The sequence below is a fragment of the Equus quagga genome, chromosome 14, assembly GCF_021613505.1.
Source record: "Equus quagga isolate Etosha38 chromosome 14, UCLA_HA_Equagga_1.0, whole genome shotgun sequence".
NCBI lineage: Eukaryota > Metazoa > Chordata > Mammalia > Perissodactyla > Equidae > Equus > Equus quagga.
Window position 1 is genome coordinate 24895828 of NC_060280.1, and position 68682 is coordinate 24964509.

The following is a 68682-nucleotide window of genomic DNA, read 5'->3' on the forward strand; positions in this document are numbered from 1 at the left end:
AGGGCTTGCACTGATTTAGCCAGTTGTCATTAATTTTTACATTACATCCTAATAGCATTAGAATCCATGAATTATTTTATAGTCTTTAGAAGAAGGAGGAAGAGGAAAAGAAAAGGAGGAGGAAGGGACCACTTTTAAGGAAATACTTGACAGACTAACTTATGATGAGTAATTTTATCTTTTGGTGCACACACTACCCATCCGCTGGATGGCTTTCTTCTCCATTACTAGATTGTTGCCTAGTGTGATTTTTTTTCCAAACACCACACCATTTTTGGTGTAATTTGCCTTTTTTAATTAAAATGACATTACCATGTGACATTTATATAAGTTGTTTTGTCCATGGAAACCACTGAGACCAAATGGTTTTGAAATGTATATCTCCTTTTATGATGCTTGTATAAACAAGACAGTCACAATGACTAAGATCACAAAATTTCACATAAAAATAGGGGCTGGCCCCGTGGCCGAGTGGTTGAGTTCGCGCGCTCTGCTGCAGGCGGCCCAGTGTTTCGTTGGTTCGGATCCTGGGCGCGGACATGGCACTGCTCATCGGACCGCGCTGAGGCGGCGTCCCACATGCCACGGCTAGAAGGACCCACAACGAAGAATATACAACTATGTACTGGGGGGCTTTGGGGAGAAAAAGGAAAAAAATAAAATCTTTAAAAAAAAAAATTCACATAAAAATATATTTAATGCTAAGAAAGGCCTCTTTTGTCTAAATGTTTATATCTCTAACCAACAATTTGTAACAAAACTAGAAGACAGGAAAATATTTTCACTGAAATAAACATTAGAAAGTAGACATCTATATTTACGTAAAAATATTGTTTTTCAAATTTTTCTTATTAACAATAGCCTTTTAATTTAATTTAGTTACTTTATATGAGATGATTCTGAGAAAGTAAGTGTACACTTGCTATGTACCGAAATGTGTCACCCAAATTCGTATGTTGAGGCCCTGACTCCCAATGTGATGGTAATTGGAGATGGGGCTTTTGACATAATTAGATTTACATGAAGTCATAAGAATGGGACCCACAATGTCAGATTGGTGATCTAATAAGAAGAGACACCAGAGAGCTTTTCCTCTCTTTCCCTGCCACATGAGGACACAGCAAGAAGGTCATCATTTACAAGCCATAAAGAGAGCTCTCAGCAGAAACTGACCATGTCAGGATCTTCATCTTGGACTTCTAGACTCCAGAACAATGACAACATAAATTTCTGTGTATAAACCACCTACTCAATGGAATTTTGTTATGGCAGCCAGAGAGAGATAAGCAGAAATTTACCTACTTTTATTATCAACAAAAAGATGTGAGTATGTGGAAACAAAGGTATGCATTGTCACAAAAATAAAGACATATTAAATTGAATGGCAAAAAAAAAAAAAGAGAAAGAATAAGAGGAGGGATGACATCAACAAGAAGCAGAATAGGAAGCCCCAGAACCTTCTTACTCCCACACTGACACCCACTCAACAACATCCCTGAATCTAAGTGCTGACAGCAAAGAGTGCAGGTTGGGAGCCACAGAGAATGAAAGCAATGGCTTGGACTAACATGCACTCACCATCGTTAGTCCTCCCACACCCCAATTCAGTTTGAGAGGAGATGGAGAAATCCCCAACTCTTTGCTCCTCCCTAGAGAGGCAAAGAATTGCAGTGAGTGTCCAAGGATTTGGATCCGGGGAGGTTTCCCAAGGCACCGATTTCTGTCTCACCTCTTCTGGAGCACTGATGGAACCTGGCATACTCAGGATGCCTGAGGAGGCAGAGAACAAAAGACCTGGGTGGGTTTCTGCTGCTCCAGAGAACCCACAGTAACACATAGATGTCAGACGGAAAGGAGATTGATTTAAATTCCTGACAAAAGAAACCCTCAAGTCCCTCTAATTGAGAATTTACCTGCACAAATACAGATAAGCCACATCCACCGAGACATCTGAGAGGCCCCCAGAATCTCTAGCCAGGCTGATTGTCGAAGACTGTTCACTGTACAAAGTCAGTCCATAAAGAGTAGAAGAAGTGGCTGATTTTCACATGCATAGATCCCAGCACAACCTCACAAGGCACATGGAGCAACAGGAAAGGGGCCGGCCCCATGGCAGGTGGTTAAATTCATGCACTCTGCTTCAGCTGCCCAGGGTTTCGCTGGGTCAGATCCTGAGCGAGGACATGACACCTCTCATCAAGCCATACTGAGGCGGCATCCCACATAGCACAACCAGAGGCACTCACAACTAGAATATTACAACTATAGACTGGGGGGCTTTGGGGAGAAGAGAAGGAGAAAAAAAAAGAAGATTGGCAACAATCATTAAAAAAAGCAGAAAGGAAAAATTTGTCTCAATCAGAGGATGAAAAGAAATCTCCAGAAATCAATCCCAAAGAACAAGAGGTATATGAATTAGACAAGAATTGGAAATAACCATCATACTATTGCTCAATGAGCTGGGGATAACAATATATGAACAAAATGAGAACATTAGCAGATAGAGAAAATGTAAAAAGTAAAAAACTCAAATTTTGGAGCTGAAGAATACAGTAACTGAATTGAAAAAATGCAGTATAGGAGTTCAATATCTGACTTGGTCAAACGCAGAGAAAATTACTAAACTCATAAATAGGTTATTTTTATTTAAATTGAGAGATAATTTAAATACTATAATATTCACCCTTTAAAGTATGAAAGTCTCTGTTTTTCAATATATTCAAAAAATTGTGTAACCATCACTACTGTCTAATTCCAGAACATTTTCATCACCTCAATAAAGACATGCCATTGCCATTAGTAGTCACCCCCTATTTTGCCCTGCCCCCTGCCTATGGCAACCACTAACCTACTTTCTGTCTCTATTGACTTGACCATTTTGGGCATGTCATGTAAGTGGATCATACAGTACCTGCACTTTTTTGCCTGGCCTCTTTCACGTAGCACAACGTTTTCAAGGTTCACTCATGTTGTAGATGAACTTCATGATAGATGTACAATCAGAACTTCATTTCTGCATGTCTGTATGATATTCCATTGTGTGAATGTACCTGAGTCTACTCTGACACCTGGCAGGCAGGACACTGGCCAAATAAGCTTTTCCATGATTGCTCTCTTCTCTGTATGCAAGGGACACTCATCTTAATTTAATTTCCATTTCTAGTTCTGTTATACTTTAAAATTAAGTTATTTTTTCTAGTTTTCTCTGGGGAACATGCAGAAATAAGAGCCTCTTCTGAAAATTTGCTCTTTGTATTTCCTATTACATTTCACAGAGAGGTACATTTGCCTTAAAATATTTATAGAGGCAATTATTTCCATTTAATATTAGGAATTACATCAGTCACCAAAATAAGGAGTCATGCTGTTTCTATAACATCTTATACCCCCCTATTTCTAACGAATTTTAAATAAATACCATCTAAGAATATTTTTGTCTCTAACATTCTATAGCATTATGGTTCCTTCAGGTTCAAACATTTTATGCGTGTTTCCAAAAGTATCTTGGGAGTCATTCAATAGACCTATCTTGTGAGTTACACTCTCTCCAAAAAGTAGTGCATGGGGCTGGCCCTGTGGCTGGGTGGTTAAGTTCGCACGCTCCACTGCAGGCGGCCCAGTGTTTCGTTGGTTCGAATCCTGGGCGTGGACATGGCAGTGCTCATCAAACCACGCTGATGCAGCGTCCCACATGTCGCAACTAGAAGGACCCACAACGAAGAATATACAACTATGTACTGGGGGGCTTTGGGAAGAAAAAGGAAAAAATGAAATCTTTAAAAAAAATAAAAATAAAATAAAAAGTAGTGCACAGGACCCAGCCCCATGGCCAAGTGGTTAAAGTACTGTGCACTCTGCTTCAGCAGCCTGGGTTTGTGGGTTCACAGCTTCAGATGTCAGGTGAGGACCTATTCCACTCACCAGCCACTCTGTGGAGGTGTCCCACATACAAAAGATAGAGGACGATTGGCACAGATGTTAGCTCAGAGCTAATCTTCTTCAAGCAAAAAAAGAGGAGGATTAGCAGTGGATGTTAGCTCAGGGCAAATCTTCCTCAGAAAATAAAAAAATGGATAAATAAATAAACAAATAAGTAAATAAGTAGTGTACAGATTTCAGAAACCACTGACCTCACATATGCCTACTACATACTCCATGTGCAAAACATTATCTTTTTTTCCCTGACATATTTCATTCTATTTTGGGTCCATCTGTTGTTATTTTGGTATGTGGTTTGCACTCTGCATTGCATGCATTGGTTGTTCGGTTTCCTGGTGTAGATACTAGAGCTATTGATGATTTCCATCTCTCAACATGAAGTCACTGAGTGCAGAGCTGGGAAGAGATGCACACACCCAGCTCTCCTAAGCCAGTATGAGCTGGCTCCAGCACATAACTGCCTTCAATCCAATGCCATTGGTTTTTCTTGGATGAATATAACTTTACGGCAGACAAGACAGAGTCAGAGAGTCTCTCAATGCAAAAGGACCAGTCTATTAAATAGGACCAGACCCAATTACACAGGACAAAAACAGGATGACATGTCTTCTAGGCAGAGGCAAATAATCCAGACTGTTAGATTTTCTTGTACCATGCAGAGAACGGGAGTCTCTTCCTTTCTTTTTCTTGACACCAAAACTTAAAATCCGTTTTATAAGGCACAACCCAGTTTTTCACAAAATAAACATCTGGCATGAATAATAAGTCATTCTCAGGGGACACAAATTTCTTTGTTGTTCTTTTGGATCAGTATGCCATGGAATTTTCATTCAAGTGGATTTACCTATAACAATGTCTTAGTTTTTTATTAATATAATAGGGTAATGATATCAATATCATAAGATAAGGAAGATAAAATAATCTAAAGTATGTAAGTATCTAGTGAAGGTGAATCATATAACACATATTTAATAAATGACAGATGCTAATTTTGAATTCCAAACACTTAGTATGACATAGATACGTGAAAAATATAGGATAAGTAAATTTAAGTTGTCCCTCAATTGCTTTAACAAATACTTAGAATATAGTAGACGTTTAATAAATAAGTACTGAATAAAATCATTACATTATAATACTCTAATCTGTGTGTAATAATGCTACCTTCTGATTTGAAGAAGCTCTAGTTTGGCATATCGACTGTTTGCTACAAAGAAAAGTTCCAGAACAAAGAGTCTCAGAAAAGAAAAGCTAGCTCACAGTTGAATAAGTTTTAGGAAAAGGAGGCAATAAATGCTCCTGCAATTGACCTGGGGTGTGTTCTAGATAACCTTAGATGTCTCAGAGATAATCTGCATTCATCAGGGGAAAAAGCTGGAAGGATGATGGTGAGGACATGACTGTAAGATTTTTCTATATTTCCAATCTGTTGTTTTAGGTATTCCTCACTGTCTCTTTCTGTTTTATACTTTGCTGAAATGGTTTTAGAAAATGAGCTGTGAAATCACTAACAAAAATAAATAAATATAATTTATAAATTAATACTTCACAAATTATGGGGAGGAAACATTTTCGTAAGACAAAGATAAATAAAGATTGTGAGGAATCAATAGGCAAGGAAAACACCAAGGCTATGAAAATGGTAAAGCAAGGGCTGGCCCAGTGGTGTAGTGGTTAAGTTTGTGCACTCTGCTTTGGCAGCCCGGGGTTCGCCAGTTTGGATCCAGGGTGCAGACCTACGCACTGCTTATCAAGTCACGCTGGGCAGGCGTCCTACATGTAAAGTGGAGGAAGATGAGCACGGATGTTAGCTCAGGGCCAGTCTTCCTCAGCAAAAAGAGGAGGTTTGGTGATGCATGTTACCTCAAGGCTAACCATCCTCAAAAAAAAAAAAAGAAAATGGTAAGGCAGACCACTCACGGGAGGTTCTGAGGATTGTAAAGTTGTGTGTTGTAGTGATCAGTAAAGGGCAAAGACAAAGAAGAGGGTGGAGCTAGTTCTATGAAAAACAATCTGTAGAAGAAAATGTTCACATCTACAGAAATCATCGTATTTAGAGTGGATATAAGAGGCATAAGGGTATAAGTAATGAAAAAATTCCATTTCATAGAGAAGCTATGTCATTACACATGACTGTTCAGGCTTAGGGATGTAATAATGGTTATTGATGGGGAGAGAAAAGAACAAAGGACATAGATTGGCACTTGAAATTAAATACAAGAGATGTGTACATAGCAGGGCATAATAAGAACAAGCTCTGAGAGTGATTGTCAAGGAACGCAGCTATGAACTAAAAATAATTGACTTTTTGTGCACAGATAATAAGGAGGAAAAGTTGCACGATGTGTGGCTGGATTATGGAAAAGCACTGAAACTTTGAAAAATTAGGTTGAAAGTATTCTGCATCTGTTGCAGAGGGATCAGACTATGAAGAGACTAAGCTGAGAAGGCAAGGTAGTGAGCTGCAAAACAGAAAAATATGCTAGTCAAATTTCTCCTTTGATTATGATCAGCAGAGTAGTCTACCCCCACAGTGGAGCCTTTATGTCCAGCCTAGGTGGAGTCTAGCTCTTGAAATACCTTTACATTAAATGATTCTTGTCCCAATTCCAATTGGTAAACCACAGAAAGCATAGGTGATGAATAGCAAACACAAGACAAGGGGAATCTCTTTGGTCCAGTAGACATGGAACAGAAAGAATACATCTAATCTATTTAATTTTGCTCTTTGAAAAGGATCTAAGTACATAGAAACATAGAACTTGATGGTTGATCTCACAATGACTTTATGAAAAAAGAAAATAAGAAAGGATTAGTTGGAATGGAAACAATAAGATGGATGATATCCCGTTGTATACATGCACCATATCACCTGTATCCATTCATCTGTGGTTGGGCACTAAGGTTGTTTCCATATCTTGGCTATTGTGAATAATCCCGCCTTAAATATGGGAGTGCCTATATTCCTTCAATATTGTTTTTTCATTTCCTCTGGGTACCTACCCAGAAGTAGAATTACTGGATCATAGGGTAGGTCTGTTTTTAATTTTTTGATGAATCTCCATATTGTTTTCCATAGTGGCTGAACAAATGTACTTTTTCACCAACAATGTACAAGTGTTCCCTTTCTCCACATCCTCTACAACACTCATTATCTTTTGTTCTCTCGATGATAGACATTATAACAGGCATGAGGTAATATATTACTGTGATTTTAAATTTAATTTTTATTTCCCTGATGATTATTTTATTCAGCCATGAGAAAGGGAATCATGCCATTTGTTACAATAATGATGGACTCTAAGGACATTATGCTAAGTGAGACAAGTCAGACAAGGAAAGACCAATACTGTATGATATCACTTATATGTGGAATCTTAAGAAAGATAAACCCGTAAAAACAGAGAGGAAAATTCCAGGGACTCAGGGGTAGGGGAATTACTGCAAAACAGTAAAAACAGCTCTCTTTTTCTCTCTCTCTCTCTGTCTCCTAGTAAGTACCATTCTACTTTCTGTTTCTATGAATTTGATAACTTTGGATATCTCATGTAAGTAGAATCATGCTTCTCTGCTGACTGATTTTGCTTCCCATAATGGCCGAAAGATTGAGCTATATTGTACCATATGAATGAATTTCCTTCTTTTAAAAGGCTAAATAATGTTTCATTGTAAGAATATACCACATTTTATTTATTCATTCATCCATTCATGGTCATTCATGTTGTTTCCACCTACCGACTGTTGTGAATACTGCTGCAATGAAGGTGGAAATGCAATATCTCTTTGAGATCTTGTGTTCCATTCTTTCAATTAAATACTGAGAAGTGGTATTGCTGGATAATATGGTATTTGTACTTTTAATTTTTTGAGGAAACTCCACGCTACTTTCCACAGTGGTTGTATTAGAGAACCTTTCCACCAGCAGAGCACAAGGGTTTTGATTAATCCATTTTCTTGCCAACACGTTTTACTCATTACTTGCTTATTTTTTTTTTTTTTGCTCTTTTGGTTTTTTATAATGGCCATCCTATTAGATGTGAAGTATCTCAATTTGAGTTTGATTTGCCTTTCCCTGATAATTAAGAATGATTAGTATATTTCCATATATCTGTTGGTCTTTGTATGTCTTCTTTAGAGAAATATCTATTAAAGTCTTTTGTCCAGTTTTTAACAGGGTTTTTTCTATCATAGTAGTTCCTTATATATTTTTTAATTAACCCTTTCTCAAATAGATGGTTTTCTCTCATTCTGTAGATTGTCTTTTCATCTCGCTGATGGTTTCCTTTCCTGTGCAAAAGCTTTGTAGTTTAATGTAGTCTCAGTAGTCTATTTCTGCTTTTGTTGCTTGTGCTTTTGGTGTCATATCCAGGAACTCATTGCCAAGACCATTGTTATGAAGCTTTTCTCTTGTGATTTCTCCCAGTCCGTGCCAATCTTCCTCCACGTTGTACAGGGGACACTCCCATAGCATAGCTGGTGAGTGGAGTAGGTCTGAGCCCAGGATCCAAACCTGTGAACCTGGGCCACCAAAGTGGAATGCATGGAACTTTAACCACTGAACCACAGAGCCAGGCCCAAGGTTTTCTTTTTCTTTTTTTACAAATTTTTACAAAAAAAATCTTTTTTATGATGTTAGCTGTCGGCTTCTCAGCTATGGCTTTATTATATTGAAGTACGTTCCTCCTATACCTAATTTGTTGAGCGGTTTTATCATGAAATGACTTTGACCTTTGTCAAATGATTTTTCTGCTTTTAGTGAGGTGATCATATGCCTTTTTTCCTTCATTCTGTTAATATACTTTATCATATTTACTGATTTGTGTGTGTTGAACCATCCCTGTAGCCCAGAGATGAATCACATTTGCTCATGGTTTATTATCCTTTTATTGTACTCTTGAATTCAGTTTGCTTATATATTGTGAGAATTTTTGTATCAGGTTTATTATAGATATTGGTCTGTAATTTTATTTGCTTGTAGTGCCTTGGTTTCAGGGTAATGCTGGCCTCATAGTTGGGTTTGGAAGAGTTCTCACTTCAATATTTTGGAAGAGTTTGAGAAGAATTGGAGTCAATTATTTAAATGCCTGGTAGAATTCACCATTGAACCCATCAGGAGTCCTGAGTTATTCTTTATTAGGTAGATTTGATTACTAATTCATTCACCTTATAATTAATAGACCTCTTCAGATTTTCTATTACTTCACCAATTCAATCTCGAAGTCCTAGTGAGTGTCTCCAAGAGCTGTCAAATACGATCCCTCCTCTTTCACAGTTGTTACTTATTCCCATTGTCAATCTTTAATAAGAATTTAAGGAAAAATAAAATGTATTGTCTATCTTGCACTTATTAGTATTTCTCATATTTCTTCTACTTCAGAAAGTTAGTAAAGGCAGCATTCTAAATGTAAAACATAGTCTCTCACCTACATATATTATGTGTTTGTTTTCAGAGTGCTGTAAATTTCTTGCATTTTCTATACAAAATAAGTTCCTTGATGCATATGTATACAGTTATTATTATTATGTTTGCAAACACATGTGCTTTTTGCTTGCCTAAATGCTAGTTAGCTTTTAGAATTTAGTTAGGTATGCCCTTCGATTAAGGAAATTTGGCCATTTCTCTCGTGTTTTCTATACCTCTCCTAAAATCTTTCATAGCAGGTATCACATTATCTTCCACTTTTTCTTTATATAAGTGCTCCCACCAGATAGAAGACATGTCTAATTTATCTGTATGCTCATGACCTACATAGTACATGACACATTTTGATGATAAATATACCTGGAATGAAGGAATGAGAGAATAGATACTTATGAAAATCTTGACCCAATCTTGTATAATAAGCATTCGTTCTCACAACAGGATTATTTATATAGTTTCCAAATTAGAAGGACTCATGGAAGAAGAGGTTTTCTGAGCCCAAATAAATTACATAATATTTAATATTTCCCAAAGTAATTTTACAATGCTTGGTAGTAAGAACTCAGAATTTTCTGTTTTAATCCACTGAGATTTGAGAGCTATTTGTTACTGCAACATAAACCATGCTCCATACAATTATTACAGAGAGTAGTAGACAAGGCCTCTTACCATTTTGATATGAAGGTCTTAGATTAGACACTGCAAGTAAATAACAAAATACGGGGAATAAAGATCAGAATTTTAATGCTTCCACCCATAATGGACACATCAATTCTGCTCACATTCACTTATGCAAAGGAAGTTAAAAAGGTGCAAATTTAGAGATGTAGAAACAAGAATGGAAGAGAAAGAAACCAAAAGGTACTGTGACGCAGGTTTAGAGTCAGTCTGCTGTTTTGTCCTCAAAGTACAACTTGACAATGATGTGACATTTCAAACTATCTTTCCTGTTTTCTCTGTTTTATCTACAATTTGGCCTGTACTACTCTTCCTATGAAACTGGAAGCACGAAAATTAAGTAGTCCTAGTTTAGTATTTATTGATTATTCTATCCATGAGTGCAAGTACTCCATCAATTGCTAACAGGAAAAGAGGTACTATTACCTCAAAAATCCATTGAACTTGACTGCAACATGAATTGCCATCAGTGACACCGAGAGAAAGTAATGTCAAAGTAATGTTTTTCATCCAAATATTAAAATCCAGGAGAAAAAATGATCTAAAGTACGTAGAGTGTCAGAAAAATTACGAAAACAAAATAGACCAGATATTAAGCAATAGAGACTAGTGAAGCAAAAGGAAGAGACTTTTCCCTATGAAGACGGCAGGAATTATGCAGTTCCAACCAATTTTTATCTTTTACAAATAAAGGTACAATGTTAGCATATTTTCAAAGAAAGCGCATATGCAAAATTTTAGGCTATTATGAACAATACTGTTCTAATTGTTTGGGTAATAATCTTGCATAGGCTAACTTTACTCCTCCTGAATAAATGCTAGGAATGGGATTACTGAGTCATATGATGTGTGTAAGGTTAACTTTTAAAGGAAATCTCAAACTCCTTGCTAAAGTGGCCATTCAGTTTTACATTCATAACAGCAGTGCATGAGTTGTAGATATTCCTCGTTATCACCAATTAAAGGCAATCTCAGTCTTTAAATTTCATCTATTGTAGCTGTGTGAGTTACATTCCATTGTCATTTTAATTTGCATTCTCTAATAACTAAAAATGCTGAGATTCTTCATATGCTTATGCCCCATTTGTATCTTTTTATTTTTTATTTTTGCTGAGGAAGTCTGGCCCTGAGCTAACATCCGAGCCCATCTTCCTCTAGTTTATATATGGGATGCCTATCACAGCATGGCTGACAAGTGGTACCGTGTCCGCACCTGAGATCCGAATCGGCAAACCCGGGGCCCCTAAGCGGAACTGCGAACTTAACCGCTGTGCCACCGGGCTGGCCCCCATTTGTATCTTCTTTTTGTGTGGCTATGAAGTAATTTCAAATCTTTCCAAATATACTAAATATATAAATATTTGTCGGTGACTAAGAATAAGTTGAAGATTAGATCAGATGCCAGTCTGACCTCTGAATCAATTACATTCAACATGATTCAGTACCATTGACTCTCTCTCGTTCACAGAGGAAATTCTAGAAAGAATATCCGGGGTCTCTTGTCTTTTCATCCTTATCTTTTCCTTTCCTGACTCCATTGTAAATACTTTCCTCCATCTCACTGAAGGTATTCTTTCAAACATTTCAAATGTCTCAACATTATGTCAAGTACCCCTTAATGTCAGCTTCAGACAAGAAAGTCTGGAAATCAGGTGAAACATATCAAGGAGAAAGGTGCCATGTGAATTAGTCTTTCTTAGAATTTATCATTTCTTCTCATGACAAAAGATATCCTAAATCATCTCCCCAAATTTCTAAAATTTTCATTTTTTGAAACAATATATTACATCTTTTTTTTCTGTCCATCAAGAGCACATGGCACAATTTCTTCACAGATATGAGACATACAACAACTGCTTTTATAAGGAAAAAAAGAAGAAAAGAAAAGAAAAGGGAGAAAAGTATAAAGAGAGGGATGGAGAAAAATTAGTCAAATGTGCAATAAATTGCTTATCACTCAATAATGTAGGATTTGTAAATACCCATCCTAATTGGTCACTCTGAGAAATTACTAAACTTAAGAAAACGGCTTCAATGAAATAAAAAACTGAAGAAAGGATCTACGGTAACATGAGATATAAATGTCTGATAAAAAGGCAATGACTAATATAGACTTTCCTTTCTAGAAGTGCCTTAGTGAAAGGAAAGGACACAAAGATATCAATTTCAACAGAATGCATTGGCAGAGGAACATGTCTACATTTCAGTGGTCTTTAGATTTTTTGCAAATGAGAACAGCAGGAAAGAAACTCAGCAGATAAAGGAAAATGTGCATATTGCAATCTCTTCATTCAGCCTATGGAGAAAGACAAAAGAGGAGGGAAAGGAGATTTCCCTAAATTGTAGAAAGGATTTCAGAGATATTAGGTGTGGAGGAACTCGAGGGCTTAATTAAAATCTTCTGGGTCCCTAGTGGTTTTGGCTACTGGGTAGGAAATCCCTCATTCCATGTTTGTAACTCCTCCTCCTCACATTCACCTGGGAACATTAAAATTGGTGGCTAGCAGATTTATTCTCCAATTTGAGCTCAATAAATTGATCTGTTCCCTAGAATAATCAGATCTTGCTATGAGGATTGTTGGAGGATGAAAACGCAAATATGATATCAGACAGACTTACAGAAGAGAAAGAGTGTCTGTATTGCAGAGACAAAAGGAAAGCATGAAAGGCCATCCCAGAGATGCCCATCTATTGCAGATGGCCCCAGCACCAAATGGATTAAGGTTCATCCATTGACTAAGTGCTGTTACGGAGACTGCAAATAGAAGAAGAGGCCTTGCAGAACAGAAAATGCAAAGGAGTTATACTAGAATCTCAAGAGGAGAAAAGAGTTGATGAGTAACAAGTGATGAATGATCTTGATAGGAAGAACTGACAATACCTTCAGGTATCCTGTAATAGCAGACTGGCTTCCAACAACAATTGGCAAGTAAATCTCACTTTCCCCCAGTTTATCCCCGTAATGTTTTATTACCAGCTTTTCCAGCAATATCGCTCCACCTCTTCAGCCCTGTATTCACTGATGTACTTCCACCTGCCATTCCATTATCTATACCTGTTGGATAATGCTCATATGTTAGCTCCTTACTCGTGAATAAGTCAGACACTGTGATTGTCCTTACAGGATGCCTCTTCCAATTCTGATATCTTTGATGAAGAGAAACTTAAATCCAATTAGAGTCTGTGATCGACAGATTGGGGAGTCACTGAATTAAGCATGAGGAGAAAAGCTGTGGAAATCAAAGTAAATGGTTGCTTGACTAGTCTATCCTAAATATGTCAGCTGATACAGTCTTCTTGTCATGAAATGACCCCTGCTCAGCTGATTCTTTCACTTGAGGTTTAGCATGATAAACCACAGCTGCTTCCTGCATTACCGGCATATCTGGTGACATTCAGTACATGTTTAACTGATCATGAGCTCCCTGACATAAAGCAACTTCCTTGTAAAGCCTATGATAGAATGAAATAACCTAACCCTATTTTTTACTGAATCACAAACAGTTCTCTACTGTATGGCTTGAGAATTTCTTGCTTGGAAACATGTAGTAGACGAAGTAATGATTTTCATCAGAGAACTTTCAGATAAGGCATAAGAGCTCAAGTTTTCAGGAAATTCAGTCATTAGTGAATTGGGAGGTGATTAAATTTTCTTCAGATGCCCTGCAGGCCCTTACTAAATCATTTCTGGTATCCCAATGTCTGCCCTCTGTCTTCTGTTTCTAGTTCTATATTTGACACTTTTTAAGGAAGCTGCCCTTTCATCCTCTATTTTCTACTAATCTTATGCCTGACCACACAGAATGATTCAAGCATTCCAGATGATCTATAGTTCATTAAGGATTAATAAGCCTAAATGGGCAAAATCTCATGCTAATAGTAGCTCTGAAGAGTTTAAACCCATGAAACTAGCCTCAATTCTGACTAAGTTACCCATTTTCCTACATCATGTAGTCATCATGAATAGGTCCTCTTGCCCGCAGGCATTGTTGCTACAGCTTTCTTTGGCTCCAAGAGATCCCTCTCTTCTAGGTATTTTTTAAAATGTATTAAAGAATTTTAGCTATTTCATGCACACAACTAATTAAGAATTTCAGCTATTAGAAATATAGGCAAAATAAATTACAGTTTTAGTGAAAGTGTAAAAAGTACAAGGAAATTTGACCAAGATCACCAAAATACAAGATTTGAATGATCATTTATGAAGCTTTTCCTTCACATTCTTTTGAAAAGACATCAAGTCTTACATGGATATATAGATACATATAGATATTATGTATATATATTCTATAACATACATCATATAGGTACATAAATATATTATGCTCTTGGATGTTAACGATTTCTATTTCTACTTTCTTTCGCAGGGAACCTTTTACTCTAATATACTGATCAGAGTCGAAAAATTTACTGGTCCAAACTGACTCTTCCTGACTTAGGGACTATTTGGAATAAAAGGTTACAATAGGAGTAGCCAGAATGTGAGAATTGGAGACATTCAAGAAACTCAGATTAAAATGCAAGTTCCAAAAATAATAAATAGATATAATTATTTGGCCAACAGGTCTAGAATGGATATAATAGACAGGTCAGCAGTTAATTCCCTTACCCAGGAACTTTGTTGGTTCTAATTCAGTTGACTTGCTATGCACATAACATCTTATTTTGGTACAGTGATAATGAGTGCCTTCCTGAAAAGAGTGATGTGTCTCTGTGGATCTCCTTTCCATTCAATAATATGAATGATATGGATGATATGAACTTAGAGTGCTACCAAAATCAGACACAATATGATGACTTTGGATTAAAATATGAAGTAGAAAAGGAACAATAGCACTGACTGACTGACTTCTTCCATTTGCAAAAAGAGACTGAACATACCATGTCCATGGCTAACATCACAATCTTCATGCCGTCCATGTTGGCACTAATTGGAATCCCAGGCCTAGAGTCCGTGCAGTGCTGGATTGGGATCCCATTCTGTGCCATGTATCTCACTGCTGTGATTGGAAATTCTTTGCTTCTGATCATCATTGTATCAGAGCGTAGCCTCCATGAGCCCATGTACATTTTCTTAGGCATGCTGGCAGTCATAGATATTGCACTTGGTACCAGCATTGTCCCCAAGATGCTCGGAATCTTCTGGTTTCATATTCAAGAGATTTATTTTGATTCCTGCTTGCTTCAAATGTGGCTCATCCACACATTTCAGATCATGGAGTCAGGCATCCTGCTGGCCATGGCGCTGGACCGCTATGTGGCCATCTGTTATCCACTAAGACATACTTCCATCTTCACCCACCAGCTAATCACCCAAATAGGGGCTGTAGTAACACTCAGGGCTGCCATTCTTGTAGCCCCATGCCTAGTACTTATAAAGTGTCGGTTCCAATTTTATCATACAACAATCATCTCCCACTCCTACTGTGAGCACATGGCCATTGTGAAACTGGCTGCAGAAAATGTCCGTGTCAACAAAATCTATGGTTTGTTTGTCGCCTTCACTGTTGGAGGGTTTGACCTCACATTCATTGCTTTGTCCTATATACAGATATTTATCACACTTTTTCGTTTGCCCCAGAAAGAAGCTAGGTTGAAAGCTTTCAATACTTGCATTGCTCACATCTGTGTCTTCCTCCAGTTCTACCTCCTTGCCTTCTTCTCCTTCTTCACACACAGGTTTGGTTCTCATATCCCCCCGTATATCCATATTCTCTTTGCCAGCTTCTACTTGCTGGTCCCTCCATTTCTGAATCCACTTGTCTATGGTGCAAAGACCAAGCAGATTCATATTCATGGTGTAAAAATGTTCTGTTCATAAAGTCCACCTTGATTAATACCTTCGTGCCTTCCTCTTTATGCAATAACAATAGTCTCTCAAAACTAAACAACACAGAAAAATTCCACATTATTTCCAATGCTTGATTTATTAATTGATTAATAAATCAATTGATTAACTGTCAATTCACTAATGCTATTTAATTGTTTTGTGAAATTTCCCAGGATTTTAAGTGATTTTCAGATCCTGATAGCCCATGACAACAGTCAGTTGGGTTGTGGATCTACCTGGGTAATGAGAGTAGGAAACACAGAAAGAACAAAATACTGAACATCTGTCATTTCCTTTACTCTGTTATGTTTTAGTCCCTGCTTGAGTTTCCTCCTCTAAGAATTCTTCTCAGAACGATTCAGGAATTACTATGTATCTCTCACTAATTTAAATGTGCCCACGGCATATTGTTCTAGGTTTCTAGGTACTCAATGAAAACAAGTGTTGATTGCGTTTCTTGATCTTCCCAGTCATTTAAAAAATAAAAAATCAGAGGAAATGCATCTTAACCATGTTCTACCAAATAAAACAAAACAACAACAATAATAAAAAAAACTCTTTAAGGGTCTAATAAGGCAACAAAGTCTAAAAATAACCGTACATTTCCAGGGTCTTTCAGAGAGTTATAGGCACAAAAATCAGGAGAACTCATGCTTTCCATTTTATACAATACTTTTTCTGCTACCTCCACCATCTACTTCTTTATTAATTCACCAAATGTTATTACAAACCTACAATATCATAAGTATTATGCCAGAAATTAGTGGCATAGCAGTAAATTTGATACATTGGTTCTTTCATAATTTTGCAGCCTTACATTTCTGAGAAAGAGAGTAAGGAAAATAGGAGAGAAGTATAGTGGCCTACACAGATTGTGGGGTTAGCCAAGAGAATGAAGCGTTGAATCTAACTGAAAGCCTCAGTCAGGAGAGTTACATTTGTTTTGTTTTCTATTCTAAGCAGGAAGTCTGATTCTTGAGGAATGATGAATGAGTGGCCAAGCAAATAAGAACACACTGTGCCAAGTAGATGATAGAGGAGATTTAAACTAAAGAATGTGATTTAAATTCACTGCACAGTTTATTTTTTTCTTTCAATGTAAGGAGCAATCCGGAAAATACAAATATCAGGAATGGCTGTAGGTGCTGTGCAGAGTTGTTGTACTTTATTCTGAAAGCTATAATGTGTCATTGGAGACTTTTTCTCTATGAGTAAGGCATCTATTCTTTCTGTGAAGGCATATGCATGTGTGGGTGTGGGTGTGTATGTGTGTTGGTATGTGGGTGCTTGTCTATATACTAGAGCATGTGGCAATGTATCTTCTCAGTAGATATAAAACATCTTGTAGCAAATTGATTGGGTCTCAGTGTACCTAGATATTTCATCAAACATTATTCTGATTGTTGCCGTAAGAATATTGTTGGATGAGATTAACATTTAAATTGGTAGACTAAGTAAAGCAGATAGCCCTCCATAATGTGGTGGTCCACAATCAGTTGAAGATCTGAATAGAATGAAAAAGCTGACCTGCACCCAAGTAAGAGAGAAATCTGCCCAACTGAGTCCTTCGCATAGGCACATTGACCTTTTTGCTATATTTGGTCTTGAAGTGAAACATTGGCCTTTCCTGTGTCTTGCGTTTGCTGGCCTTCAGACTGAAACTACACCATCAGCTCTTCTGGTTCTTAGGTTCTTAGGCCTTCAAACTCAAATGAACTAAACCATTGGCTCTCCTGGTCCTCCAGTTTGCTAACTCATCCTGCAGAACCTGAGATTGCCAACCTCCGTAATTGTTTGAGCCAATTCCTTTTAATAATTTTTTTCTCTTCCTCTCTCTATTATATGTATCCTATTAGTTCTGTTACTCTGAAAAGTCGTCAATAATATAAATAAATTTAAAAAATGACTTTAATTTAAGAGTCGAAACTGAAATTAAGGAGGCCAGCCCGGTGGCACAGTGGTTAAGTTCACAAGTTCCGCTTCAGCGACCTGAGCTTTGCGGGTTTGTAACCCAGGTGGGGACCTACGCATTGCTTTACAAGCCATGCTGTGGCAGGCGTTCCACGTAAAATAGAGGAAGATGGGTGCAGATGTTAGCTCAGGGCCAGTCTTCCTCAGCAAAAAGCAGAGGGTGGGCAGCACATGTTAGCTCAGGGCTAATCTCCCTCAACAAAAAAGCAAATTAAAAGTTATGATGGGTTTCTGGTAAATACCTGTGCCCGTATTTTAGGATTTCATACTTTTAGGTGATAACTCTAAAAAGAACAGAGTATTTGAGCAGAGAATACTGATATTGTCTCCTGTGGGCAAGGCCTTAGCCTAACACTCACAATGCCAATTTTCAAACTTTATTTGTAGGGGGCACAATTTTTTAATTTGAAAAATCTTAAGGAGTATATCAAAAAGCTAATGCCATTAATTAATAAGTGATATTAGCAAAATTGTAAGATATAAGGTTCATTTAAAAATTGTTTTGTAATCTACATACTGGAAAAACTAACTAGAAATTAAAAGAATCATAATTTGCTATAGATATAAAAGCATGACATTTAGGATACATTTATGTGTACAAAAAATAAAAGACTTTCAAGGATTCTTCACTGAAAATTGCAAAACATTGTTGAGAGAAAGTATATAAGACCTAAAGAAATAGAGAACTATACCATGCTCATGGATGGGAAAAATCAATATTGTTAAGAGGTCAATTCTCTTTCAACGTATCTAAAAAGTCAAAGCCGTCCTGAATAGAATCCTAACAAACATTTGTGACAAGAATTGAGAAGCTACTTCTATATTTTATACGGAAACTCAAAGGTACTAGATCAATAACAATCTTAAGGTAAAAATTAATTTTGAGTATGTATGATATCTGAAATTAGTACTTAGTATAAATCTATAATAATCAAGACAGTTTGTTATCAGCATTAAGATGAAGAAATAGATTAATGAAACAGAATAGACAAGCTGCAAGTAAACCCACATTGGGATAGTCAATTGATTTTCTATGCTTCCCATAGCAATTCAATGGAAAGTAGAAAGCATTTTCAAAACACAGAACTGCAACAATTGGTAAAAATCTATATATAAAGAATCTTAACTTCTATTACTTACCATACAAAACAGTAATAAATTGAAGTGTAGAAGCTAAACATAAACCTTCTAGGAGGGGCCAGCCCTATGGCACAGCAGTTAAGTGTGCATGTTCTGCTTTGGTGGCCCGGGGTTTGCCAGTTCGAATCCCGGGTGCGGACATGGTACCACTTGGAATGCCATGCTGTGGTAGGCGTCCCACATAGAAAGTAGAGGATGATGGGCATGGATGTTAGCTCAGGGCCAGGATTCCTCAGCAAAAAGAGGAGGACTGGCAGCAGTTAGCTCAGGGCTAATCTTCCTCAATAAATAAATAAATAAATAAATAAATAAATAAACAAATAAAAATAAATTAAACCTTCTAGGAAGAAAAACATGGAATAAATATAGAATATCTATGTGACCTGGGCATAGGCAAAGATTTCCTTATTAGGACACAAAAAGCTATAAGACATAATCTTTTTAACAACTTCACCTTCAACAAAAATATAATTTTGAGAAAATTAATGACCAATAAACAGACTCGAGATTGTGCCATATATATGTGTATATGAATATACACACTGACAGAGACATGAATCTAAATTTTATAAATAACTCTTACAACTGCATAATTAAAAGGCAAATTTCTTGATCAGATACTTCTTAAAAAGAACTAATAAGATACCCATTAACAGCTAAAAATATCAAAACATTTTTGTGAGTGAAACAAGCTGAACAGTTCACATTTTTATGATTCTATTTATATAATGTTTTAGAACTGTTGAAATTAATCTAAAGAGAAAAAAATAAATGCGTGATCTCCTCTGCAGGGGTGAGACGTAGCAGGCATTGATTGGGAAGGGGTCTGATAATGGAACTTTCTGCCGTGCTGGAAATGCTCTCCACCTGGACAGAATTTAGGGTAAAACAACAGGCACAACATGAGCTTAAGATTTGCACATCACACTGTACATAAATATTTCCTCAAAAACAAAAAAGTAGTGTAAGTAAATATTGAATATTCATTATGTTTCCTTTTCACAGTAATATTGACTAGCAATATAGAGACCACTCATTGTGCGTTTTAGGCTTGAAACAAGGAGAAAAATATTCAGAATGATGGAAGATAGTTTTCATAGTGTTGAGAAGACGGTTGTTGACTTGGAAAGAAATGAGACTTATATGAGCATTGAGGATTTGGATTCTGATTAGAATTTTAATTATGGATTCATCATTTTTAGTAAAGTGAGATACATACATATGTAATATGAATCCAATTCTATAATTGCATGTTTCTGTGTATAAACTTGTATGATGTTTATTTCTGAACATGTATTTCCTAACTCTGTTCCCTGATAGGAGCTAAAAGCAATGAGCAAACAGTAGCAACGAATGACCCCTGTGCCTAGATCTTGGTTTCTCAATAACTTTGTTCATTAAAATAGACCAGTGCTTCTTGGAAAATATGGCTGTTTCTAGGGCTTGAGCTGGGGAAGCATCAAATAATCTGGGGCCATAATGCTGTGACAGAAAGTAAGGGAGTGCTCAAAGTATCACTGGGACATGTCAAAAGGACCCGAGATCTAGTTTGGGGGTACTCTTCCCAGACAAATTTAGGAAGTTTTGAGTATCAAAATAAATAATAATGGTAATGTTATAAACTATTGAATAAAATCACATTCTGCAAGTTCACATACATATGAATAAACTAATACATGAAAAAAACAAACAAAAAATGCACTATTTGAAGAAAATAATGAAGAAACATCACAGAAACACAAAGGATGGCTATTCTAAATAAGAAATGGTTTAGATTCTTCAAAGCTTTCACTGTGAAGAAAGAAAAGGAGTCAAAAATTAAAAAAAAACACAAAACGCTGGGGCAGCCAGTCTCATGGCAGAATTTTGCCTGTAGGCAGCCGGTTGGGGCCTCTGCCGACAGTAACTGATTTGTGGGAGGAACACTCCCTGTGGAGCCAACCAGGAGGAGTTCATGACAATGTGCAGAGCCAGGTCATTGAATAAACATATTGAACATATTCACTATTTGAACGTGAAATTCATCAGCAATCAGGATAAAGTGTTCCTCCTAATCCGTGATACTATCAGCACTTCATTGGTAAAGGGAATTCTATTTGTCTTTCTTTTTGCCTTAACAAAAAGATATGCATGAACTGAATTTTGGTAATAATAATAATACTCAATTATTGTTTTGAGTGGATAAGGAGAGAGAGTAGAACTTAGCTCTCATATCTGAAATGGATCAGAACATTATCCCATCCATATTGATTCTGGCAGGAATATTATGAAGAATCCATAAGCACTAGAGAGGTACCCAGCCCATATTGTTTTTTTTCACTCCTTAATTTAGCCATTCTTCAACATGAACCCTTACCTGAAAGACAGTAATAGTGAGAAACAGAATAAACTTAAGGGAGAAATGATTGCTTCTAATTTTATGTAAAGGTCAAAGAAAATATTTCTGGAAAAAATATCCATGGGGAAATAATCTTTTGGAATGTTTTTCTATGGTTCAATTTTTGCAGAGCAAAATCCAAGCATTTAATTCTTTCTACAATATTGTATTAACAATTGGATTTTTAAACATATGACATTATAAAAAGTATATGATTTTCTTTAAATTGGATTAAAATAAGTCCCGGCAAAGTTAATACACATTGATGCTTCTACACTACCCGTTAAAAAATAAATAAATACATACATACATTTGCAGGAAAGAAAAAACACCTGTTAACATTGAACTTTCCTTACCTTCCTTATTGCCTCTACCCAATTTTTGTTTTCAGAATCTAGACTAACACTGTTAAGCATTGTAGCTACTAGACACATGGTAGTATTTAAATTTAAATCAAAATTAATTAAATTAAAATAAAGAGTTCAGTTCCTCAATTTCTTATAAGCCGTATTTCAATTAGTCAATGGTCACATGTGTCTAGTGGATATTACATTGGACTGAAGACATATAGAAAAATTTGATTGTTACAGAAAGTGCTATTAGACATCTGTGGTCTATATAACATAAAAAGTAAGTGAAATTTCATCCATAAGAAATTACACAGAAACTTGCTGAGAGAAACAATTCACTTATAAAAAACTACTGACTGAGGAGTCTCAATTTGTTGGAGTTTAATTACAAAATAACTATTTTCTTCCAACTATCCCCAACAGCAACAGTGGGTCAAATTTCCTTCTCCAGCTAGATGATCACCACCTCACCAATGTCTTTGGATGATTCCATGGTCATTTTGAGTAGCAGAACAAAATGTTTCCAATAAATAAGACTGGATGCTGCTCATTTTTTAAAACCTCAATTTCATACTTGACTCAAAGCTCTTCTCCTCTCTTACCTCTTTCCCCACTCCACCAATCTTTAGTATTTGAAGTGGAGGAGAGGGATGTAGTTTGTCTCTGAGACAACTCCTTTCTAATTCTTCTAACATTGGTTTGTTACTCTGGATTTGGAGGCAAGATTGGAATCAAGACAGGTTGGCAAACCTCTCCATACTCGATGGTCTCCACAATGTTGGTTGAGAGGGGTCTCTGCTCTACTTCTAGTTTAGGCTGATTCCAGTCTGGTTCTGGTGGCTTCTCATGATGTGGCAACCTCTACATAAGGGTTGTACATGTAAAGTTTCATGCTGCACCTGTCTGTGTCAGAAATCCTCCCAATTTCCCGAGGACCCTCCAAAGACCAACTTACCACCTTCAACCTCACCAGGAACATGTCTTTAAAAGCAGGCACACTCAAGCACTTCTCCTGAACGTAAGGGAATCCCATAGTGAGGGAGGAGAACAGAAAAGAAAAACGTTATGCTTTTAGAAACGGAATAAGTCTCCAGATTCTGTGACTAAGTAAATATTTAGAGGGACAGTGTCAGTCTCCCCTTTTTTGAGACGCCTCCAACCTTCTTGAGGATTTTATTGAAGCTGACTCACTTGGCTACACAGATGGAGAAACACTATTGTCTCCTTCTCCAAGGGCAGTGGAAGGAGGAAACTTCAAGGACAAATTGTGAATGTTCTCTGTCTCTCAAGTTGAGAAACAGAAGGAAATTGGGCGGGGGAGGAGAGAAGAGATGGTAACTAGTGGGACTCAGGACAAGTACCACTTAGTAAACTTGGAAGCTAGTAGTGGCTAAGGAATTGTTGGTGCCCTGTGTCTGCAGCTTTGGATTTTAGGCACAATTCTGAGACAACAGGAAAAATCTAACTCCACATTCTCTTGTACATGCAATAGGTATTAAAATCGGTCTTAAATTTCTTTCTTAAATTTTACATCCTACCATAATAGAGAAGATTTTAGTCATTTGGAGGTCTGTTCCACAACTGGTTCCACCTTATAATAGGTAAACGTTTTGATACTTGATGCTTCATGGTTTCAAATTTACTGCTTGCAGCCAACACCAGAGCTGAACAACTCTGAGTCATCCTGATAGAGAAACAGTATAGCCAGGATCTCACAGTGAGAGAATATATGGGCTTCTTTGGCCAGGCTATATTTGACAGTCAGCCAATGGCTATGAATGAGAGTAGTCAATTAACATGAGAGGTGGGACAAATGCAGGTGAAGTTTCCCCTGAATAGTAAATATTTATATTTGAATAAATTAACTCTATTATAGTGCCAAAAAGCATGAGATTCAGATTCAGCTGCCAGAGCCAATAGTCCATGTCTAACCCATACTAACTCTTTGAACTTAAACAAGTTGCAGGACTTTCTCAGCCTCCGTGTAATCATCCCTAAAATAGTGTCTCACGAGTGGCTATGAGAATAACACATGATAATGCAAATGCAGGGCTTGTGTTGATCTTAAACAGTTGGCATTAATTTTTACATAATAGTCTAATAGAATTAGAATCCATGAATTATTTTAGAGCCTTTAGAAAGACAAGCATGGGGAAAAGAAAACAAAGAGGAGGCTGTTACTTTAAAGGAAGTACTTGGCAGACTAACTTGTGCTCAGTTGTTTTACCTTTTACTGCACACAGTGCCCATCCACTGGATGGCTCTGTTCTCCATTGCTAGATGGGACTTCCCAATGTGAAATTTTTTTCAACCAAGACATCATTTTTGGTGTAACTTTCCTGTTTTGTTAAAATCACATTACAATGTGACCATTATGTAAATTTCTTTGTCCATAGAAACCACTAAGACTAATTATTTGTTGAAATACATATCTTTTTTTATGATACTTATATAAATGAGAGTCATGAAGATTCAAATCACAAAATTTCACATAAAAACAAATTTAATACTAAGAAAGGCCTCTTTTGTCTGAATGTTTATATATCTCTAACCAACAATTTGTACCAGTACTAGAATAAAGGAAAATATTTTCACTGAAATAGACATTAGGAAGTAGACATCTTTTACAACATTTAAGTAAAAATATATTTCTTTCAAATTTTTGTAATTAGCAATAGGCTTTAAATTTAATTAAGTTATTTTCTTCTAGAGGACAACTCCAAGAAAGCAAGTACACACTTGCTATAGATTGAAATGTGTCTTCCAGATCCCTACATTGAGCCCTAACTCCCAATGTGATGGTACTTGGAGAGGGGGCCTTTGAGACATAATTTGAGGTCGTAAGGGTAAGATCCACAAGATAGGATTAGTGACCTCATACAGAGAGCTTTCTTTCTCTTTTGCTGCTACGAGAGGACACAGCAACAAGGTAGACATTTACAAGCCAGAAACAGAGCTCTCACCAGAAACTGACCATGTTGGGATCTTCATCTTGGACTTCTAGGCTCCAGAACTGTGACAATATGAATTTCCATGTTTAAGCCACCTAACCAATGAAATTTTGTTATGGCACCCACAGCTAACCAAAGCAGAAATCAAATTTTTATTATCAACAAAAGGATCTGAGTATGTTGAAACAAATGTACACATTGTCACAAAAATATTAAATTAAATGACAAAAAAAAGAGAGAGAGAGAGAAAGAATAAGAGGAGGGATGATAACAAGAAGCAGAATAGGAAGACCCAGAACCTTCTTACTCCCACACAGACACCCACTCAACAACACGCCTGAATTTGAGTGCTGACAGGAAAGGTGCCAGGTTGGGGGGGTCACTGAGCCCAAAAGCAATGGTTTGAACTAGCGTGCACCTACTCTGCGTAATATTCATCTTCCATCCCAACTCGGTGTGGAAGGAGCTGGAGGAATCTTCAACTCCTCGCTTCTCCCTGGGGAGGGAAAGTGTTGGAGTAAGTATCCAAAGATCTGATTTTTGAGGGGCTGCTGAAGGCACTGGTTTCTGTCTTACCATCCTGGAGCACTGATGGACACTGGCATATTCTAGATGCCTGTGGACTGCAGAGAATGAAAGAGCTGGGTAGCTTTCTGCTGCTCCAGAGAACATGCAGTACCATACAGCTGCCAGATGGAGAAGAAAATTATGAGTTCCTGAAAAAAATAAACCATCAAATCCCTCTAATTGGGAACTGAGATGCACAAATCCATATAAAACACACTCAGAGAAATACCAGAATCTCTGACCAGAACGATTGGTGAAGATTGTTCCCTGTACAAAGACAGGTCATAAATACGGTAAGAGGTGGCTGTTTTGTCAAATGCATAGATCCCAGCACAAAGTCACAAGACACATGGAGGAACATGAAAGCCTAGTTCAATCAGAGGAACAACATAAACCTCCAGAAACAATCTTAAAGAATCAGAGGTATACGAATTAGCTGAAAAATAATTGACAGTAACTATCATAAAAATGTTCAATTAGCTATGGAGAAAAATACATGAACAAAATGACAATATTAACAGACAGAGAAAGCATAAAAAATATCAAACATAAATTTTAGAGCTGAAGAATACAATAACAAAATTTGTAAATTGACATTTTTCATATCCTGGGGGAAATGTTTTTTTGAAGAAAAGGTAAGTACAGGTTTTAGGGAATCACCATGCACAAAAATCCCCAGGCGTTTTGGAAAATTATAAGGCAAAGCCACTCATAGGAGGTCCCGGAAGCATATAATGTTATGAGTTGAAGTGACCAGTGAAGGACAGGGACATGAAGAGGATGGATCTAGTCCTATGAAAAACAATGTCTAGAAGAAAAATTTCACCTCTACAGAAATTGTATTTTGAGTGGATAGAAGATGTGTAAGGCTTTAAGTTAAGAAACCCTTATATTTTCTGTAGAATTGTGTGTTATTATGAATAGTAAAAAATAAATAATTATTCACACTAAGGACTATAATGGTTATTGATGGAGAGAGAGAATAGCAGTGGACATAGATTGGCATTTGAAATTAATATAAGAGATAAACAAATAACAGAGCACACTGAGAACAAGTTCCTTTCAGAACTGTGAAGGAAAACACTCGTGGGTTCAAACAAGCCATGCTGTGGCAGGCTCCGACATATAAAATAGAGGAAGTTGGGCATGGATGTTAGCTCAGGGCCAGTCTTTCTCAGCAAAAAGAGGAGGATTGGCAGCAGATGTTAGCTCAGGGCTAATCTTCCTCAAAAAAAAAAAAGAGGAAAAAAGAAACCAAAACAAATAGAATATGATGACAACAGATTAATCATGTGAATTGAAAAAATACATTTCAAAATATAAAGCATAAAAATGCACCAAAGCACATTAATGAAATGAGAAAAACACCTATATTTGGAAAACTCAAGTTAAAAAGAAAAGATCTACCGAATTGTATCAAGAAAAAAGAAACATTCAATATGCTTCAGAATACATGGTTTAATTTATCCTCTGGAAAACAAGTGAATTCAAACAACAAAGATCTTAAAAATTTACATTATGAAATTGAAAAAATAATTTTTAAATGCAGAATTCAGTGTATAATATGACTGTGGGTTGGCAGTCAAGCTATTTAAGATTATAATTAAAGACAATAATAACAAGGTGTAATAATTGGGCAACTACTTTTTGTATCCTTTTTTTGGGGGGGGGGAGGTGAGAAAGATTGGCCCTGAGCTAACATCTGTTGCTAATCTTCCACTTTTTGCTTGGGGAAGATTGTCATTGAGCTAACATCTGTGCCAGTCTTCCTCTATTTTGTATGTGGTATGCTGCCACAGCATGGCTTAATGAGTGATGCATAATTAACACCCAGGATCTGAACCTGTGAACCATGGGCTGCTGAAGCAGAGTGCTCAAACTTAACCACTATGACACCGGGCTGACCCCTACTTTTTGTAGCTTAAATAGATGATTATACATAGGTCAATTACTAAGAGCAGACAGTTCAGTTCAAATAAAAAAAAAAAGATAATATCCTTACCTTTAGAATTTAATCTTTGATTTAAGTGATTAGAAGGAAATAAGTAATAAAGCCACCAGTGCAAGCATATCCTCATTATTGTTTGAAATATAATTCACATACAGAAAAGTGAAAAGAGTAAAAAAAAAAAAAAAAACAATTATAAAGGAAATAGCCAGGAAACTCCCATCTAGGCAAAGAAATAAATCACTGTTCATTCCCTACTTGCTTTGCATGCGTCCCTTTGTCCTCACAATTTCCACTCTTCCCAAAGGTAATCTCTGTACTAACATCTAATACTATAATTATGTCCTTGTTTTTCTCTCTATATTTACAACCTAAGCATGCATTCTTAAACCTTATAGTTTAGTTGTGCTGGTTTTAAAATTTTATATAAATGGAATCACATAGTACATATTTTTCTGCCTTGTATTTGTGAATTTCATCCAGGATATTGTTTGTACCTCTGTTATGCTCATTTTCTTCCTTCATAATGCACCATGGTATACATATATTATGATTTCTTTACCCATCCTATGTTGATGGACATTGAGAAAGGTCAATTATGAAGAATATGCCCATAACCATTCTTGTATACGTATCTTGGTGCACCAAAAATGACGATTTCTGTACCTGAATGTCTAACTGCTAATTCATAGGATACTGACGTCTTCAACATTAGTAGATAACGTCAAACATTTCTGAATTCTAGAACCGATTAAACCCACTAGCCAAATAGAAGAATTTACATTGCCTAATATCTTTGTTAGTACTTGATACAGCCTTTCGTAATTTTAGCCACGTAGTGTGGTATAATAGTAGCTCTTTGTGATTTAGCTGGCATTTTCTTGATAACTGATTAGATGGAATCAAAGTTTTATATATTTATGGCACATTTGGATATTCTTTTTCACAAATTAAAGACTTTTGTCTATTTTCTACTGGATTACCTCTACTGTTTTTAGTTAATATTTATAAGATTTTTACATATTTTAGAAACAATCCTTTTCTATGTAATATGTATTGAAAATATTTTCTTCTTCTTTGTAGGATACTCATGATGTACTTTTGAAAATCAGATGTCCTTATTTCAAAGTAATCCAAATTACTAAATATTTAAATAAGGGCTAGTGCTTTCCATGCTTGTTTAAAAACTCTTGTCTATTACGTGTTTATGAATGTAGTCACCTTATATAGCGTTTTTCTTTCATATTTAGATGTAAAGTCCATTTAGAATTGCTTTTTAGTTATAAGTGCATTCAGATGTACTGCATATTTTTTAAACTTTATTATAAAAAATGGACACTAACTGTACATATTTAAAATATACTATTTGATAAGTCTTGACATGCATATATCCATGAAACCATTACCACAATCAATCCATCACTCCCCAAAGTTTCCTCATGTGCCTTTGTAATACGTCCCTCCATCTGCCCCAATCTGCAGGCAACCACTTATCTACTTACAATGACTAAAGATCAGTTTGCATTTTCTAGAATTTATGGAAAGGCAATGATACAATCCGTAAGTCCATTTTTGTTCTGGTTTCTTTCACTTGTCTTAATTATTCTGAGACTCATTCATCAATAGTTCTCTCCTATTTGTTGCTAAATGGTATTCTATTGTATGGATTTACTACAATTTGTTTACACATTCATTTATTCATGGATTTGGGTTCTTTCCAATTTGTGGCTGTAACAACTAAAGCTGCTATGAACATACAGTTGCAAATCTTTGTATGAACCTGTGCTTTCATTTTCTTGAGCAAACACCTAGGTGTAAAATGGCTGGGACATAGTATAGGCATATGTTTATGTTAGGAACTGCCAAGCTGTTTTCCAAAAATTGTAACACTTAACATCCCCCCTACATTTTATGAGAATTTCAGAACTTGCCAGTATTTGGTAAGCTTTTGTTTTAAATTTTAACTCTTTTGATGATTGCATAGTAGTATATTTTTCTGGTTTTAATTTGCACTTCCCTCATGACTAATGGTGTTGAGCACTTTTCTTGTGATTATTGATATATTTATATCCTAGTTTGTTAAACATCTGTTCAAGTCTTTTGCCCATTTCTCCATTGGGTTGCTTATCTTCTTACTATTAAATTTTCTTGTATATATATATTCTGGACCCTAGTCCTCTTGCTGATATATGTATTGTGAATATGTTCTACCAGTTTATGACTTGTGTTTTTATTTTCTTATTGGTATCTTTCAAAGAACGAAAGTTATTTTTTAATAAAGTGCGATTTTATCCCTTCTTATTTTCCATTTGTGTTTTTCTAAAATATCTACCCCAAATTCACAAAGATTTATTGCTATGTTTTTTATCTAAAATTTTTGAAGTATTGTATTTTCAATTTAGGTCAATGAAACATTTTGAGTATATTTTTTGTGTAATATAAGCTTGGCAGTCATTTTCATTTTTCATACAGACACACAGTTGATAGATCATTATTTGTTGAGGAAATATTATTTATCTATCATATTTCCTTGGCACCTTTGTTGAAAATCCTTTGCCTATATATGGGTGGATCAATACCTAATTACCCATCCCTGGTGGTCTAATGGTTAAGATTTAACACTCTCACCATCAAGGCCCAGGTTCATTTCTGGTAAGGGAACCACACCAGCCCACCACCCGTCTGTCAGTTATCATACTGTGGCAGCTGCGTGTTGCTGTGATGCTGAAAGCTAGTGTGCTGATATTTATTTCAAATACCAGCATGGTGGAAAAAGGACCTGGCCACCCACTTAGGAAGAGCTATGGAGCATTGTCTGATACAAGACCAGAAAGGTAAGAGGAAGCTGCAAAAAAGACTGGGTAAGGTTCTGCTCTGCTGCACACAGAGTTGCTAAGAATCAGCTCAAGGGCACCATGAACAACAACGCTTAATTACCGTAATCACTATAGTTTTATGGTAAATCTCCCAAATTGGGTTAGGTCAGGCCTCCCACTCTATCCTTTTATTTAAAAAGTATTTTTGTTGAGTCTTTTGCATTTCCATATAATTTTTAGAAACAGCTTGTCACTATTCCCAAAAGGCTGCTAGGATTTTGATTGAGACTGCATTTAAGAGTAATTAAGGGAGAATGTCATCTTAACAACATTGATTCTTTTAAATATGGACATAGTGTACCTCTCTTTTTAGGTCTTTAGTTTCTGTTCAAAATTTCCAAATTTTCATTTTAGAAATCTTGAAAGTGTTTTTTTTGGCTGAGGAAGATGATCTGTGCCAATCTTCCTCTATTTTATGTGTGAGACACTGCCACAGCACGGCCTGATGAGTAGTGTGTAGGTCCATGCCAGGGATCAGAGCTCGCAAACCCTCAGCTGCTGAAGCAGAGGATGAGAACTTAACTACTGTACCACCAGTCCTGCCCCAAAAGTATTCTTTAAAAATTATTCCTAATTATTTTCTGTTTTGTTGCTACTTTAATTGTAATTTAAAATTTTATTTTTAAGTGTTTGCTGCTACTCTATAATGTCAGTTTGTTTCTGTATTAACTTTTTTATCCTGTGACTCACTGGATTTACTTAATAGTTCTACTAAGTCATTTGCATTTTCCCTTGAGTTTTTCTACATAAATAGACAAGTCATGCAAAAATAGGATAGTTTGATTTCTTCTATTCTCATTTTGATGGCTTTTATTTATTTTTCTTTCCATATTGCTATGATTTGGACTTCCATACAATATTGAATAGAAGTATTGACATACGGCATCCTTGAGTTATTCTCAATCTAATGGAAAAATTTTAGTTTTACATTATTAAGTATAATTTAACCATAGTTTTTTTACAAATAAATTGTATCAGTTTAAGTAAGTTCTCTGTTATTCCTAGTTTTCAGATGGTTTTATTTCGCATGGATGTTAAATATTTTCATATGCTTTCTCTGCAATTATTGAATTAGTCACATGACTTCTGTCCTTTATTCTGTGTACATGGTTAATTTCATCAATTGACTTTCTTTTTCTTGCTTACGTAATATTTAGTTGACACGTATAATTATAACAACAAACATAACACACATATATTTAGACTTAGAGGCAAGCAGCTGACTGCTGACCAAGCTCAAAATTCAGCTGGTGAGGAGAGAAGTGAGGAGACTGCAAGGGCACCAGCTCACTTCCCTGGAGCATCGGTTGGTATGTCTGGCAAGTGGAGAGTGGCAGTAAGCTCTGTAGGTCAGTCCAGAAGTCAATTAAGAGCTTCTGTTGCCTTATTCTTATTTTACAGATGATGGAACTGAGGCTCAGAAGAGTTAATGTAAGTATCTGGGAGCACAAAGAGCCCAAGTTTGAGCTCTGGTTAAGAAGGGGCAGAGTTATTTCATTCCAAAAGTTGGCTCTTGACCACAGCATGCTGCTCTCATGATTCATTGTTTTATATAATGCATATACCTCCAGCCTTTGTTTTATCTCAGATAACCAGTGGAATGTCTACACCAGCCAGCACATGATTCAAATAACAGGGAAGAACCATTATCTATTGGTATTTATTTGATCCTGTCAGGACTAGAGAGTCTTATGTTCTTAGTTATATCTAAATCTACCTTCATTTGCCCTAGAGATGTTTTTTCACAGCATTGTGTTATCCCTCCTGTCCTCTCTGCTGAGCAAACCCCAGCCAGCCTACTGAAATAATGAGATTGAGAACCTTCTCCAGCTGATTTCAGGTTGGCTTCCAGTCAGCCCACAGATCCATTTGGCATTTTGGTTGCCTTTTTGTCTCCTTTCCAGGACAAATTTGTTCCAAGCTGCAGATACAGGTTCATATAAACTTTTTAATGTCTGAAGAAGGCCTGGCCCTAAAGTAATGGTGCATACACACTCAATGAGGGTCTGCTCCACTCCTAGGTTTGAGATCCCCTTCAACTGGGGGCTCCAGCTAATTAGACCCAGAGTCCAGGGTAACAGGCAACCACCTGCAGTAGCTAGAGGTTTTGAGATACATGTCACACAGATATATCTGCTATCTATGATGCAATGAGCTTTTCCAAATGAAAGACTTACTCCAAGAAGCTTGAAATGAGAGCTTGAAGGGATCGCCTTAGTTAAAGTTGGACAAAGTTCATAATCCAGGAATCAGACAGATCTGAGTTTCTGCACTGCCCTTCCATTAACTCCTGTATACGCCTGGGCATTTCATTTCTTCTTTACTTAAATGGGGCTCCCAGCATCACCTCAGAGACCGGTTGTGAAGAATAAGTGAGAAAATGCTCCCCAAGCACGTAGCACAGGTCCTGGCCCAAATGCATCTTACATAATCATGACCAGGCGTGAACACCCCTAAAATTAAGATCCAGAGAAAAATGAGTACAGGACCAAATGCTAAGAAGCAGAAATGAATGGAGCAGGAGGCTGGAATTGCTGCACAGCTGGTTCCTCTAGCTGAACAAGGTCAATGTCTGGGCAAGTTTCCGTGATGGGAAGCATGCTAGGTGGGATAACAGAATCCCCGGGAGGTATTTTATTTATTTAATCATTTATTTTCATTGAGTCATAATTCAGATAGTATAAAATTTGTCATTCTAAAGTGTACAATATAGTGGTTTTTAATGTATTGTAGAGACTGTACAATCATCACCACTATGAAATTCCAGAATATTTTCGTCATCTTAAAAAGTAACCTATGGGGCTGGCCCCGTGGCCGAGTGGTTAAGTTCGCGCGCTCCGCTGCAGGCGGCCCAGTGTTTCGCTGGTTCGAATCCTGGGCGCGGACATGGCACTGCTTGTCAGACCACGCTGAGGCAGCGTCCCACATACCACAACTAGAAGAACCCACAACGAGAAATATACAACTATGTACTGGGGGGCTTTGGGGAGAAAAAGGAAAAAATAAAATCTTAAAAAAAAAAAAAGTAACCTACCCTCATTAACAGTCACTCCCCATTACCTCCATCATCTCACCCCAGTGTTGGCAACCACTAATCTCTTTCTGTCTCTATGGGTTTGCCTTTCTAGATGTTTTATGTGAAAGAAACGTGGTATGTGGCTTTTTGTGTCTGCCTTCTTATGCTTAACATAATAGTTTCAAGGTTCATCCCTCTACCTGGTGCCAGCGCTGCATTCCTTTGTATGGTTGAATATTAGTCCATTGTATGGATACTTTTGTTTATCTGTCTATCAGTTGAGGGACATTTGGATTGTTTCTACTTTTTGGCTATCATTAGCCATCATTAAAAAAGCATCACTAAAGGGCCCACTTGAGCTTATTTATCATCAATTTATAAGAAGTCTAGGCAGCATTCTTATGCACTTTTCTTCAGTCATATCATTTGCAAGGGAGAAGGAATGCATGAAAGGGATATTTTGATTCGGTTAGGCATCAGATGAGATAGATGAGACCAGAGAGGGGTAAAGATTTGGGTATATAGCAGGTAATCACAGTAAGATGGAATATGAAATATGACAGGGATGAAGGACAGTAGAAATAAAGTAAGATGAGCTGGTTGGATGTACCTCATTGTGTTCAAGTATTGTTGAAACCAAAATGAGAGGAAATGATCTGGTGAAACACATTGGAACTAATCATCACCAGCTATAGAACATCTATTGCCTCTGGAAGGAGGGTGGGACATGCTGTTGAGTTCGGGTAGAAGTGTGATTCACACACTCCCTGATTTCAAGATACACTATAAAGCTACAGTAACCAAAACAGCATGGTACTGGCACAAAAACAGACACACAGATCAATGGAACAGAATCGAGAATCCAGAAATAAACCCACACACATACAGACAGCTAATTTTTGACAAGAGAGTCAAGAACATACAATGAAGAAATGAGAGTGTCTTCAATAAGTAGTGTTGGGAAAACAGGACAGCCACATGCAAAAGAATGAAAGTAGACCATTACCTTATACCAGGCACAAAAATCAACTCAAAATGGATTAAAGACTTGAATGTAAGACCTGAAATCATGAAACTTCTAGAAGAAAACAGAGGCAGTACACTCTTTGACATTGGTCTTAGCAGCATATTTTCAAGTACCATGTCTGACCTAGCAAGGGAAATAAAAGAAAAAATGAACAAATGGGACTACATCAAACTAAAAATCTTCCGCACAGCAAAGGAAACAATCAACAAAATGAAAAGACAACCTAACAATTGGGAGAAGATATTTGCAAACATATATCAGATGAGGGGTTAATATCCAAAGAACTCGTACATCTCAACACCAAAAAAAACAACAACCCAGTTAAAAAATGGACAAAGGATTTGAACAGAGATTTCTCCAGCAAAGATATGTGGATGGCCAAGAGGCACGTGAAAAGATGTTCAGCATGATTAACTGTCAGGGAATCAACAAATCAAAACTACAATGAGATATTGCCTCAATCCAGTCAGAATGGCTATAATTAACAAGACAGGAAACAACAAATGTTGGAGAGGATGTGGAGAGAAGGGAACCCTCATACACCACTGGTGGGAGTGCAAACTGGTGCAGCCACTATGGAAAACCATGTGTAGTTTCCTCAGAAAATTAAGAATAGATCTACCATATGATCCTGCTGTTCCACTGTTAGGTATTTATCCAAAGAAATTGAAAACATAAAAGTGTAAAGATATGTGCACCCCTGTGTTCATTCCAGCATTATTCACAATAGCCAAGACTTGGAAGCAACCAAGGTGCCCATCAAAGGATGAATAGATAAAGAAGATGTGGTATATCTACAAAATGGAATACTACTCAGTCATAAGAAATGATGAAATCTGGCCATGTGTGACAACATGAATGGACCTGGAGGGTATTATGCTAAGTGAAATAAGTCAGAAGGAGATAGTCAAATACCTTATGATCTCACTCATAAGAAGAAGATAAAAACAATGACAAACAAACACACAGCAACAGAGATTGGATTGGTGGTTACTGAAGGGGAAGTGGGGTGAGTGGAGGGTGAAAGGGGTGATTAGGTTCACATGTGTGGCGATGCATTGTTATTAGTCTTTGGGTGGTGAACATGATGTAATCTGCACAGAATTCAAAATACATTACGATGTACACCTTAAAGTTATATAATGTTATAATCCAATGTTACTGTGATAAAAAAGTTTATTTTTTAAAAAAAGTGTTTCGGTTATACTGATACTTCTTTCAGTAAACAACTGAAGTATAGTATGGGTTGTCAGTTATTATGTTTAATTTCCTTGCTGTGTATCTTTTACTATATAATACTTTGGAAAAAAGAAATATTAACAACTTCCTGGTGTAGTATTCACCCAACAAGGTAAACATAGTATATGCAGTGTTTTCATACTCAGACTAAAACTATCTTCTAATATGTTGTTATTTAATTAACAAACATTTATTAATATGATTCTATATTTTAAGAACTTTGACTGGAATTTGGGATGAGGCAATAACCACAAACATACAGCCCTGTTTCTGACATTCAAGAGTACATTCTATGCATAAATATCATCTTTCTTGAATTTTTTAACTTAAATTAAAATAACACTATGTCTAACATTCATATGTATTGCATTAATTAAAGTATTTCTCCTTGACAAAACATTATGTCATTGATAAAGATATTTTGAATATTTTTTATAAACTGTTACTGTAGTTATATTATAAAATTAAAACAATATAGCTAATATAACTGTCAAAAAAATAACCCATGAAAACTACTAAAGAGTAGTGCACCAAAAGATTAATAATATTTGACTTTGGGTAAGATTATGGGTGTATTTTTCCCACTTTTCTGCATTAACGAATTTTTTTACAACGAGAAAGTAAAAGCTGAAATGTATATGTATTTTAAATTAAACCATATATCAAAAATATTTGAAAGTATAGACATTCCTATGACCAAGAAATTGCTGAAAAAGCCTACGATCTCCTTCTCTAGGAAGAACTGTCTTTCTTCATCCTCTGTCTTTGTAGATAGGAAATATATCATCTGTGCCTTGCTGATTTTTTCCTCTTTTTCTTAGCAAACTTTCCTGCTTAAAGAGCTTATTCTACAATAAGCCCTGTCCTCCTTCCCACGTCCAAACACACTCCTCCCTGGGGCCACTGAACTGCATTAGGGAATTCTTTGAATCTCCATGGGATGGCCAAGAGTAAATAAGTAAAATAAGAACAGGCTATTATTTGTATGGTTTTCCAATTTCTTTTCTTGGAAAAGCAAGGGATAAAGTTGGCCAATTTGCTCAGGCAAGGAATGGAGTCCCATGTTATGCATTCCGCATTTTAGGTTCCATTTCTCTGTCATGTGCTTGAGAACAAGAGGAATTTCAATCTATGATGCTGTGAGTGACACAATTGCACTGCTGACTGAGATAAGTTTACCACTGCCATCTCCTGGCCAGACTAGATATATCAGGTCCCTGAGAATGAAGAAAGATGCCAGTCCTAAGAAATGGTGGTTGTCCTCTGCCCCTAAATCTCCTTTTTTGCTCTAGAGAGTAAAAAATATCTCTCAGGATTTGCAAGAGGCTGAAGATGTTTGGCCACTGGGGACGATTATCGTAGAAAAGACAATCTTTCACAGCTGGGGCCAGCAAAGAGCAACCTTCTCCTGTGCCAGTCACTTCCACTGCCATTTCTGGATACTGAGTAAGTTGGTAGTTAGAAATGTGTACCAGGTCAAGTGGAGATGAAAAGATATATCTTGACGTACAAAGATAAGCACAGCCAAAACAGGCAGACTCCAGAAACAAAATTCCAAATCATAAGGAAAGAATATAAATATATTTTTGAGAGTGTCTGACTTTGAAGTTCTAGAACTACGGTTCAAGAAGAGTCATGATAAATTGGGGATCTGTTTTGGTACACTGAGAGGTTGAGGGCAGTCAGCAGCATGCTGTTGGAGAAGTTGGGAGACCTGCAGATGTTTTACTTGAAGGAGAGAGGATCATGAGAGACTTGAGTCTTTGTGCTAATCTATCTGAAGATAGATAATTCACAAGTGGGGATAGTGGTTACAGGGAACGTGTTGCCTCAATAGGAGGAGGCCTTTCTGAAAATGAGAGTTGTGCTGTAATTAGACAGATAGGAGTGAAAAGACATCAACATGCACATAGTCAGCCGCCAGGAAGCTGTACTAAGGAATCCTGCTTTAGGGGGTGGGGGTGCAATTTGGAGAATAATCTCCAAAAGTTCCAAATTTAAATTTTTTGGTGCAGAAATTAGGGTTGTTGGGGCCATGAAAGAACTCCAAATAATATTTGCAGGTGGTCATTTGATTTATGGAGAAATGTTTTGGAATGCTTAGCACAACACCACAAAAAAACTGGTAGATAAATTTGATTTAGACTTAATCAGGCAACCTCTATGCTGTCACTTTAAAAAAGAATTATTCACTGATGCACACTTTTGTCAACCCTAAAACTGGACTATTGTTTGTTGCTCTATTAGTTACTGGAAAGTGTGAAGTGTTCCCAGCAACAGCCTTTGTGTTGCAATGAGAATTTTGTTTTGGAAACTTCTTCTTCTGTCTCAGCTGCCTCTCAAGGCACCTCCACCTGAATGTACCTCTGTGTTTGTTCATTATTCTCCATGGAATCTCTCGGACAATTCTCGAAAAGGCCCACTCCCTCATATTTGTCTTGTGTCAACTTTTGCGAAAGACAAAAATTAGAACTTTTTGCTTCTCTCCATCAGTAAGTAGCCCTGATTTCTGTATAAGGATTATGTCTGCCAACACTGCCTCCATATGGAGACCTAGGCTTCCAAACTCATTCACTTAATCTTACCTCTAGCCACTTGAGCATCTTCCTCAGTGCTCTCCTGGTGAAACACCCAAGGTCTCTCTTCTTCTACACCAGGTATTCTTTATCCTCTTAGTTTTACTATGTTTTCAAACTGTCCTTATTTTCTACTGAGTGGAAAAGAGACCACCTGAGGAATGGGTGCTTATCTGACTGAGGAACTTATACATAGAATTTTTTCCTGAGTCAGAATGATAATATACAAAATTATGCAACTGTACTTGTCTATCTGGATAAAGTCTGTGTCCTGAAGCAATGTCATATTTGAAAATTCCTTGGTGAGAAGGAAGATCAAGGTTAAGAGAGGTCATTCTAGTAGTGGAGTCATAACCATAGAAAGGGGACTTTAACTGATATTTTTATCAAAGAAGTGTTGATGTATTCTGTAGAAATACCCAGTCCTGTTAGTCTAAAGTGAATGGTGGGTAAAGAGGAGAGAGAAAGTGGGGAGGAGAGAAAAGCGTGTACAGTGTTTTTTAGTGTTTCTCTGTCTAAAGAATTGTTCCAATGTTTTCTTTCTTTCTTTCTTTCAATTTGTTTTTTCTTATTTCCATGAACAGATTAGAAGAAGGAAGAGAAGATGGAGTGTGCAAGGAAGGAGAACACCACTAAGCAGCCTGAACGTGTTGACCTCTTCACAGGCACGCTGTCCAAATACTCAGCTTTCACACTGTGGATATCACTGAGTGTGGGTGGGTGATTTTTCTAAAGTGTATACTGGTGAACCTTTCCATGGGTCTCCATATTAACATTTTCTCATTCATTTAAAGAATGATAACTAAGCTGATGAAATTGAATCTCCTATTTCTGTCATTCGATAATTGTATGACTGAGTGAGAATACGATATAAAAGAGCACAGAGAACCACAGTTTGGAAACTTTACCAGCTTGCTAAGAAGGCCCCAGAACTGCCATGTTTATTATAAATGGCACTGTGTTCATGCCCTCCGTGCTGACCTTTATTGGGATCCCCGGCCTGGAAACTGTACAGTGTTGGATTGGGATTCCATTCTGTGCTATGTATATCATTGCTTTGATAGGAAATTCTCTACTTGTGATCATCATCAAATCTGAACCCAGTCTCCATGAGCCTATGTATATCTTCCTGGCCATGTTGGGAGCCACAGACATCACCCTTAGCACCAGTATTGTCCCCACGATGCTTGGAATTTTCTGGTTGCACTTGCCAGAGATCTATTTTGATGCTTGCCTCTTTCAGATGTGGCTCATCCACACATTTCAGGGTATTGAATCAGGAGTCCTGCTGGCCATGGCTCTGGACCGCTATGTAGCAATCTGTTATCCTCTGAGGCATGCTACCATATTCACTCGACAACTAGTTACTCATATTGGAGTCGGGGTAACATTGCAGCCTGCCGTTCTGGTAATCCCGTGTCTATTGCTCATTAAGTGTCGTCTGAAACTTTACCGAACAAGGTTAATATCCCACACTTACTGTGAACACATGGCCCTTGTGAAGCTGGCCACCGAAGACGTTTACATCAATAAATTCTATGGTCTCCTTGGAGCTTTTATTGTTGGTGGCCTTCACTTCCTTTTGATCACCCTCTCCTATATACAAATATTTATCACTGTCTTCCACCTGCCCCAGAAAGAGGCACGTCTTAAGGCATTTAATACATGTGTTCCCCATATATGTGTCTTCTTCCAATTCTATCTCCTGGCTCTTTTCTCCTTCTTTACTCACAGATCTGGATCTTATATCCCAGCATACATACATATCACCTTGTCCAACCTTTACCTTCTGGTTCCACCTTTCCTCAACCCTTTTGTCTATGGGGTGAAGACCAAGCACATCCGAGACAAGGTAGTAAAAGTATTCTTTTCCAAAGATCAGGCTTGACATTGGACAGAGATAGTACCCCCTATGGATTTAATGGCTCATCTGTTGGAGATATGTAATCTGAAAATCCAGTGAATGGTTTGGAGTATCACCATGTTTGATGAATAAATTAATAAACATATAAATGATTGTGTTAAAAAATCCCACTGGCTATTGACCTTAAGTCAGAAGGCAGTTAGAGGAAATTGAGGGAGATAGAAGAGCAGATAAGCTGCTGAAACACTAAATGATCGGCTAAAGAAATAGTCAGATCACACAACTCTCCTCATCACCTGAGACCAAGTCTGGATGGAATAGACAAATGTAGAGATCGTCTGGCAGATCATAGTGGAACATAATACTCACATTCATTCTTTTGTACTCAGAACACCAAGATCAACTTCTTATCTAATATATATGTCCTTCTACATTCTTTCTTCAATAATTCTAAAATATTCTTTGTTAAATTTGTCCCATCAAAACCTATCCCTTGAATATGGCTTTTTGTCAAATTTTATTTGAACTTTGTCTGAAATAAATATCTATAAATAACTCCTTCTTCTTGAATGGCTTCAGGTAAATAACTCTAAGTGAATATCTATGTCCAAGATGAGAAGAGCCATTTCAGACAGCCAGAAGAGACTATGATCACCGTTATGCCTTGGGATTTACACCTATCCGTATTAAGTAATTCATGCTATGATCAAATTAGTGATTTTCATGACATGTAATATGTTTGCTCCAACAAATCTAGGAGTAGGGCATACAATACTATGTTTATTTTTTACGTTCTTAGGTGTTCATTTAATTTCTTCCTTTGTATAGAGAGCAGTTTGAGAAAGGTCTGGTATTTGGGGTATTTTTATGAATGTGAAGGCAAGTTTTAGACTTATGGTAGACCATATTTTTCTAAAGCTTTGTTCAGTCATTTTCCTGATTCAACAAACAGTAATGCTTTGACCTAAGAAAGATGGAGGTCTATGAAACTGAACAGAAATTCTGGAGGCTAGAATCCTCAAGGTATTTGTTTCCCAAGGTTTTTAATTTTTATAATATAAAGTAAAATTCATTTTGTTCTGCATTAAGAGGCATATGCACTAACAGAAATATTTCATAGAGCAACCTCGTTATGCAAGGCCACCACAAATGAGGGAAAACGGTCAAATATCTGCCAAGAATATTTGATAGAAAAATCAGATTCCAACATGGTAGGAAAATAATCATTGAAGAAATTGGTTAAATATACAAGTTCTAGAGGCAAAATGAGCTCAGTTCAAAACTTTATTTTTCCGCTTCCTAACTATATTGATTGGAAAAAAAATTATTGTCACAAATTTAGCTGCCTAATCTATAAATATGGAAGAATAACTTATGTCTCATTGGGAACTATAGATGGTGGTTCTCATAGTGTACATAATATAATCAATATATTTATGTAATCCCCTTCACAAGGGACTTGGTAACTGGTAAAGACTCAATAGAGTTTATCATGCTCATCATGAAAATCCTCATCACTGCTGTTGTGCTTAAGTAGAAATATTGTGCCACTGTTTTTTAAATAGTTTATTAATATCATTCTAAAACGTGATTTAAAAATGCAAATTTAAGGTTTTTTCATGACCTAGCTTATGATCACTTTTTGTAGACCTGCACTTGTTGAATGAAGTGTTATTTATATAGCTGCATCTATATACAGATACATGTATATTTGTTTGCATAGAGTCAAGTTCATTTTATTTGATTTTATCATTTATAATCTTACATTTACTTGCTTGTCTTTTTAGCTTTTGCTACAAGTGTGTTAATATGCCTCACTATGAATGTGGATTAGTGTATGTCTTCTCTTAGAGCTGCTGATTTTTTGATTTGTGTATTTTTAATCTATGGGTAGTTAGACACTTCCACTCATTGAATGCATAAAGATGTAAAGTTAGTGTACCTTCCTGGTTGGTTGACTCCTTTATCACTGTGAAATATTTCTCTTTCTCTAATAGTCCATCTTGTCTTAAAGTCTCACTTTTGAAATTTTCGAGTAACCTTTCTTCCACTTCACTAATTCTGTCTTCTCCTCTATAATTCTTCTTTCCTGCATTATTAGGTTTAGCTCTTGTAGTTTTATAATATCCATCTGATTCATTCTATCTCTCTCTCTCTTTACTTATATTTTTACTGATTTTTTAATTTTATTATTTTCTTTATTGCAGTAACATTGGATTATAACATTATATAGCTTTCAGATGTACATTGTAATGTATTTGGAATTCTGGGTAGATTACATCATGTTCACCATTCGAAAATCAATTATAGTCCATCAGCTCACGTGAATCTAAGCACCCCTTTTGCCCTCCTCCTGCCCCCTTCCCCTCTGGTAACCACCAATCCAATCTCCATTGCTTTGTGTTTGTTTGTCGTTGTTTTTATCTTCTACTTATGAGTTAGATTATAAGGTATTCGACTTTGTCCCTCTGACGTATTTCACTCAGCATAATACCCTCAAGGTCCATCCATGTTGTCACAAATGGCCATATTTCATCATTTCTTATGGCTGAGTAGTATTCCATTTTGTATATATACCACATCTTCTTTATCAATTCGTCCCTTGATGGGCACCTTGGTTGCTTCCAAGTCTTGCCTATTGTGAATAATTCTGCAATGAACATAGAGGTGCATGTATCTTTATTCATTTGTGTTTTGAAGTTCTTTGGATAAATACCCAGCAGGGGAATAGCTGGATCATATGGTAGATCTATTCCTAATTTTCTGAGGATACTCCATACTCTTTTCCATAGTGGCTGCACCAGTTTGCACTCCCACCAGCAGTGTATGAGGGTTCCCTTCTCTCCATGTCCTTTCCAACACTTGTTATTTTCTGTCTTGTTAATTATAGCCATTCTGACTGGAGTGAAGTAATACCTCATTGTAGTTTTGATTTGCATTTCCCTGATAGCTAAAGATGTTGAGCATCTTTCTTTTGTATTTCTGAGGTGTCTGTTGTAATCGCTCCTCTTTCATTTCTGATTTTATTTATTTGAGCCTTCTCTCTTTTTTTCTTGGTGAATCTAGCTAAAGGTTTGTCAATGTTGTTTATCTTTGCAAAGGACCAGCTCTTTTTTCATTTATTCTTTCTATTGATTTTTTAGTCTCTATTTTGTTTATTTCTGCTCTTATATTTGTTATTGTCTTCCTTCTGCTGATTTTGGGCTTTGTTTGTTCTTCTTTTTCCAGTCCCCTTAGATGCACTGTTAGATTATATATTTGAGATTTTTCTTGATTGTTGAGGTAGGCCTGGATTGCTATAAAATTCCCTCTTAGAATCGCTTTTGCTGTATCCCATAGATTTTGGCATGTCGTATTTTCGTTTTCATTTGTCTCCAGGAACTTTTTTATTTCTTCTTTGATTTCTTTATTGACCCACTTGTTGTTCAGCAGCACTTTGTTTAATCTCCACATTTTTGTGACTTTTCTGGCTTTCTTCTCGTAGTTGTTTTCTAGTTTCATGCCTTTGTGGTCAGAAAAAATTCATGGTATTATTTCGATCCTCTTGAATTTATTGAGACTTGTTTTGTGGCCTAATAGATCAATCCTGTAGAATGTTCCTTGTGCATTTGAAAAGAATGTGTATTCTGTGGTTTTTGGGTGGAATGTTCTCTATGTATCTACTAAGTCCATCTGGTCAAATGTGTCATTTAAGGCTAGTATTTCCTTATTGATCATCTGTTTGGATGATCTGCCCGTTGGTGTAAGTGGAGTGTTAAAGTCCACTACTATTATTGTGTTACTGTCTATTTCTCCTTTTATGTCTGTTAATAATTGCTTTATATAATTAGGTGCTCCTATGATAGGTGCATAGATATTTACAAGTGCTGTATCTTCTTGTTGAATTGTTCCCTTTATCATTATCTAGTGCCCTTCTTTGCCTCTTGTTACAGTTTTTGTTTTAAAGTATATTTTGTCTGATATAAGTATGGATGGATTTCTTTAATAGTATGTTTGGTTTCTTTTGTCTTAATTATTTGCTTGCTTATTATAGGTTTCTGATTTGTGATTACCATGAGGATCCCATATAATATTCTATGTATATAAGTCTATATTGAGTTGATAGACTGTTTAGCTTGACCTCTTTATAAAAGCTCTGCTTTTTCACTCCCTTCTGCCCACATTTTATGTTTTTGAAATAATATCTAATGTCTTGTTTCGTGTGTCTATCCATTACCCTCTTATCATTGAAATAGGTAATCTTAGTACTTTTACCTTTTAACCTTCATATTATCTTCACAGGTGATTGATCCACTACCTTTACTATATTTGTACCTTTCTGGTGATTTTATTGCCTGGTTTTTTAAAATATTTTTTTATCCCTATTTGTGGTCATTGCTTTCCCACTTAAATGAGTTCCTTCAGCATTTCTTATAGAACTGGTTTCTTTGTGATAAACTCCTTTAATTTTTGCTTGACTGGGAAGCTCTTTATCTCTCTTTACATTCTGATGAAAACCTTGATGCATAGAGTATCCTTGGCTGTAGGTTTTCTCCTTTTAACACTTTAAATATGTCATGCCATTCTCTTCTTGCCTGTAGGGCTTGGCAGAGATGTCTGCTGACCACCTTATGGGCTTTCCTTTGTATATCACTTTATGCCTCTCTCTTGCTGCTTATTGGATTCTCTCTTTATCTTTAATTTTGGAGATTTTAATTATAATGTGTCTTGGTGTGGGCCTCTTTGGGCTTATCTTTTTTGGAGCTTTCTGTGTTTCCTGCACTTGGATGTCTGTTTCCTTTCTTAAGTTAGGAAAATTTTCAGTTATTATTTCTTCAAATAAATTTTCTGCCCCTTTGTCTCTCACTTCTCCTTCTGAGGCTACTAAAATACAAAAGTTAGTGCACTTGATATTGTCCCAGAGTTCCCTTAGACTGTTCTCATTCTGTCTAATTCGTTTTTCTTTTTCTGTTCAATTTGGGTGATTTCTTCTAGTCTTTCATCTAGCATGCTGATCCATTCTTCTGTATCCTCTACTCTGCTATTGAGTCCCTCTAGGGAATTTTTCATTCCCAGTATTGTATTCTTCATTTCTGACTGGTTCTTTTTTATATTTTCCAGTTTTTTGTTGATGAAATCACTTTCATCTAGTCTTCTTCCAATATCTGTGAGCAACCTTATGAGTTTTTGTTTGAATTCTTTTTTGGGTAAGCTGCTTATTTCTGCTCCATTTAGTCCTTTTTCTAGGGTTTTGTCTTGTTCCTTTGCTTGGAATATATTCTTTTGTCTCCTCATTATGCCTCTTTCTCTGTGCTTATTTCTACTTATTAGGTGAGTTGGCTATGTCTCCTGATCTTGGAGAAGTGGCGTTTTGTAAGAGATGCCATTTGAAGCCCAGCAGTGTGCTTCCATCTGATCACCAGTCCAAATGATCCAGGAGTGACCCCTTTGTGGGCTTCTTGTGTCCTTCTGCTGTGGCAGGGTTGCTCTTAATGCAGGTGCCCAGGGAGTCTAGTTTTTCCTTCCCTGGCCAGCTGTCTGTAAACCCAGTTTGGGGAGCTTCAGCACCATTATCTACAAGGTCTAATAGCACACTCTTGTTGCAGTTTTCCTGTTAATTGGGTAAGTACCCAGTGTAGCTGGTTGCTAGGCTCAGGGGCTTACAACTGCTATAGGCCTCAGGCCTACAAGCCTGTTGTCAGTTCTCTTAGGAGTGCAGTTGATTAGGGCTGGTCCTAGACATGGGAACACTCAATTATTTCAGGTTTTGGAAGGTGGGGCTGATCATTTTTATGGCTATTTGTGAAGTACAGGTCTTCTGCTGCTGATAAGCCTCACCCCCCACAGGACCACACACACCTTCAACACAGTCCTGGTCTATGAACCCTTCCCAAACCCTTGGATCATACCCCAACACCCCACTGCAGAGGCCCCCACCTCTCCACCAATGCCTCCCACAGTTCACCTGGTCCTCACACAGGCCCTGCCCCACAGAGGCAGACACACTCACCTGCCTGTAGAGGATCAAGGCACCCAGTCAATGCAGGCTGACAGCCTAAGGGCTTACTGTTGGGCAAGGCTAGTCCCTAGGGTGGGCTGCCTACAATGAGTTAACTGGAGTAAATCTACATTCTAGTGGGTGTGACAGACCCCTGGGTGAGCAGGCCAGGGGAAGAATTTCAGTGGCATCTACAGGGTCTGTGTCAGCATGCCTGGACTAGGTTGCACTGGCCACCACCAATGTCTCAGTCTCCAGAGAGGTCTCTCTTCTCACTGAGATGCACCCTGAGCCCACCAGTTGAGTCTCTTTTCATCAAAGGACTGTCAGCCTTCTCTCCGTTACTTTAGGTTTCTGAGACAGGTGAGTTTGTGCGTGGGCCCTTTAAGAACCAGGTCTTTTTGACTTTCATCCAATAGCTTTTCTGAGGGTATCCCACTTCAGTTAATAGCCAGCAAAGCCAGATAGTAAGACCCTTGTCTCAGTTGTGCTGAATCTGAAGGATGCTTATAGCAGTATCGGCCCCTGCTCCACAACTCACTCCTCCAGGGAGGGCTGTGAGGGTGGCCCCCACCTGGCCAGCTGAGAAACTCCACTGCTCCTGAAGGTGGCTTTTTTTCCTCTCCAGCAGGAATTTCTGCCTCTTTACGTTAGTCAGCACTGTCCCTTGTGGTGGGGTGTTCTTTTTATCCAGTTTTCAGTTTTCTATCCAGGGTAATTTTTCCAAAACTAGTTGTAACCTTGTTGTGGTCCTGGGAGGAGATGAGCTCAGAGTCTACTTATGCCTCCATCTTGCCAAGATCCTCTTTACTTTTATTTTAAATTCAACTTCTAATATATTCTATTTCTTTGGTGAAATCCCTAATCTCTTCAATTTTATGTATGTATGTATGTATGTATTTATTTCTCATCTGTTCCTTCATTTTCTTGAACATATTAAACTTAATTATTTGAAAATCCTTGACTTATAATTACAATAAGTGCAAGAACTGTGGATCAGTCTGTTTCTGTTAATTGTTTTTCTCCTCATTTTTGAACTCATGCTCCTGTATCTTGTCAAACCTAGTAATTTCTGATTGGGTGTCGGACATTATATTTAAAAAATTGTGAAGGCCACATGAAGTTATATTTTCCTCCAGTGATAGTTCACCTCTTGCTCTGTGATAGGCCCCAGCAGGGCTTTTCAACTTAATCGAATCAAGGATTTGGCTGTGTTGGAGCTTATTCTGCCACTTTATTGGCCAGTGGCAGTCTTTCTTCTAAAGCTTTGCCTGCTGAGGCTTTCAACAGTGACCTAGGTGCACAATCCACACTGTGGACTATGACCCTTGTGTGTCAAGAGAGGCAAGACTGCCAAAAACTCCCTCTTTATCTTTGCAACGTTCTCTACTTACTTTTTTGGCATCCCCTTCCCTGTGGTTCAGAGTTTAGCAAATGTTTTGTCTAGCCCATTGTCAGTCACAGGTCTCTTCCTTCTTTCAAATTTGGAGTGAGATCCTTATTTTTCCTTTCATGCCCTGCCAGAATTTCAAGTCTCTGTTTTTCTGGCCCTTTGAATTGGCTTTCTGCCAGTAAAATTATTCTTCTTGATTTCTTGCCTTATCCTCATGAATAGCAGATGGCTCTTAGCAAATGAAAGAAAGTCAGCTTTCTCTGTCCTCCAAAATCCACCTCTCTGGAGTCTTATTTTTTCAGAATGTCTCTAACACTTTTAACTTCTGCTTGATGTACTTTATTTACTTGTTCATTGGTGAAACTTTGCCTCTAGTTTCTCCTTTCTGTTCCTCTTGACAAAAATTATAATTTGGATTTTATACACAAAATATTTTGCATTTGCCTTATTTTTCTGTTTTTAATACATTTCTTCTTAGAAAACTCTCAATCACAAAATTTATATATTTTCTTTAATATGTATGAAATTGTTTGTGATGCCTGTGTATCTGAAAACACAATTAATACAAGTGAAAATTATGCTACATTTCATTAAAAGTCCATAGAATACTCTCCTTTGAATAAGTATGAAAGTATTTAAATTAAAACTACTGTTTATTGTATAAAACTCAATCAATGTAGACTGCTCCTTCTTCTGTCCTCTCTTGCCACTCCTTTACTAGAGTTTAATTGATGAGTGTGATATTCAGGGTTTTTTATACCTGAATTTATGTAGAATTATTTTAAATAATAAATAGATTATATCATGAATATTATTCTGTATCAGTTTTTCAGCTACTGACATAATAATACAGACTACTCTCTAAATGTCAACTTCTGGATGTTTTTCCATTTCTAAAATACTCATGACATTGACTATTGTAGAATTGCCATAATTCAATTAATTTTTTCTCTAAATAAACATTTCTTCAAATATATCAATGATATAATAAAAATGTGTGTGTGTGTATATATATATTTTTTCATAGTTGTGCTCTATGCATATATATACATTCTATGTTTGTTATTTGCTTCAGTTATGTGTGGGAAGTCACTGTAAACACTGTATTAGTAAATTCTGAACCATTTGTCCTCTGGACAAATACAACATTAAGTTTCTTTGAGCCTCTGGTCACATTTTGAACAATCAATTAATACCTAAACTTTGTGAGTGTGTTTCTTTTTAAAGACACATTTTGATATATATTAAACACATTTAATATATATTTCCTAAAAATAATGAATTACATACAGTCTTTCATGTTAATAAAGCACTAGCTGAGAAGAGTTTAACATTTTCCTGACCCTCAGTGACGTATCTGTAAATTTCTTCAAATTTTACCTTCCAACAGTACTGTCCACTACACTATTTAATGGATCATCATCATAAATCCAAAAATTTAGCCACTTTTCCGTTTTTTCCATGCGTGATCACACACTATAGATGTTACTTTAGCACTTGGAACAGCCTCATACCCAGGTTGGTAAATTTCCTCTTCCTTTTTGTGGATGCACAGCAGTTGTGACACATTAACACTGAGCTCACAGACAACAAAACTACAATTCCCGCCTAAAGGAAGCTTATCTAAGACATGTATTTTCTCCATAAGACACATCACAGCCTTGTGTTTAGGAACACTTGATAGCACACCAACACTATGCTTGGGGGCCATTTTAAACATTGAAATCACCAACAAGAAGCACAAAAATGAGAAAAGCTGCCATTAAATAGATCACAAAAGAGGATACTCATCTACAATAAAAAAGCTGAAACAAGAAGGCAGAAAGTCACCTTGTCCAACCTCAGCTGAGAACATGTGTATTGTGCATTTCAACTTTTTTGCTGCTCTGTGCATGTCCACTTATGATAGTGAAAGCACTGTGGGTATTGATTTGGGATTTCAAAAATTTTTAACAAGTAGGTGAATTCACAAATCCAGAATCTGTGAATAATAAGGATCAACTATATAAACATATATATTTATATATAAATACAAGTATACATATATAGATATATATTCAAACATACAGACATAATGCATTAGTAGCTAAATTCTAAGTTTTCAATTGAGTTATAACGTAATTAAAAGAAACTATGAATGTGTAAACACAGCATTTTGACTCTGACATTTCATGAATCACTTTTATTCAAACTTTTTCATTTTTGCTATCATTTACTTGGTCTCTTTTCAATCTGATGTGTCTTACCATCAGTTTTTAGAATAAAGAAATTGAAAAGACAACTCATAGTATGAGATGTTATAGAAGCTTGAATACTGGAATACTTCTTTTCTTAGAAATACTTATGGATGGGAAAAAAGCTCAACTTACACAAAATTTAAAGTTCCCCCAAACTATTTTACACCTGTATAAAATGGAGACAATACTATCTCTTGGCTAACTCAGATAGTTATTGATACTTCAAAATCTGACTTATATTATTCATAAAATATTTTTCTTAATGTAAACCTTAATGTATATATGATAGGGACCATTTATATTATCATCATTAATCAATATCCTAGTTGAATGTCAAGGCTCCTTCCCATTCTTATTTCTCAAATTCCCCTAACAAGAGGAGGATTACATTGTGTAATTCTTCACTGTAACTAGAACAGATTAACTACCAGTGATTTGCAGAGAGGATCCTGAGGAAATGGGCTATAAGGAGAAGAATAGAACTGATGGGAGAGACAGGTATTCTTTAAAAAAGTAACATTACAGGGAGCTCAAAAGGAAGGAAGCAATCAAGGGAAAATCATCCCACAGGGCAGAGCTGTTTAGGCAGACTGAACTGTAGGGATGTGCATGGGGGATGAATAGTGACAGTTCTGAAAGGCAAGAGGCAGAAACATAAACTCAGGGTCTTTTAATTCAAAATAAAAAATCATATTAGTTTTCTAATAACAAAACAATAAAAGACAAAAAAAACAACCAAAAAGTAACAACTCAAACATTAATTTCCAAAATTGAATATTTTAATATTCTTTAGAATATTGCTGATAGAAATTTATATATTTGAAGGTGAGTGTGTGACAGTTTGCTTCCTCCAATCTACATAACTTAACTGCAGTAAGGCTGTGTTGATAACTCTGCTGCCTGAGTTGTGGCTAGTACTTAGCCATAATTAAGTCACAGTATTCAAAGACAGAAAAAAATCTTGAGACTTATAGTGTTTTTTTTAACTTTACTTACTTATTTTTTTAATTTGAAGAGAGGTCAAAAAAATTTACTTCTGCATTTGATGATTGAGTCACATCCCCTAATTTTACCTATGAAGAGGATGTGACTTAGAAATGGAACATATCTTGAAAAGTTTCTCAAAACCACAATTCTATTTTCAGTTTAACTGTTAATGTTTTACTTAATATTTCTTTGTCTCAGCATCCTCTCCTAAAAATGAAAGGGTTGGTCAAACTGTCTTAAAATTCCATGTATGCTACCACCAAGATGAGAGCGAACTGACAAGTCTCATGAGCAACCTAAACTATTTTGTATTCATTATAATGTACAAATGTATATATTTGAGACTATGGGGTAAGACATGTAGAGATGTGACAGTTGATTCAGTGTCTTTGTTCATCAAATTTTTTGCATTAAGCTATGAAATCTAATCTACTAATATCATACATTCTATTCCATGTGACAGAATCAAGTGTCCAGACTTTTTTGTTCAATTATACGTAGAAGATGTACATGTATGGGAAGAAGACAATTCCTCTACCTGCTCTGGGTCCTTCTGGCCAGAAAGTGAATTAAATTCACATGAGACAGAATAACAGGAGAAAGTTAAACAAAGCTTTATAACATGTATACATGGGAGAGGCTCAGGCAAACTGAGCAACTCACCAAAATGGCTGAAGACAACACCTTAAATGTCATCTTCAGCTAAAGACAAAGGAGAATGTTGGGAGTATGGGGAGTCAGTTCCAGGAGATTACCAGACAAGTACAGTAAACAAGAGTCAGGTTATTATGCAGATTTAAGTCCTTCCCTTCTGCGTTGATAAGAGTTTCTAGAGATAAGGTCATCACCCCTTCTTCCTGGAACAGAGAGGGAGACACCTTTGCAGATGGAGATTTCCTTTACAATGTAAATGTCTCTTAACAAATGGTAAGTAAATTCTACTTCTCAGAGTTTCTTTCCTGTCTGCAGTTTTTAAAAGTAACAGCCCAAAATAATCCTCAGGCCAAAGAGGCATATCTTGGGCTGGCCAATTCCAGTCCCCCATATATGCATGAAATCAACACAGTCAACTTGTCACATAAGATAATAATATGTGAAAGCTGCTTGTCCCATATATAGCAAATGTCCAGGTATAACAGTAACATACAAAAATAAAATCACATTCTGAACCAGAATTCAAAAAGTATGGATGGTACTACAAATTTAGTAATTATCCAGGTAAATGCTCATTGGCACTCTATGGAACACAATTCACTTGAGTTAACATTATACTTAATGTTAAAATCATGAAAAAAGATCAGTAACACTTTCTCTGCCTATTTTTCTGTGTTTGGAAAACAAAATCAGAAAATGACTACACTTATGCCTTTAATCTGTTAAGTATTACATATACACATATTATTACTGCTACAAATCATTACTAGTCACTCTTCTTGCAAATACTCCCCTCCCTTCTCTAAAACACATCAACCTCTAGTACTCAGTTTTGTTTAGTGAACCATCTCTGGATCCTCCTACGGATTTGTTGGGTCTTGACACTGTAGATGATGGGGTTCATCAAAGGTGGGAAAAGGATATAGATGTTGCCCATGAGAACATGGACCACAGGAGAGAGATGCTTTCCAAAGCGATGCACCATAGTTAGACCGATGATTGGGATATAGAAAACTAAGACTGCACAGATGTGAGAGACACAGGTCTGCAAGGACTTGAGCCTCTCCTCCTGGGATGCAATAGTCAAAACTGAGTGCAAGATCAAGATGTAGGAGATGAGAATAAGCACTGAATCCGCCAACAGTGTGCAGATCACCAGGGCTAAGGCATAGAAGCTGTTGAAGTGGATGTCAGAGCAGGACAGCCGGAGTAAGTCCTGGTGCAGGCAGAAAGAGTGGGAGAGGATGTGGGGACGGCAGTAATGGAAGAACTTTAGGCGGACGATGGGAGCAGTAATGAACAGGAAACTCCTCCCTAAAATTGCCACACCAATGTTGATGATTCTGGTATTGGTGAGAATGGATGTATATCTCAGAGGATTGCAGATTGCAGTAAAGCGATCAAAGGCCATGGCAAGAAGGACTCCAGACTCCATGCATGATAGACCATGAACAAAGAAGGTTTGAGCAATACAGGCATCCAGACCAATCTCTTGACTGAGCCCCCACAGAACCCCCAGTACTGTGTGCACTGTGGACAGCCCCATGCACAGGTCAGTGAGGGCCAGCATGGCCAGAAAATAGAACATGGGCTCATGCAGGCTTGGCTCAGTACGGATCACATGCAGCACCAGGCAGTTCCCTGAGAGTACCATAGCATAGACACAAGAGAAAGGGATGGAGAGCCAGGGATATTTCCCTTCCAAGCCAGGGAAACCCGTAAGGAGAAAGGTGGAGTTACTGATTTTGGAATCGGGTAGCACAGACATGGATCTATAGGAGGAAACCTCTAAAGGAAAAACACATGTAACAGCTGATTAAGATTCATATGTATTTTCCACTGACTTACCATAAAGTCTGAAATAACAGCTATCAGGAGAATGATTGGATTAGTGAAATAGCTCCTTAGACATGAGACCAGTGTTTGTATTTTTTCAGAAGCTGAATTTTCTCTGAAACAGAGACTAAATTAATTTTACTTATAAATAACTACATATAAAACCTCCTTGTTGGGGCCGGCCCCGTGGCAGAGTGGTTAAGTTTGCGCGCTCCAGTGCAGGCGGCCCAGTGTTTCATGGGTTCATAATCCTGGGTGCGGACATGGTACCGCTCATCAAGCGACACTGAGGCGGCGTCCCACATGCCACAACTAGAAGGACCCACAACTAAGAATATACAACTATGTACCGGGGGGGACTTTGGGGAGAAAACGGAAAAAGCTAAAATCTTAAAAAAAAAAACCTCCTTGTTGTTAGATTATTGGCTTCCTCGAGGGAATCAGTGTCGACATTCACAATGCCACCATCGCTTTCTACCTCAATGCTTCATATTACAGGTAACAGAGAAAAATATTTTAAGGCATGTGAAGGTACAATAATGAAGTTTAACCATCCAAACTGGAAAAGGAAAACACATTCATGTTTGCATTTAAAGTCTGATGAACTAACTTGCAAATCACTGCTGTGGGGTGTAAGATTAACCTCCGCCTATTACATGATACACTGAATCTGTTTGAAGTGATTTATCAGTCATGTTATCCATTCTAATATCCATATTTCAGAGACATTAAGAATAATTGTCACTCAGATCAGAGAAGAATATCTTACCAATCTTGAAAATGGATCTTGCTTTTCTTTCTTTTGTCACAGTCGCATTGAAATTCTAGGACAAGCAAGATTTATGCAAGTGCAAGGATTATAGGGGTCATTGGGACAAATCCTGGATCCTGGGAGATGCTGAGAGAGAGTGATGCAATATATAGGCCTGTGCTCCTTTGGGAGAATGAGCAAAAACTGAAGGGCAGTGTCTGCATAGCAGACTTTCTACTCCACTAAGTTTTAATACTCTCAGAAAGTGCAATTTTATGAAATTAATTTCTTCATCCTGGGAGATTTGGAAATGATCACTGGATAGAGACACCTGGAAACCTCTGACTGGTTTTACAATTTATTTGAAGGGCAGCAGATATATCTTATATAAAACAGGTTATCGTTATTAACATAGCATGTCATTTATTTTCCCTCATTTCAGTCATAAGTTCTCTCTCTTTTTTGAACTTGTGGCTTAAGGATTCGAAAGAATTTATATGCTGACAAATATAAGCGCTGTTTATTTCACATATTTTTGTTGATAAGGTTGATAATCGTTATAAGCTGCTTGAAATTAGAACTTCTATTTTTATAACAATAATATTATTGAGCATTCTTTTAGCATTTATTCTGTGCTATGAATCTTAGCATTATTTAATTCTCATAATTGGAGTAGTTTTATCTAAGTTAATTGCTAAAATTATTTGAGGATCGTATCTTTTATTTTAATAGGCAATAGAGCATAGAGATAAATAATGTGCTTATAAAGTCTGACTTTTTAGGTTGGAAACCCTTCTCCAACACTTTTGAGGACTGCATACTTGGGCAAGCCACTGTATCTATTTTTTTATTCCAAAATGAGTATAATAACATTACCTATTTCATAAGATTCTTCTGACAATTATGTTACATGAATCTACAAAGCATTCAGAATAGATAAAGACACAGAGAAAACACTTAACAAAAGTAAATTGCTAACATTTCCATTTTAGAGATGAAGAAACTAAAATTAGAAGTGAGCTATTTGATAAGGTATATGTGAGACACAAGGGGCTGTTGAGTGCTTGAAATGTGGCAAGTCCAGATTGAGATGTTATATAAGTATAAATACATACTGGATTAAAGACTTAGCATGAAAAAAATGATTTAAAATATCTTTTTAATGATATTTATATGAACCACATGTTGATGTAACATCTTAGATATGTTAGGTTAAACACAATATTAAAATTAATTTCACATGATTATATTTAATTAGAACATCGAAAACTATGTATGTGGTTCACATTGTATTTCTATGTGATAACAATGTCTACAGGTATGTACTTGGAAAATTTCCTGAGCTTACACAGCTAAAAGGGCATTAATATTATTCCAGATACTTTTATGAGTCTTTTGTACCTAACTGCATAATCTCTCTACCTTAGAAAACAACTTCAAGATATTTATTATTGAGAATATTCAAGTCTTCCAATTTGATCATTTTCAATGTATGGCAATACTATATTTTAGAAACACTATGGAGAGACTTTGATTTCCTTTGATATTGTGGACATGAAAACTTGAAAGTTCTTCTGTTATAATATTCAGGAATACTGGATAGATTTATAATTTTAAACTTTATAGATTTAAGCTTTTTTTAATTGCCAGGATCCAAGATTTAAAAAATAAATGAAACCCACAGGACTACATACCAGAATTGACATTAAGTTTGCATGCACTAGAGTTGTTGATTGATCTTGTCAATTCTATACTATTGTTCTCACATCAATTTAGGAAAGAGAGACAAGATGTTGGAGAAATTTGAACTGAACCCCCATATAAAACCAAAATATTGAATAGATGCAATTCAGAAAAATGAAGGGCAAGAAAAATGATTTCTTTCATAGGAAAAAATGACCAGAGTTTTGAGACTAATATACATGGGCAATGACTCTTGATTTTTTTTTTCTCCCTCTTTCATCTCTGTTTCTTCCTTCTCCTGATAGTTTTGAAATAATGCCTAACATGTCAAAGAAAGAGTGATCCACAGGGGAAAAGTAAGTAAAACTTCAAACATTGACTATTGAGAGGTTTTCCCACACACATTTAGAAGTTTTGGAATCAGAGTCAAATTCTGTTTATATCTGGTAATGAAACATACTTAATCAAAACCTACAGGATGACCCAAAAGGAGTTCCAAGTGGGAATTTTATAGCCATAAATGCCTACATTAAGAAACAAGAAAGATCTCAAATAAAGAACCTTACTTTTCATTTCAAGGAACTGGAAAAAAGATGAAAAATTTAGCACAAAGTTAGTAAAAGATCAGAGCAGAAATAAATTAAATAGAGATGATAAAAACAACAGAAAAGATCAATAAAACTAAGAGGTGTTTTTAAAAGAATAAAGAAAATTGACAAACCTTTAGCTAGACTAAGAAAAAAGAGAGAAGACTTAAATAAATAAAATCAGAAAGGAAAGAGGAGACATTACAACTGATACCATAGAAGTACAAAGAATTATGAGAGACTACTATGAATAATTATACACCAGCAAAATGGGTGACCTAGAAGAAATAAATAAAGAAATCAATAAATTCTTAAAATAAATTCTTAGAATCACACAGCCAACCAAAACTGTCTGAAACAAACAGATAATCTGTGCAGACCAATAACAAGTAAAGGGACTGAATCAGCAATACAAAACCTGCGAACACAGAAAAGCTCAGAACCACCTGATTTCACTGGTGAATTGTACCCAGCATGTATTAAAGAAGATTTAATGTCAATCTTTCTCAAAGTCTTCATTTTTTGAGGCCAGCATTACCCTGATACCAAAGACAGATAAGGGTAGTAATACAAAAGAAAAATTACAAACCAATATTCCTGATGAATATAGATGTAAAAATTCTCAACAAAATATCAGCATTCTGAATTCAACAGCACATTAAATGATCAAATGGGATTTATCCCTGTGATGCAAGAATTGCTTATCATATGCAAATCAATCAATATGATGCACCACAATAATAAAATAAAAGATATAAATCATATCCTCTCAGTAGATGCAGAAAAAGCATTTGACAAAGTACAATATCCTTTCATGATAAAAACCCTCAAGAAATTGAGTATTGAAGGAGCATAGCTCATCACAATAAAAGCCATATATGACAAAGTGACAGCGAACATCATACTCAAAGGTGAGAGGTTGAATGTTTTTCTTCTAAGATCAGGAACAAAATAAGGGTGCCCACTCTCATCTCCTATTGACCCAGTCCTGGAAGTCCTAACCACAGCAATCAGGCAAGAAAAACAAAAAAAGTCATCCAAACAGGAAAGGAAGAAGTAAAATTGTCTTTGTTTGTATGTGATATGATTTTATGTAGAGACAGTTCTAAAGACTCCACCAAAAACCTGCTAGCATTAATCAACAAATGCAGTAGGTTACAGGATGCAAAATCAACATACAGAAAATAGTAGTTTTTTCATACACTAACAACAAAACATCTGAAAAAGAAATAAAGAAAATAATCCCATTCACAACAGCATCAAAAACAATAAAATACTAGGGAATAAATTTAACTAAGGATGGGAAATCTCTATACACTGAAAACTATAAGAATCTGATGAAAGAAATTGAAGAAGACACAATGCTATGCTATGTTCAGGGATCAGAAAAGTTATTGTTAAAATATCCATATTACTCAAAGATATCTATAGATTCAATGCAAACCCTATCAAAATTACAATGGCATTTTTCACATAAATAGAGAAAACATTAGTAAGGAGCCCCAAAATACCCCAAAAAGCCAAAACAATCTTGAGAAAGAAATACAAAGGCACAGCTATCACACTTCTTTTGATTTTAAACTACACTACAAAGTATAGTAATCAAAAAAGTGTAGTACTGGCATAAAACAAGCATATAGACCAATGGAACAGAATAGAGAACTCAGAAATAAATCTTCACATATATGATCAACTAAGATTTGCCAAAGGAGCCAAGAACACTCACTGGGGAATGGAGAGTCTCTTCAATAAATTGTGTTGGGAAAACTGTGTAATCACATTCAGAAGCATGAAATTGGTCCCCTATTTTACATTACTCACAAAAATGAACTTGAAGTGGATTAAAGATTTAAACACAAGACCTGAAACCATAAACTCCTAGAAGAAAACACAGGGAAAAAGATCTTTGACAGTGGTCTTGGCAATGACTTTTTAAAGACTACAGAGAACTTCTGAAACCTTTAAACTTCATGCCACAGAAGCAACGAGCACAGAAAGGCGACTACTATATCGATTACAGTGATCAATCCTAAAGGTCAGTGGAAAATGGTGATGCTATTGCACAATGAGATTGGAAGGAGCAGGCCCGAAACTCAGAGATTTTTAGGACAAGTCTCAGAATTTGCATGTCTGGGAGTAAATGTTAATGGAAAGCAACACCAGCCCAATATTGGCAAGATGCTATTCAGAGTCTGAAAATAATGCTTGACTCATCTCTTCAGGAAGTAACAACTAACTAAATATTTGCTAAGTGGAAAAGGAATTTGAATGAGCAGTTGAAGAAAGAAATTAAAATAATAATTAGAGCCACGGACCCCTTGCAAAACAGGGTAGTAGTAGTTTTACTTTTTAAATTAACTTTTAATTGAATAATAAATTTAAATTTACAGAAATGTTGTGAAGATAGTACAGACAGCTCCCATAAATTTCATCTAGTTTTGCTCATTATTAAGCTTTAACATGAATATAGTATATTTCAAACAGTTAATAACAGTGATATATTATTATTAACTAAAGTCTATGTTTTATTTAGATTTAGTTAGATTTTACCTGATGTCCTTTTACTATTCCAAGATCCCATCCAGGATGCTGCATTACGTTTAATCGTTATGTCTCCTTAGGCTCCTTGTGACTGTAACATTTTCTTAGACCTGATTTGTTTTGAATGACCTTGACAGTTTTTGGAAATAGTGGTGTAGTATTTTATAGAATGCCCCTCAATTTTGTTTTGTCTCATGTGTTTCTTATGATTAGTCTGTGGTTATGGGTTTCTACAAGGAAGACCCAGATGTAAATGGCCATTCTCATGATATCATATCAATGGTACTTACCATCAGTGTGACTCAATACTGTTCACGTTAATCTTGATCAACTGGCAAACATTCTTTGTTAGTTTTCTGTATTCTAAAATTATTCCTTTTTTTTAATCTCTCTTTCCATACTGTACTCTGAAAGAAAGTCACTGATTCGATCTTTGTTCTTTTTTTGAGGAAGATTATCCCTAAGCTAACTGCTGCCAATTCTCCTCTTTTTGCTGAGGAAGACTGGCCCTGAGCTAACATCCATGCCCATCTTCCTCTGCTTTATATATGGGATGCCCACCACAGCATGGCTTTTGCCAAGCAGTGCCATGTCCACACCCGGGATCCGAACCTGCAAACCCCAGGCCACTGAGAAGCGAAATGTGCGAACTTAACCGCTGCGCCACTGGGCCGGCCCCATCAATCATTTTTATATTATTGTGAGCCCATGTATATTTACTTATATTCTGAGTTATACTACTACTTAATTTTATTGTTCATGTTGCTACAGTTTGGCGACTGGCATCTCCTTTAGCTGACTCCAATATCCCTTTGTTATACTTCCATCATAATGTGTGTGTGGTCTGTTCGTTTGTTTTAGCACTTGTTACTTTCTAGGAGTAAAAATGCTCTAAGTTAATCTTGAATATTTCTTGACCTGGAATTCAAGTCCTAAAATCAGATGTTTCTCTAAGGAGCCCTGGTTCATCTTATTATTCTAATGTTTTTAGAAACCAAAATCTGGGTGCTAGGTAGGCTTATTGTTGCTATGGTATTTAGGCTTTTAAGCCCTCTCAAATGAGAGAGCAAGGAAATATATGTATGTACCCTAACCACTGTACACAGAAATATCCATAAATATTTCCATATATATCCATCTGTCCTTATATTATGCTACACGTGAGTTCATACTTAATGTCTGTGAAACTAATCCATTATCACATGCATCATTCAGGCTTCTCCTTTGCTTGTCTATAACCTTGCACTACAACAGTGAGAAATCTGGTTCCCACCATACATGATCCATTTACATAATTGTTCAATTCCACCATAAATGTATACGGTTTTGAAATTGTTAATTCTTATCCCCATTGGAAAAATGTATACTGTGCTTATGTGTAGGTCTTTTGCCTTTAGTCTTGGACTCCACTCATTTCCAAAGTTACTCCAGTCAGCACTTTTTCCCCCACCTCCTTCAGTGAGGTGGTTTCATATATTCATATTACAGTTAGATTTTTTTGTCATAGTCTGCATTCCTTCCTGAGATCCTTCAACTCCTTAAAAAAATTTGTTAAATTTTGCATATATTAAAATTTACTCTTTCTGTTGGGCTTTTCTATGTACTCATCCTAAAAAGAATATTTGTTTTTAAACTTTTTCAGCTGTAATCCATGGTTATACTGGAACCCTGTTGGGGCAGTGGTAGGGTGTGGGGAAGGAAAGCTCTCTAAAATCTTCCAATTAAATCTCAGTCTTTTGTCGCTTTTATCTTCTTACTTGTGAGTGAGATCATATGGTATTTGACTTTCAATTTGAAATGTGATGTACATCTGAAAAAAATAAAAATTGAAAGAAAGAAAATCTGTCTTTTGGTTCAGGGCTTTAATTTCACAAGAGTTTCTCCAGTTGTATAGCTTTTCCCTGACTTCAGCGTTCCCAATCTATTTCCTTGAAGCTGTGACACCTGTTTAGAGTCTTGGGCATCAAGCTTTAGGATCCGTTGTGCAAATTGCAGTGGGAGTAACGTGGTCACTTTAATAAGGAGCTGTTTTTTTCCTTTTTCTTCCTGTTCCAAATCCTAAAGTATTTTTTTTTTTCCCTATTAGGTGACATGGGAATGCTGGAGATGGCTTAAGTTGGAAGGATTTCCTTCTGGCATTTGAGATGAGGTTCTGACCAAGTCTTTCATAGGAAGAGTAGACCTTTGTTATGGAAAAGACTTTGAACAATGATTATTCTTCCCCTCCCCCTTGTAGAGCCAAAAATAAGATCTTTCTCAGATCTTCCCTAAGAGAACCCAATAGGTTTCCCGGAAATATATGATACAAAAAGTGTGCCCCCCACCCCAAGATGTGGCCTACAGAAGAGTCTCACTCAGCTTCCAACAATTCTTCAAATTTACCATTTAATTGTTTCTACTTGTTTATGGTTCCAGAATCTCTTACTCTAGGCAAGCAGACATCAGCAATGTCTCTCTGGATGCTTTCTCTACAGAGTTTTAGTTTGTGGTTTTCCTTGTGACCTCAGTTCTCTGATAGGCCTGAGCAAAGTAGTTGATTTTCAGTTTGTCCAATTATTCCTTGTAAGAACAGGAGTGAGTGGTGACTTTCATGTGTTTGTATATTGGAGCAGAAACTGGAACTTGATAGTAGTTGTTGACACATATATATTTGTATATATAAACTAACTAGTTTTCTTCTTTCATCTTGCATCTATTATAAGAGATAAGATATTATAATAGTTGTTAACCTATTATCACAATATTTAAGTTGTTGACCATCAAGGAGAAACTGTAGTAAGCTGAAAGAGAAGTGAATGAAGACAAATGAGTCTTTGTGCTTCCCTTTTCTTGAAAGAATGAGTACTTTTCAGTTCAATCAATTCAGTACAATGGATATTTCCATAAAATAAGCATAATGTAGTAGGTAATTTCATTCATAAATTAGAGTTAAAATGTGTGAGTGGACTGATCTGATTTGTTGTTTTTTTCTTATAATTTAGACATTTTTAAATAGTTTGTTTTAAGATAATTTTAAATTTACAAGAAAAATTGGAAAAATAGCAGTGTTCCCTAATACCTTTCACTCAGCTTCCTCTAATGTAAAATGTTATATAACCATGATACATTTATCAAAATTAACATTGGTACAATATTACTGACAGAACTACAGGCTTTATTTGGAGTTCCCTAGTTGTTCCACTAGCATCCTTTTTCTGATCCAACAGTCAATCCAGAATACCACATTGCATTTAGTGATCATATCTCCTTCATCTCCTCTATTCTTTTTTCCCCCTCATCTTTCTTTACCTTTACATTTTATGACTCTATGTTAGTAGACTCTCTCTCTACAGTCTGTCTGTCTATCTTTTGTTTGTCTAATGTTTTTCCATGATCAGATTTCTGTTTTTAAGATTAGATTCATGATTACCCTGAGGTTGTCTATTTGGGGTAAAAAATGCCAAAGAGGAAGCATGCCCTTCTTATAACATCATATCATAGGGTACTTGATATCAACATGACTAAATTAGGATAATGTTAACATTAATCACTTTGTAAGCTGATGTTTTTCAGGTTTCACCACTGTAAAGTTCTTATTTTCCATTTCCACATTCTTGAATTTTTGATTCTGCAGATTGTCTGATTCTACCTACTCCTCAGCATTGCAGAGAAGAGAAATACACACAAAAAGACAAAACCCGGAAATAGCATTTCTTAGATTCCCCCCACATGTTTAATTCCCTGTTAAAGTCTTACCATGAGAAGAATTTGTACAAAATTTGGACAAGAGGTCATGGGGCCAGAGGTGGCAAAACCGCAGAGTTCTTTGCGATTGCTGTCTTCTCAGTTCTCTCCATGAACTCAAAATTTGAAGTAAGGAGGCCAAACGGGATATTTTTTCTGAGTTTTCTGTGACTTCCTATTTTGTCGTCACAGTGGCCAGAAACATCAGGTCTCAGAATTCTCTCTAAATTGTAGCTTATTCACACATGCATCTAAACAGCAATCCTTTTATTAAATCTCTTTTTTGGTAACACTTTTAGTGTTTCTGTTTTTCTAAATGATCCCAGAATGATAAAATAGCTGAAAAGATAGAGAAACTTACCTGAAAATTATCTCTCAATATATTAAAACTAATTTTAAGACATGAAACTATTAAAATTAAAATTATAGAAATTAAATATATATTATCTAAAATAAAGAGCACAAAGTAGACATCAATTTTTAACAGCAAAGTAAAGACAATAAAAGATTGAAGAAAGTAGAAAGAGACAATAGAAAATATCCAAACTGAAGCAAGATAAAATAAGAATGTAAAATGCACACAAGAACATGGAAGACACGTAGGACAACATGAAAATTCTTAAAATGCATGTAAGTGAATTCACCGGAGAACAGAAGAGGGAACAGAAGCTCTATATGAAAAAAAACTCAATCATTTTGTTTTCTGAAATTGAATATAAATTCAACCACAGGTTCAGGAAATTGTATTTATCCCAATAAAGATAAATACAAAGAAAAACACACTTTTTTCATCATAATAACATTGATGAAAACCAAATACAACTCCCCTTAAGGACCTTTATTTAATTGTTAGAACTTGTCATTGTTATCTCAATGCATCTGAAACTTTAAAATTTTTTCCCTTCTGTTTTTCTGTATTAACTCCTATATTTCTTCAGTTCTAATTTCTCTTTCCTAATTTTTTCTTCAGCAATGTCTAATTTTTTCACTTATTCATTTTGTCTTTATTTTCAAAATGTACTTTTTTATTCTTTGGAGTTCTATATGAATATTAAAAAATCTATGCGTTTATTATTTCATTTTCTTGTTCTTTTATAATATTCATCCATGTTAATACCTAGGGCTCTAAGCCAGATTGGTAAAGTTCAAATACCAGCTCTTCTATTTACTATATGAGTGGTATTTGTCAAAATAGTCTCCAGGTGTCATATTTTCCCTACATATAAAATGAGATAACAATAGTACCTATCTGATAGGGAACAGAAAGAAATGAATGAACACATGCAGAAATGTGCCTGACACATTTTCTGTACTATTTAATATCATCTAATGTATTTTTATGTTTCTTTCATTTTTCACATATAAACATTGCATATATATATATATATATATATATATATATATACACACCTCAACATTGCTCTGCATCTGATAATTTAAAGATATTGCAAGTTCATTTCTGCTGAATGTAGTTTCTACTGGTTTTCACACTTACTACCTCTTTCCTTATTTGTCTTGTGAATTTAGCTTTGGACTTCTCAAGTTTTTAAGCTCTGATATTAAAATTAAAGGGAGTTTCTCAAGAGAAGATGTAAGTGCTCAGAGAGTTAATCAGTTTGTAATTATTTTAACTTTTTTTTGACAGTTATTCACACTAAAAATATGTGTTTGCAAATTTTCCATAGTAATATTTGTGCTCTTTTCTCCTCACCCAGTGCTATGGCAGAGGACAAGAAATTTAAGTTGTAGTCCTCTGCAGGAGGGAGAGGAGTAGGTTCATTTCTAGTTGACTGTCACAAGGTAAGATTAGCAATTTGGAGTGCCATATCTCTTTCAGGAATGGCCCCTTCTTTGGCCATGGCCAATCATGAGTTGGCATATTCTACATTTTACTCGTCTTCTTTAATTTCTCTTAACAGTAGTGTGTAGTTTTCAGTATAGAAGTCTCACGTTGTTCATTAAGTGAACTCCTAAATCTTTGCTTGTTAAGCTGTTTGTTTGTTTTTTATGTGACATTGATTTGTAAAGGATATTCCTAGCTAAAAAATAAAATGAAATAAAATGGAGTAGAAAAATATGAAGATGAATAGATGCAATTATTTTCTGATTTTATTACCTTGAACGTTTTTTTCCATTAAGAATGAATTAATAGGGGGAAAAATTAAGTTGTTTAAAGATAATTTACAGAGTAGCAAAAGGGAAAGCATATATACTTTACTTCAGATAAAACTGAGTATGAATTAGAGATCTCTTCTATAAAATCATATTATTTTTGACTTCAATTATATTTTCAGAGTATTGGTTTCTTCTATAAAATAAGGACAGTAATAATTAATTTACACATTGTTATGAATTTCTGACCACACAAATATGAGCTGCCTGCCTCATAAAGGTCCTTCAAAATATTAGAATTTATTAATATTTATAAATTATTAAATTAGTGATATTCTGTTATTCAGTTCTGTAGTTTAATATATTTAGTTTAGCAAAAATGGCCCTAGCATACATTTAAATCTCAAATTTAATTGTAATCGTCATTTTCTCTTATCCCACTCATTTGAAAATCCCAAATAATGTTAGCTATTATAGCTACTAAATATCATCTCTTTTGTTATCATTAAGAGTTTCAGAATATTTTACAAAATATTATTTTCTCATTCTTATATCAAAAGAAGCTATAGGAAAACATTAAATTAAAAACATAGGTATCATGGCTAATATTGAAATAGTGAACAATTTTAAATATTAAATCACAAAAGGTAATAAAAATTGTATTTACTTACATATAGATTCACACGGGCTTGTATAAAATGCATCATTTATATACTATTATACGTTAGTGTAAAATAATCTGAGATAGATTATTTGATATTTAGTATATTTACGTTAAAAATTTGAAAGGAGTTGAAATGGAGATAAAAGCTGGGAATAGTTGGGAAATGAGACGGGGGCCATTTAAAGGGAACGTCCTCTGAAAGCCTTCCCAGTCTTTCCTCTAACCCGGTCATCCGCTGCCTGGCTGTTTGACCTGAGCAAGTTGCTCAACTTTTCCGTACTTCAGATTTCTCATTGGTAATATGGGATAAAAATGATCTCTTGCAAGTTTCATAATAAAATTAGTTCATGTATGTAAGTGCTTAGAATTTTTCCTAGTAAAGAAAAAGAAATCAATAATGTCTGTCTTTGTTATTAGAAATACTACAAATTGTAAAATTCAATTGCTATTTTTTTACTCATTTATATCTAAAATAAATTCATACTTGGATTGATTTATGGTATTTCCTAATCGTATTGGCCACTAAACATTGGGGTAACCTTTTATTAAATATGAAGTGTTATACAATGCAAACTTAGTAGACAGTAGAATTTATAATTTAATGAAGTATAAATGCTATTTTCTTATGACTATTATCATTCTTATCCTTATATTCTGAAAAGAATGTTGTCCAGCAAAAATTCTAAACTTTGTTGACAGCAAAAATTTTTTTTTTAAGATTTTATTTTTTCTTTTTTCTCCCTCAAGCTCCCCAGTACATAGTTGTATATTCTTCATTGTGGGTCCCTCTAGTTGTGGCATGTGGCACGCTGCCTCAGCGTGGTTTGATGAGCAGTGCCATGTCTGTGCTCAGGATTCGAACCAACGAAACGCTGGGCCGCCTGCAGCAGAGAGCGCGGGAACTTAACCACTCGGCCACGGGGCCAGCCCCAACAGCAAAATTTTGAATCTGATATTTTATAAAAATTATATTATCCTTTAATGATAATAAAAGTGATAATATTGTATAATTATACTTGTTAATGTTTATTTAGTGTTTTAATGAGCATAGGATAAGGGGGCTGAGAGATTATAATTGAATTTGAGCTATGAATGTGCAAAGGTAATTTTTTTCCGAACAAGATTATATTCAGTGCCTTCGGTGGTATGGATAGATTTTGGGGGTGATATAAGTCTAGATAATAATCAAGCAGGGAAAACGTTATTCTAATCTTTTTCATGGTTGGAAAAATATCAGTTCTGGTAGGTAGAATAAGACATACAAATCTAGCAAAAGTTCTCTGTAGAAAGTGAACACTTAATCTGTTTATGGCGTTCTTTAATCTATAGGGGTTCTTTAACAACATTCCAATATCCGCAACTGTTATACCTAACATACAAGTGATAGAATGTGTTTGATGTGCAGGAAAGGAAAACATCACTTCCAAATGAATATTGGAAAAATCAAAGGAAAGTTTACTTCAGTTCACACGTGAGGATAACTGTGTGCTGAGGGAGTCCCAGTGAAGATGAAATTTAAGGCACAGCTGAGTGGTTAAGAGCATGAGCACTGGAGTCAGACTGCCTGGGTTCAAATCTTCACCATTTACTCGCTGGATGATGTTAGCAAGCTACTTCACCTCTGTTGAAGTCGGTTTACTCATCTGGAAAGTAAGGCTCGTAATAGCACCCATTTCTTGAAGTTGCTTAAATTACCAAATATTTTTCAAATGCCTAGAACAGTGCTTCAACAGTCCAGAACATCAAATGGACTATGTGTGCGTTAAATAAAACAAGTGCACTGCACATGGAAAATCCCAGATTCCAATGAGATAACAGTTGCTTTCATCATTCTTTTAAAAATATGAACAGAATATCCCTGGTGACATGAGGTTAATTTATACCCTTGGGCCAGCTTCCCGATATTGTAAATTACAGCCCTCTAGCTCTCTCTTAAAGCAAGAACTTAAAAAGGTACAATTTACTTTCTTGGGAGCAGAGAAACAAACGTATCTTTGAGTTTTTGCAGTTGAGTTGAGATTTGAGCAGGGATTGCTGGATTGAAGAGCCAGACTGCATCACAGGATGCATGAAAGGTCCTCTGAAGGTGAAGGGTAACTATTTTTGCATTGACTTTGAAAGATTAATATACAATTTGGGAATCAAATCCTATCATAATCTTTAATTACTGGAGAAAACAGAAAATCTATTTAGATCACTTGTACCTTTCTCTACTTTCTATGTTTTACTAGGTAGAAATAGAACAAGATTCTAAAGTGTGGAAATGTACTTGGATAATGAATGTGAAAAATAGTAAATATTATTTTTAATCTAATGTAAAGAATTCTGTGTTACGTGATAACCCACAAAAGTGGTCCTGTATGAGAAAACAACTTGTGTGAAAGTTGTCTACCAAGTGGACATAATTTCTGGCTCATAGAGAAAGCACCTCAAATTATCATGCCTGCTTTTGCTGCTCATGACACCAATTCCTCCAACTTTCTCCTAACAGGCTTTCCTGGCCTGGAACAGGAATATCTCTGGCTCTCCATCCCCTTCTCTTGTATCTACTCTGCGGTACTCTCAGGGAACTGCCTGGTGCTCCATGTGATCCGTACCGAGCCAAGCCTGCATGAGCCCATGTTCTATTTCCTGGCCATGCTGGCCCTCACTGACCTGTGCATGGGGCTGTCCACAGTGCACACGGTCCTGGGGATTCTGTGGGGCCTCAGCCAGGAAGTCAGCCTGGATGCCTGCATTGCTCAAACTTACTTTATCCACGGTCTATCCCTCACAGAGTCTGGTGTCCTTCTCGCCATGGCTTTTGATTGTTTTACAGCGATCTGTAATCCTCTTAGGTATACATCCATACTAACCCACGCCAGAATCATCAAAATCAGGCTGGGGATTTTTGTAAGGAGTTTTATGTTCATCATTGCTCCCATAATTCGCCTAAAGTTTTTCCACTACTGCCATTCCCATGTCCTCTCTCACTCTTTCTGCCTTCACCAAGACCTGCTGAGACTAGCATGTTCTGACATCCGCTTCAACAGTTTCTATGCCTTGGCTCTGGTGATTTGTACTCTTTTGTTTGATTCCATGTTAATTCTTGTGTCCTACATTCTGATCCTGCATTCTGTCTTGGCTATTGCATCCCGGGAGGGGCGCCTCAAGTCCTTGCAGACTTGCATCTCCCATATCTGTGCTGTTCTGGTTTTCTATATCCCGATCATCGGTCTGACCGCTTTGGGAAGCACCTGTCTCCTGTGGTCCATGTGCTTATGCGCAACATCTACATCATATTCCCACCTTTGATGAACCCCATCATCTATAGCGTGAAGACCCAACAGATCCGTGGCAGGATTCAGAGGTGGTTCTCCATGAAGAAGGAGTGAAAATCTTTAGATTAAATACACATGAGATTTAGATGCAGAAAACTTTAGTCAAGGGGTGAGAAGGAATACATTTATTTAAGGAAGTTAAAAATAAGGCAATTGAACATTAAAACTTTTTATGGTACGCCATTAGTTGAAAGATTTATAAGTATCAAGAATGGTAATAAAATCCACGTTTTTCAATTCAAGTGTGATGTTGGAAGTTCTGATAATAGAATCATTCAGCACATGTCCCTATCATTTCTGTCTAACAAAAGATAATATTTACAATTGTCCAGAAAAATTCAACTTGCAAGAAATATCTACAAAGAAGTCACCCAAACACATAGTTTATATTTATCAATGCACTTGGTGCAGTTAACTTGATCATAGAAGTTACAATTGGTCTCTAA

The 68682-nt window shown here is 36.2% G+C and overlaps 4 protein-coding genes across 4 annotated transcripts; 3 read left to right on the forward strand and 1 right to left on the reverse strand.

Annotated features, from left to right (window-relative positions):
• The first annotated feature begins 14921 nt into the window (after positions 1-14921).
• LOC124225477 (olfactory receptor 52A1-like) lies at positions 14922-15860 on the forward strand. The gene has a single exon (XM_046638158.1). The coding sequence runs from the start codon at positions 14922-14924 to the stop codon at positions 15858-15860; it is 939 nt and encodes a 312-aa protein (XP_046494114.1).
• A 22984-nt stretch (positions 15861-38844) lies between these two features.
• On the forward strand, positions 38845-39795 carry LOC124225739 (olfactory receptor 52A5-like). The gene has a single exon (XM_046638376.1). The coding sequence runs from the start codon at positions 38845-38847 to the stop codon at positions 39793-39795; it is 951 nt and encodes a 316-aa protein (XP_046494332.1).
• A 12050-nt stretch (positions 39796-51845) lies between these two features.
• On the reverse strand, positions 51846-52787 carry LOC124225864 (olfactory receptor 51V1-like). Its single transcript, XM_046638608.1, has one exon. The coding sequence runs from the start codon at positions 52785-52787 to the stop codon at positions 51846-51848; it is 942 nt and encodes a 313-aa protein (XP_046494564.1).
• Positions 52788-67355: 14568 nt separating this feature from the next.
• LOC124251696 (olfactory receptor 51V1-like) lies at positions 67356-68290 on the forward strand. Its single transcript, XM_046684495.1, is given in 2 exon segments — positions 67356-68133; positions 68136-68290. Coding segments are annotated over 2 exon segments (933 nt in total).
• The last annotated feature ends 392 nt before the right edge of the window (positions 68291-68682 follow it).

Excerpts from the sequence above, each read along its gene's own strand:
- LOC124225477 (XM_046638158.1), top strand. The coding sequence starts at position 14,922 with ATGTCCATGGCTAACATCACAATCTTCATGCCGTCCATGTTGGCACTA.
- LOC124225864 (XM_046638608.1), bottom strand. The coding sequence starts at position 52,787 with ATGTCTGTGCTACCCGATTCCAAAATCAGTAACTCCACCTTTCTCCTT.
- LOC124225739 (XM_046638376.1), top strand. The coding sequence starts at position 38,845 with ATGTTTATTATAAATGGCACTGTGTTCATGCCCTCCGTGCTGACCTTT.